This window comes from Diceros bicornis, chromosome 35 (assembly GCF_020826845.1).
Source record: "Diceros bicornis minor isolate mBicDic1 chromosome 35, mDicBic1.mat.cur, whole genome shotgun sequence".
NCBI lineage: Eukaryota > Metazoa > Chordata > Mammalia > Perissodactyla > Rhinocerotidae > Diceros > Diceros bicornis.
Window position 1 is genome coordinate 32654636 of NC_080774.1, and position 68154 is coordinate 32722789.

Below are 68154 nucleotides of genomic sequence, written 5' to 3' on the forward strand. Positions count from 1 at the left end.
GAACGCCTTCTCGGCGGCTGCCAGCCCTGCCCCAGGGGACCATGAACCTATGGAGGCAGGGGCTGGGCCTAGAGCACTGTCCCCAAGCACTGGGTGGGTGCTGAGAGTCAGACCCCGCCCAGCAAGAACTGGCTCAGAGCCAACGACAGAGCCAAATCCCAGCCAATCGTCATACGGCTTGTATCCCTCCCAGACAGAGAGTTCACTCACTCCCACCACCAGGCAGTGTTCCCCGACTCTGAGCTAAATGTATTTCTATGAAACATTTGTCCACAACTGGGGGTGCCACCTTCCCATAAGGCACATGTCTGGCTGGTGCCAGGATGTGGGGGCAGGAGGTGACCTTCCCTGCAAATGGCCATCCTGGTGAGAGGATCTGAAGGGCATTCAGGCCACTAGTCCCCCAGGGCACAACATGTCCTTGTGGGCTGTCACCATCAAATCTGCTTCCTAGGGGAAGGATTGCGGCCAGGAGGTATCAGGTGTCTAGCCCATGGTCATGCAGCATAATCCAGACCCAGGCTGTGGTCATGTTCCCACTCTATAGACAGTGAACCTGAGGGCAGAGAGGACAGAACCAGAGGCAGCGCCAGGAAGGGCCGGGGGGCATGGGTTCTGGTTGCTACTGAGCATGGGGGAAACTGAGTCCTGGGGAGAGGCTGGGGCCTCCAGCTCAGAGAAACGCCCTGAGCCTCTTGTGCTCGTGTCTTCATGGCCATCTGGCTGGAGCAAGTGTCAGGCACCATCACCAGCTTCTCTCATGCCCCAGACCGCAGGGACGGTGCCCAGTACAACGTTCACCATCCCAAAGCCTTCCCTTGTTGCTGTCCTTGAGAAGAGGCGAGGCCAACTCAAACTAATGTGTGCATGACTAACTTGGCCTCAGCAGCTAGACTACCTGTGGGGTACTCTGTGGCAGAGGAATGGAAGGCAGACTTCCTGGAGGCGGAGGCAGGGCACAAAGTACTCACCTGGTGCGAAGGCCCCGCCCACAGTCAGGCCTCCTTCTCATGGTGGTGCCATAGTCAGGCTCCAGGTCCGGGCCACCCTCGTCGTCAGCAGCCAGGCTGCGCGTGTCATCCTCCAAGCCATAGGGCTCTGCCTGGAAGCGCTCAGGCTGGGAGCGGCCAGCTGGTGGCACAGGCTCAGGGCCCATGGGGAAGGCCTCACAGCGGCCAGGCAGTGTGAAGCAGCCATCACCAGGGCCTGGGCCAAGGGGGCCACCATGCGAGGGCCGCACGCCCAGCCCACGGGACAGGCTGCCATAGCTGGGGACGTCACGGGTCTCGGGGCCTTCGGGAAAGCCGCTCCCGCTGCTGAGGTAGGCACGGGAGAGTGTGGCTGCCGGGCCTCCCCCGAGCAGCAAGAAGTGCCGGTCCAGGGGGCCATCGGCAAAGGGGCCTAGTGGGGGGCCGCCATCCAACAGGGGGAGGCCGTCTGGGCCCACAGGCACCTGGCGCACTGTTCGTGTGGTCACCGTCTTGACTGTCTTGGTGACCTGGTGGGTAAGCGGATGGCCAGTGGGCTGGGCAGCCCAAGGGGCTCAGACACTGCCCCAGTGGGGCCAAGGTGGCCTCAGTTTTCCACCCAAACAATGGGCAGCCCCTGGGAGGCCGGGACAGGCGCCCACTCAGCAAACAGGACAACTGCGGCTGCAAAGCCGACATGCCCGCTGCCTGGGCCCGGTCGTACCTTGGTCTCAGTGCGCCGGGTAGTGCCGTCTTCTGATGTGACAATGGACACATGGGAGGTGGGTGTGCCAGGGTCCTCCTCCACTGTCACTGTCTCCTCCAGCACTTCGGGTGCCTCCGGCATGGTGGCCAGTGAGGCCTGGCTGCCCGGGCTCTGCTCCTGGGTGAAGGGGGTGGGCATCAGTGGAAGGACCCACTGCTCACCCTGCCCTGGAGTGCCGATGCTCGCGCTGGCCTGGACGCCAGAGGGCCTCCTTCCCTGCCCTGGAACCCACCGACCCCAGGGCTGTCTCAGCCCCAGCTGGTGAAGGCAGTAGCATGTTCCTGCCTCTAAGTGCCGAGGGGCTGACCTTGCCCTATCGCCCCATCTCATGGGGCCCTGGAGACGTGTCCCCCCATTCCAGGGCCTCCGCGGGATGAGCTGGCAAATAAGGCCCTGGACCCCAGTGGTGCAGTCTTAGGCAGCCCTGTCTGAGTTCCAGGGTCTGGCTGCCACAGGCTTCTGGAGGCCGGGAGGATGCTCTCCCAACACTGCTCGCCACCGCTGGCTGGGCCCTCCTGGTGTCTGGGCCTCCTCCCTGCCTCGCCCCAGAAACCGTGGTGCAGAGGCCTTGGGGGGACAGTTGCAGCACCGCGCGCTGACTCCCTGGAGCACACCTAGGCTCCTGCCGTCCCCAAGGCCAGCCAGACGCCCTCATGGGACAGAAATACTCAGCTTCCAGAATGCCCTGTACGCTCAGAGCACCAACACACCCTCGCTCCTTCCAGCCCGGACACTCTTGGGGTATTGATGGGCACAGCCTGGCCCTACCTCGCTCGGGCCAGTGGCCAGTGTTCCCCACCAAGACCCTGGGTGTCATATCAGGGCCCAGAGAGGGTAGATTCAGGCCGAGGGGACCCAGCTGGTCCTTGACAGGAATCCTGTGTCCTCTCCCTGCACACTCCCCTGGTCTCCTCGGCTCTTGGCCACTTGCCTCATTCTCAACCTGTGGCTCCCCTTGCCATCCGGTCCCTGTAGGGTATGACCATGGGGAATTCCAGGCAAGACGATCTCTGGACAGAGGGCTTTCTAAGGTCCACATGCCTACCGGCCAGTGGAGAAACTGAGGCTCAAAGAGGACAGACTGGCCCACAGCAGAGCTAGGCCAGAGCCCTGCTGCGCTGAGTGGCACAGGAGTCCGAGAGCCACAGTCTACCCCTGGCTTCTGACCAGGTGGGTCCCCTGCACAGCACCAACGTCCTGGGATCAGCATCTGGCCAGGATGGGTAGGGGATGAAATCCCAGCCAAGGTGGGCAGGCAGCCAGGGCGGGGTCAGCAGGAGGACAGGCCCTGCTCCACAGCCCAGGCCCTGTGCCTTGCAGGATGGGTCCCTTGCCCAGGCCCCTGGCCCCGAGGCCTGCACAAACGCAGAGGAGAGCCCAGGGAAGGCCAGCAGCTCACATCCTCACCTGCCTGGCATCGGAGCCCTACTCTGCTCCTGTCCTTAGGCTTGGGAGCTGTGCAAGGCGCCCAGAGCTGCCTGCAGGGCCTGCCTCCTGCAGACCCCAGGGCGGGAAGCTTCCCCAGGTTGAAGTCCTGTCCTGAAGGAATGCTTGACCCCTGGAGCTGCAAGAGGTGTTGAGGTTCTAGGCTCCTGCAGCCTCTTCAGGGGTCCAGGAAGAGGCCTGCACCAACATGTTAGGACAGGAGCATCCCTTGGGCTCTGGTGACACAGGAAGAAAGAGGCCACAGAATGCAACCCCCTCTCCCAGAAGCAGGGCCTCAGAGGACAACTCGTGATTTTATGAAAAGGGAAAGACGCCTGACAGAGGGGCGGCATTCACCTGGACCTCACAGTCTCCTAATTGGGAACCTCAGGCACCCACAGGGAAGGCAATTTTGCAAAGCCTTTCAGTCACACCTCACCCCTCAGGTGGCCTTGGTTACCACCTTCTCAGTCTTGGGATGTGCGTGGAATGCCTGTTGGGGACCTGGCCAGGAAGGAGAAACACTGTTCTCAGGGAAAGAAAAGTAAACTGAGGCCCAGAGTGGGGGCACACTGGTGGGCTGCCATGCAGGGCAGCCTGCACTTCAGGGCACTGGGGAGCTGAGACGGTTCTGGAGCAGGAAGAAGTTCAGGGACAGCCTGTCACTGCCGCCAAGGCCTCAGATGCCCCATCTGTATTTGGGAACTGCGGGAGCAAATGTGTGGCAGGGGCTGAGCTCTCTCTGCTGGGGTCCAGGGGCTGCAAGTGCGGGGAGGGGGGAAGGGGAGGAGCAAGACAGACTTAAGGGGACCCGGGAGTGTTGGGGACACTGCCGGTGGGCCATGGCCCCTTAGGACTACAATGTATAGTAGTATAATAATACATCTGCATATATTAACTCTCAGAGAAGAGCCCCCTACTCCCTAGCTAACCAGTGGCAGTGAGGAGGGAGAAGCTCATCTTGGACCTCAATGCCACTATGAGGCCCAGCTTATTCTTCTCACTCCAGCCTGTGGTGACGGTCTGACATTGCAGAGTTGGGGGGATGAGGGGATGGGGGGCCCAGGAGAGCCAGGGGCCCCCAACAAGGCCTGGTAACCCTGCAGCATCGCCCACTAACACCCAGCCTGGGCAGCCTTGCAGCGGGATCCCGGGGCCCCAAGAGCCCCTGCTGGCACATGACCTCAGGGAGCTAAAAATGGGCAATGATTTCACACGTGCAGGCAGGCGGGCGGGAGCGTGAGTCAGCTGGTGATCATGGGAAGGTCCGGCCCCGTTACACATGCCTGGGCACACAGACGCAGACAGGGACCTGGACACACACATGCACGTACCTGGTCCCTCCCACAGGGACAGGTACATGTACACGCGTGTGCATGAGCACCCAGCCCAGCCCACAGGTCCGAGCACATCAATCTGCGTGCTCTCCTAACAGCACCCACTGTCGCCAGAGGCCCTCGTACATGCACACATCCCCATGTGTGAAAAGTGTGCTTGTGGGCCATTTAAAGCCTTGCTGTTACAGGATGTGGAACATATACAAAAGCAGAGAGGACCCGACATGGCCCTGGGCTTCCATGCTGTCATCTCCTGGCCAGCGGACATTGCCTTTGTTCCTTTGTCCTCCTGTCACCCCGCCCCCCAGGATGGTCTGAAGCCAAGTCCCAGCGTAGCCCTTTCGCTTTGCAGCTCTGTAAGGTAACCAAGACTCTTTACCCCACCCAGGGCTCGGAGCCAAAGCAGGGCTGCGGGATCTTAGGGATCTCGAGGCTGCCACTGGGGGACATTGAGTGACCGAGCTGGTGTCTCTTTCCAAGGGCACAGCATCAGGTGTTTGGGTCCGAGGCCCAAAACAAGAGGGGCACCCCGTGTTTTGTTTCCCCACAAAGGAGCCGGCTCCTAGGGCAAAATCCAGGTCAGAACGCCTACACAGCTCTGAATGTTTCCTCTGCGGGGATCGGTGTGGTTGTCTTCAGCAGCATGATTTTCCGTTTCTCAGGACCGCCACCCTCCAATCACTAACTTGCTCATTCTTTTGTTCTACACAACTCTGGGCCGACCTGGACCTGTCCTCCCCTGAACAGGTGTGTGTGCTCCCGCCTCCCTGCGTCAGGTGGGTGTGGTCCCTCCTTACCCACCATGGTCAGCTGGGCAGGGTCCCACCTCCCCCGCAGTCAGGCTGGCATGGCCCCTCGTCCCCTGAGGGCCCGGTGGGTGTGGTCCGGCCCTCCCACGATGGCCAGGTAAGCATAGAGCCCCGTCCCACGTCTCGTGGCTGTGGCCTCAGCACAGCTGGGCAATGCAGAGCAAGGCAGTTTGGGGCAGCGGGGCCTGCAGTCTGGGAGGCCCGCCTTCACCCCGAGGTGGGAGGGGCCAGTCAGCAGCCAGTGTGGGCAGTGGCCAGCGCTCGGCTGGGGGCCAGGAGCACACAGTCCCTCACGCTCACATGAGAATCTCAGGACTCTCCCCTGAGTCCCTGGAGGACCAGGGGAGGTGGGCAGTGAAGCCCCATCCCCCAGGTAGCGCGTTGGGGGCTAAGAGTGTCTCCCTGAGCCGCGTGCCCTGTCCCAGGATGACCCTGGAGGGGGCCAGGGAGGAGAGCTTGGTGGGCGAGCCAGGAGCATCGCACTCACCGTGTGCAGCAGGGCCCCCGGCCGCCCTGGCTGGAGCTGCCCTGCTCCTCCAAGCGTGCCACCTCCTGACTGGACAAGGAGAGGGGCTTCGAGGGGCTTCGTCGCGCGCAGCGCTGGCCCTCCCGCCGTGCCGTGGCCCTGCTGACTGCGCCCTCCGTCATTCCGGAGGGACACGGTGCCGGGCAAAGTGAAGGACAGGCAGACCTAGTGAAGGACAGGCAGACCTAGAGAAGAGCGATTTGAAAGCCCAGTTCTTACGGAGCTCACCATATGGGGATGGGAACTGATAGTTCACGACTCCAAGGCCCACCTAGTAATGTGCCCTGTAAGCGGAATATTCCATGTTGTTTTTGAGATTCGTTTCCAACATTTACTAGGTTTTTTAAAAATACCGAGAATGAACAAAGGGGACCACCACCCCACCTCCCAAACGCCACTACTAGTGATAATAGTAAGGAAGTAAAGCAACACAGGTGTGTCCTCAGGACGTGTAACACGCAGACGGGAGCACGGTGGAAGTTTCCGGTCACTTGCCCCGTCTTGTGTCCCTAGAAGAGAGACGCTCTGTCCTTAGCCACCGAAAGGGCCCCCTCCTCGTGTTTCCCCTCCCCACCTCCTGGGTCGTGGTGCGTCCTGCCCCGTGGCGGCCCTTTCCCAGCAAGGACCTGGGGCTCGCTCCGGCAGCAGGACTGCTGCATGCCGGCCCTCCAGAAAGGCCGCAGGCTCACGCTCCCTCACGGTGGTGGGGCCCGGGGCCCAGCCAGGCAGGGCGCCCCGTGCGGGCGACCAAGGCCTGCATCCGGTTTCCCGTGCCTGGTGGGGCCTCTGGCCTCCTTCTGTGAGCTGCGTAGTTGCCGCCGTGGCCCGTTTTTCTCTTGGATCCCCTTTGTCTCGTTGACTTCCATGTGCTCTTTGTAACTCGCCATTGGTCTTACGTGTCACTTCCAAATTTATAATTGCTCTCCTGGGAAATATGGCTTGAGCAGAGTGGTTCATTCATCTCTCCTGCTTCTCCTAAGGCACGGGTGCACGTGTGTCAGGAGGGCAGCACAGACGATGAGCAGAGAGACCGTTCCCGGTGTCCCGGGCTGGGGGACACTCGAGGTGATGTGTCACCGGCTTTTCGTGGCCTTCCGAGCTCTCCTCCCGGGAGGGAAAGGTGGAGGACGAGGCTGGCCTCCGGGGAGGGAGCCCGGATATCTGGACCCTGGTCATTTTCAGGTTATGGTTTCTGTTCATGGTTAACTAGAGGCAAGAGAACTCTGCACAAATTCTATCAGCTTTGCTGCTGAGCTCAGAGAAGGAGCGTGCAGACCCCACCTGCAGCTCAGAGGGCAGGAGCGGGCTGGGAAAGTCGCTCTGAAGGTAGGGTGGCCCTGGGAGCAGGGAGGGGTGTGGGCCGAGGATTCGGGCCCATAGCCCGTGCAGACTTTGACCTGCTGACACGTGTCCACTCTGCCTTGTGTAAACAGGCGACGTGGCATCTGCCCTGCACTTGGTGAACTCTGCTGTGCTAGCCGGCGTCCCAGGTCTGTGCGGCTCAGCCTTGCCCGTGTCTCAGGGGCCCCGAGTCCAGCCCTCTCTGGCTGCACCCTAGCTACCTGCCTTGGGTGTTGCTTGCCGGGGAGGTCGTGCTGCAGCAGTAGCCGGCTGACGCCAACTGGCGTGTCTCGCTCACTGTGGTGCAGGCGGCAGGGCTTCCCTTTGTTATCGAGGGACAGGTGCTCCACGTGGGGCTGTCCCTGAAGGGAGGGGCGACTTCGTCTGTGACCCATGCGCCTGGCCTGCGGGCCACCTGTGTCCTTACCTGGAAGCTCACTTAAAGGACCTCAGGAGTCTCCCGGACTGTTCTGTGTGAGCGCCCGAGGGAGCTGCACATGGGCCGGGCCTCCCCCGTGCGGTGCATCCTTGCCCAGGCCAGCTGTGCCCCTCGCTCAGGCAGCGGCTGACCCCCGGCTGTGGGGGAAAGCGCCCAGTGAGGGGTGCTGTGATCTGCACTCCCCCAGGCACACCTGCTCCGTGCACCAGGGCGCGGCCACAGGGGCGGGAAGCTGTTTGTGTGTGGGGCTGCACTCTCCCGGGGCTCACATGAGCTAGGTAACTGGGGCATGTGGCTGGCTTCTTGAACCTTGGGGCCACATCAGCACAAGGGAGGCAGTGGTAGCACCCCCACACTGAGGAGAGGGTGGGTGAGCCAGGAGGGGCAGGTCTGCACTAACACCAGGGGCTTTGAGCCCCTGCACTGGCTGTGGGGCTGCCTGGCCAGCCACCAAGCACTGAAGCCTGGCACCCTGCCCTGGGTTCCCTTCCTCCCCCTCCATCCCCTCCTCCCCGCCCCACCCACCCCTATCTCAGATGCCAGAGGCCACACCCATGCTGTTGGCAGCCTCCTCATTGGGCCTGGCGCTGCTGGCTCTACTGCTCTTCCTGCGACGCTGGGGTTGGTTCCATTCCTCCTCTTCTGGAACGAGTTGGTCCTGCAGTTCCTCCACAATTGGCTCATGGGCGACAGCAAGGAACAGCGCATCCTGCGCCATGTGCTGCAGCACGCGGTGGCCGGGGACCCGCAGAGTGTGCTCGAGACCATTGACGCCTACTGTTCGCAGAAGGAATGGGCCATGATCGTGGGCAACAACAAAGGTGGGTGCCCAGCCAGCAGGCGATACACACGGGAACAGGCCTCAGGCCGGGCAGCACAGCCCAGAGAGGAGAGGCCTCTTATCGCCCCTTTTCTGGGTGTTGGGGTGGGGGCTCCTCTGGAGGCCTGGAGCCCCAAGTCACTGGTCCAGACTCCCTCTCCCCTGCCAGGAGTAAAGCTTGGGCTGAGGCCCCGACACCCACATCATTGTCCCCTTTGGAGGGAGGGACTTTGATAAACTGCCCAGGAGGCCACTGTTCAGAGTCCCCTCTTTGCCACAGACCAACTCAGCCAACACCAGTGGGAGGTGACAGCAGGGGCTCCAAGTATGCCCCGCACTTGTACTCCATCCGGCAGCCCTGGGTGCTGATGCAGGGCGGGCCCTGGGTGCCCGGGTGTCCCTGTCTGCCATGAGGGTCTGCATAGCTACTGGGACTCTGCCGGGCCCAGGCACTGGCCCTCCCCCAGGGCTGCCTCCTGACCTCTGGACTCCAGCCTGGGGCGTGAGCATGCGCTGTGCTGCTCTCTATGCAGTCAGGCCCTGGGGACAGTCGTGACAGCCACTGTCCAGCCCCCTCAGAGCCTCTGACAGTGTTCGGCTCAAGGGAGCGAGGGAGGCCCTGAGTGTAGCCCATGGGGGCAGCTCTGGGTTAGAATAGTTGGGGTCAGCCAGGAATTGTGGAAAAGAGAAAGGGACCAGGGTGTGCAAAGGCGCAAAGGCCGAGGGACTTTGGGAGCTTGGATGGTGCATGAATGGGACCAGGGCCTTCGGGGAGGGCAGGGGGCCTGTGGGGAGGGCCACGGGCCATCTGGGGAGGTCTGGGGGTCTCAGGGAAGTGCTGGGGGCCTCTGGGGGAGCCGGAGGCCTCGGGGAAGGGCTGGGCCTCAGAAGAGGGCTGGGGGCTATCGGGGGAGGCGTGGGGTCCATTTGGGAAGAGCTGGGGGCCTTGGGCGAGGCCTGGGGCCCTCTGGGCAGTGTTGGGGGCCTCAGGTAGGGCTGGGGGCCAGGCATCGGGAGAGGCTGTTGCTCACTTGGGAGGCGCAGGGCCAGGCCTTGGAGTGGGTCTCCTCCGTTGCCTGCACTCACCCCTCCTGTGCCCCACAGGCCAGTTCCTGGACGCAGTGGTGCGGGAGCAGCGCCCCTCCGTGCTGCTGGAGCTGGGGGCCTATTGCGGCTACTCGGCCGTGCGCATGGCCCGCCTGCTGCCGCCTGGCGCCCGCCTGCTCACCCTGGAGATCAACCCTGACTACGCCGCCATCGCCCAGCAGATTCTGGACTTCTCGGGCCTGCAGGACAGGGTGTGGCACCTGCCCCTAGAAAGACAGGGACACTGGGGCTCCAGGGGCTGGGCACAGGCGGGAGGGAGGGGCCCAGGGCACACCTCTGCACAGTTCAAGGCCACAAGGATCCTGCTGCAGGATCTCGGGGGCTTTCCCGGGACCCGCAGCAGCTCGGTGAGAGCGGTCTCGCTGCCCCGACCCACAAAGCAGGCAATTCCCGAGGCTGCCCCCGGAGGAACGGGGGCAGAAGGCGCTTGTCTGCCCAGAACCCCAAAGAGAGCTGTTGGTGGACCCTCGCAGGGGTGCTGGGGGGTGGTCTGTTTTTCCCTGTGGGTGTGGGCCCTGACAGAGCTCCGTTCCAGGTGACCGTTGTCCTCGGGGCCTCCCAGGACATCATCCCCCAGCTGAAGAAGAAATATGACGTGGACACGCTGGACATGGTCTTCCTCGACCACTGGAAGGACCGGTACCTGCCGGACACACTCCTCCTGGAGGTGAGCCGCCCACCCTGGCTGGGTTGTGCCTCGGTGCTGGCTGCAGGGGTAGGGGCCGCCCCGTCGGTGGGTCTCAGCCTCTCTGTGGTGTCTGGGGAGAGGTGGGATCGGTGCTGCCTTCTTCCCCCTTAAGTCTAGCTTCCTCGAGGATGGGTGGGCCCCAGCACCCTCCAAAGGCCACCACAGCTTCTTTCTTCCTTTCGTCCCTTCGTCCCTTTGTTCGTGGTAACCCGTGGGGTTTCGTGTCTGAGGTCTCTCACTCCACCGACTGTCGCATCTGGGGCCAGCGGTGCCTCCTGAGTCCTTCAGCATGGCCCTAGGAGGCTGGAGCCCGCTCCCGACTCACCTTGGGCATTTCCTGCGCCAGACCTAGCTGCCCTCTGGGGCCGGGAATGGGGCTGCTCTCTTCTCCGTCCGTTGGCAAAGATGCTGGGAAGTTCCTTTCTTTTCTCTTCGGGAGAGCAACCGCTCCGTGATTCACAGTGGTCCTTTCTGTTCCAACTCTGGCTCATGGCTGTCCCATGCCTACACACTGACCTCACAGGGGTGTGTTTGCCAGGACACCGGCCAGAGGGCCCTCGGCTTCCCCCGCGAGAGCCCAGACCCCCCCCAGAGACTATCCTCGGGCACCTCCTGGAGGGGGCAGAGTTAGGACCCCACGGGTTTAGGACACTGGGACATGCCCCACGTGGGCCTGCCTGCAGCCTGAGTCACACCTGGGGTCACGTGTTGGATTTTGCTTTCAATGTTTGGGATTGTTTGTTTGTTTAACTTTCATTCTATGATTATGTAAAAAAAGCTCCGTTGTTTAAACTCAAATCTAGGGGATGAGACAACTGGGGGGTCCCTTGCCTGGTCTGCCGCGCCCCCACAGGCAAACGTGTCCCCTCACGGTTTCTCTTTCCATGGCTTCCTGTGATCTACGCAGCCCTTCCCCCCCGTTCCGAGAGACTGCCCACCCAGGAGGTCGCTGCCCCTGGCTGTGTCCGGCCACTCCTCCTTCCTTCTGCAGAGCTCAGGCCCTGCCAACACCAACTAGCTGCCCAGGCCCAGGCCCCGGTGGAGATGGGGCATCTCAGTACCGGAGCATGGGGATCTCAGGAGCGGACCCCCGAGGGGCAGGCTTGTGGGTCCAGAGGTCTGCTCCTCTGCGGCCCCCGGCCCTGCAGGGTCGCCATGGTCAGATGGCACTAAAACTCCAGGGACGCCACCAGCAGCCCACACACGGGCTCCAGGCATCTCTCTCACCTGGAGCTGCCACGTGTTCCTGGCACCGGGTGACCGAGGGACCCACTGGCCTTGAGGTGCCATTGTGTGCCGGACCCTGCCCCCGTCGTCTCCTCCGCTCATTGTCCAGCTAGCATTTCGTGAGCACCTACTGTGTGCCTGCCACATGCTGTTCTAGGGGCTGGGGAGGCCAGAGGGAACAGAGGAGGAAAAGATCCCTCCTCACAGAGCTGACGGTCTGGAGGGGGATCAAGTGCTCAGCACAGCCCTGTCTTGCAGTGGTCACTGCAAGGGAGGAGATGGAAGGCCGCGGGAGACCCTGGTGACCCCAGGAGCCGGGGTGGGGCTGACCCTGGGGCCAGGCACAGGCCACTGTGGAGGCCCCACCTGCCCTCCTGGTTAGGGGCGGGCTCACTGGTCACCCCTGATCCTCACCCCCTTCAACCACCTGTCCCTTGCAGAAGTGTGACCTGTTACGGAAAGGGACAGTGTTGCTAGCCGACAATGTCATCGTCCCAGGAGCACCGGATTTCCTGGCACACGTGCGTGGGAGCGGCCGCTTCGAGTGCACACACTTCTCCGCATACCTGGAGCGTGTCCACATGGTGGACGGCATGGAGAAGGCCGTCTACACGGGCCCAGGCAGCCCGGCGCAGACTTGACCTCCCACCCTGTGCTGGGCTCCTTTGCCAAGCCTGCTTCTGAAGGGCACGATGGCTGCCCTGCTGCCAACCTGCTTTCGCAGTTCTGGAGTCTGTCCTCAACGCAGCACTTGAGGCCTGCGAGGCCAAGGCCTGCCGACACTGACCCTTCCACACAGCCGCGCTGAGCTCTCCCACTGGCTCGCCCCAGTGTAGCGCTCGCCGCACAAAATCACTGCAATAAATCTGCTTCTAAAGACCACATCAGGGCCAGTGGTGCCCGTGACAGTGTCTCTCACCCCCACCAGCGTCCCTTTCTTACAGGGGCGCGTCCTCAGGCAGCGATATATCCAGTAGACACAGGAAGTCGGGGCAAGTCGGGAACATCTGGAAACGCACACAGTCCGTCCTCAAGGCTTGCAGCAATGCCTCAGTGATGGCACTGTGACCCACAGCTCCCACCACACTTCCTACTCCTGAGTTCTTTCACCTGCTTAAGAATGAAATGCAACTTCTTTCCTAAAATCGGCTGTTAATCATCTTACATTCCAGTATCAGGGTTAAACGGTACTAAAATAGAAATTAAAGACTAAATATTTCGCTAGAAGAGATCAACTCGGTGCTGCCTTTCCACCGCTGCGCTGCTCCCTCCTTCCTCTGGTGTCCCAGCTTGGCACCAAACACATGGTGCCCCCGGGACTGGATGTGAATGCTGCGGGCGGTCCCGGGGGCTCCCGGCCCCAGCACTGCTCCTGCAGCCGGGCTGGCCCAGGGCGCCTGTCACATCCCCTGGGGCGCCTGGGCTGGGCTGAGCTCCCACTGGGGGCTGTCCCGCCAGGACCCTGGAACAGGGCAGTTGGCAGCCCTCACCGCCAGCTCTGACCTGGCAGGTACTGGGGGAAGGTGGACCCGGCCCTGCAGCAGCGCCCGGCCCTCGGGGCCCCTGTGGGACACTGAGTGGAAGCATCTTCCCCAGCCCCGCTCGGCCTTGTTTATGGGAGAGCGAGTAGGCTCAGACCAGCCCTGGCACTTCTGCAGCTGCCCGGCCGGCAAGTGACGAGGTGGAGCTGGTTTGCGTCCCCCTCAGTCCACAGCTGCCCCCAGCCTGGACCCTGGCCCTCCAGCCCCAAGGCCCCCAGACGTTAGACCTCTGAGGCTCCCCAGGGATCACTCGCGTCCTGTCTGAGCCCACCCGTGCCCAGACCAGCCTCTGGCCAGGACGCCACCCCAGGGCTCCAGCCCAGTAACCACCAAGAGCAGGCCCGCTCCTCCTCGCGTGTCGAAAAGGGATCGCTGCGAGTCTGGGGGCTGCACGTGGGGAAACACCCATGGGGCCTAGGTGCTGAAGCCCCGCTGACACAGCAGAGGGACACCCGGGGGCCACCTCCGACCACTCCCACCAGGCAAACGGAGGAGCGAGCAGCGTGTGGTGAGAGATCTGAGGCACAAAGACAGAACTTCCTTGGTGGTTTTTTTTAATTTTTGAATTTTCTTACAAAAATTTAGGTGTTTACCAATACTATCTTATTTTGGGTTTGTTTTCAATGCCTTTTCAGCGTTCTGATCTTAAGTCACAAACAGCAGGCACTGAACAGCAGTCCCCCACTGCTGCGGAAGGTCAGTCCTGGAGGCCCACTCAGGGCTCCTGCCGACAGGGGCGCTGGGGAGGGCCTGCCCTGCACCGGGGTTCCAGGTGTCAAGGGCAGGGTGGGGGCCGCACAGCCTGACCCCCATCTCACTGCCTCCAAAGCCTCTCCAGGCCGGCCCCCTGGGCACCCCATATTCCTGGTCTGCCTGCCATGCGTGTGGGCCTCCGAGCCCAGGGTACCCCCTCCACCCTCTGGAGTCAAACCCCTTCCCCGAGCCCCTCCCTGCACGGCCGCCTGTCCCCAGGGCCGCGCGCCCTGCTCCTCCACAGCACAGCACACGCTGGGGCACACTCCCCAATTCCATTGGCCCCAAAGCAAAGCCAGGCGCCCTCTGCTGCCGCCGCCCCGGGCCCCGCCCCCGCATCCCCACCGCCTTCTCTCCCTCTCTCTCTCTCTCTCTCACTCACAGCACCAAGTCAGTAAACAGCTAAGCCGGCCTAGGGAGTTAGGAGGGAGGGAGCGAGGGGGCGGCCAGGGGGCGTGTCCAGAATGTCCGGTCCTGACTCCCTGGCCAGAGGCCCCGCCAACCGCTGCCACCAGGGGGCTCCCAGCTCTGCGGCAGGGTCTGCACAGGCCGGCCCTGGAGCTCCCTTCTTCTTTTTTTTTTTTTTTTAAAGATTTTATTTATTTTTATTTTTTCCCCCCAAAGCCCTAGTAGATAGTTGTATGTCATAGCTGCACATCCTTCTAGTTGCTGTATGTGGGACGCGGCCATGAGGCCGGAGAAGTGGTGCTCGCCTGGGATCCGAACCCGGGCGGCCAGCAGCGGAGCGCACCCACTTAACCGCTAAGCCACAGGGCCGGCCCATGGAGCTCCCTTCTTTTCGTGATCCGGTCCCTAAGAACAGAAGACTGGGCTCGGGCCCTGAGGAGGGAGACGGGATGGAGAAGGCTGAGCAGGACGGCCGGGGGGCTAGGCGGTCGCCTCCACACACTAGGTGAACAGAGGCATGGACAAGACAGCTGCTGTGGGTGGCTTGGGACAATCCCGACTTCCTGGTCCTACAGGGCCCTGTGCCTGGGGCATTTGAAGGTGTGGGGGCACCATCGCCGCTCTGGCTTCACGTTCTCTGGACCCTGATGGCACAGTGCCTGAGCTGGGCTGCAGGCCCAGGGAGGCCTCCCCCTCTCAGACCTCAGCCTGCCCTTCCCTCAGATGGGCCTTGGGCTGCCGCAGCCGGGGTCCCAAAGGGAGCGCACAGGGCGAGCAGAGCATGCAGCCAGCAGAGATTAACGAGAAGCCCCTGCCCTAAGGAGGGGAATGGATGGGACGAACAACCAGAGGAGAGAACATACCAGGCATGCAAACTAGACCCAGGAGTCAACTGGCTGAATCGTGGCCAGCTCCTGGGGAGCCTGTCCTGCTGGGTTGGGCGCCAGCCATCCTGTGTGTCCCGGCGCCCAGCCCTTGCTCCGGACCCCTGGTGGCACCTGGTGCTATGGTTACGTGATTATTGTCCTGGTTTGGTCAGTGTCCCTTGGAGGCTCCAGGAGGATGAGCCGCAGATCCTCCCCTCCCCCAGGGCACCCGCAGAGTGGTGTTCAGAGACTCTGGTGCCCTAGCGTCCCCTCACTGATTCTCTGCGTGTGCATGTACTGAGCACCTGCTGTGTGGCCACTAGGGTCTTGGGCAGGAGGTGGTCAGGTCTGGCCAGCGGGCTGTGCAAGAGATGGTGCCTGGTAGCCTCAGGAGCGGAGCCACCACCATCGCCGTCAGAATATAGTTAATACTGGGCTGGAGGGGCCGAGCACAGGACACTCTACCCAGCAGGACACCCCCAGGGGACACCCCCGCCCCGGGCCCCGCCCTACCTGCCGCGCCCCGCACCCCGCCCGCCACGGCCCGCGTCGGCCACCGGAAGCGCGCGCCGGGTCCCCGCAGCGCCGCCGCCATCGCCGCCATCGCTGCCGTCCCGCGGGGCCTCCCGGCGTCCGGGGCTGCCCGCCGCGCTGCCTGCTCCGGCCGCAGTCGGGACGGCGGCCCGGAGCGAGGTGAGTGCGCCGGGCGGGCGGGGCTGGACCGGGGAGGGTGGCACTTGGGGCGGGGGATCCGACCTGGAGTGAAGAATTCGGAAGGGGGTGGGGATTCGGACCGGGATGAGGGGATCCGACCTGGAGCGGGGGCTCCGACCTCGGCTGGGGAGTGAGGAGTTTGGACGGAGGTGAGGGGACCCCACCTGGGGCGGGGATCTGCGGACCCGGGGTGGGGGATCTGATCTAGGGCGGGGGATCTGGGGATCTGCCCTGGGGTAAGGAGCTCCGATAGGGTGGGAAATTGGCGTGGGGGGAGGTTCCGACCTGGGGCGGGGGTCTCCGGACAGGGCCTGGGGGGGGGCACTAGACTGGGTCGAGGGAGTGGGAGGTCTGTGCTGGAGTGGGAAGATCCGACTTGGGGGTAGGGGTCAACACCGGATGGGGGAGCCGGCATCCCGTGGGGATCCAGACCCCGACGTTGGGGGTCTGTCCCTTGGGAGGGTCACATTGGTCTTTTGCTAGGATCAGCTCCTGGGAGTGGCAGAATTGTGGGGCCTGGGGGAGGGGCGCAGTGATCTCCCCAACTGGTTCCCTCTTGGAGTCCTTGGGGTACCCCCAGGCCTTTCCTCTCGGGGGAACAGCGGCCCCATCAGGAAGGGGATGACCGGAGCCCAAGACCCCACAGGACTGGGTCTGGGTGGTGTGGCCTCATGCCCAGTGAGAATGTAGGCAAAGAGGAAGTCACCCCAGGCCTGCCCTGCTGACAGATCAGTCTTTCAGGTTTTTCCCACCAGGGACTTTTGAGTCCTTTGCCTGAGACTGAGCTTCCCTGAGTGGCTGCTGCCTCCCAACTCCTAGAGGGGCTCTGAGGGCCACTGCAGGGCCGGTGAGGAGAGCAGGGTCGCAGGCAAACACGGCGGGACACTAGCTAGGGTGGTAAGGACAGATTTGATTCAGTAACTGCTGGCAGCAGGGGAAAGAGCTGAGCTCCATTCCTGTCAGCTCAGAGGCACCGGGCGTTTTAAAGGGAGGACTGGGGAGTAGGCAGGGGGAACAGGGGGCTTGAGAAGGTCTGGAAAGGAAAATTGCAAAAAGCAGAAGCAGGGTGTTGGTTCATGTGACACCCATCTGGGTTTGCTGACTGGCGCTTCTGGAAGTTAGGCTCCTCCCTTCCCACAGAGGCTGGGAGACGGGGTCCTGTCCTCAGGTGTTAGCTGGAGCAGTCACTTCTGTCAGTCTAGAGTTTTCTCAGATGGGCGCCTTAAGGGGCCAGGGGTCATCCTAGGGATGTGGCCTTCAGCTGTTGGACACCATGTGAGTGTTTGTTCGAGTCCTTATAAGACAGGGTTGAGGCCTAGTTGAGAAGAAGGCTCTGAGGAGCCTGGTTGGGGTCTGGTCAGGGAGCGATCTTGGTCAGGTCCCCCTCTTGCTTGATTAAAATCAAAGTTATCATTGGTACAGTCATAAACATCTAATAGATGTGTTAGCTTATTTGACTAGTGAACCAAGTAGAATAGAAATGTATGTTTGCATTATACTAGTTAATGTCGACAGCTCTGAAGATATACCTGTTTTATTAAAACAACAATATTATGCTAGTCTTATTTACTACAGATTGGCCCAAATTACGTGAACTTGAAAACAGTTGAGTTGGTTCTTATATTTCTGGGAGTTTTAGGGATTTATATAAGCGCTTATTTCTCTCTAAGCCAGTTAGGATAAAACTCCTTTAAGGGATTTTATAAATTAATTTGGTAATACAATCTGGAGGTAGGGAAATATCATGTATATAACATATATGCTTACGTAAACATACAGACACATGCAAGTAGAGGTCTGATGCTTTTCACTTAAAAATTTAGCCATGCGTCACACATAAATACAATTATAGAAAACTCGCTAGTTTGTATGAGATGTGGACCTTGTCTTTGCTCCATTTTATATTTTTATTTGAATTGTGTTTCTGACGGATGGAGCAGGTTAGCTCAACATGAGGGCTTACAGCTTTCCACCTGTAATTGTGGAGGAGAACTTTAAGATTTTTGTGCCCTGATATATAATCTTATGGAGGCGGTGGACTGAAGAAATGTCTGTTTCCGATTCACTTTTGTTTTCTTTCTCAGCCTCAGGTGGTTGCTTTTGGGGGGGTCCCTGTAACCTTTGCGAGCGCCCGATGGGGCAGGGGGCCCAAAGCTCCAGTGACTTTGGGAGCTGAGGGGCTGGCGGGAAGGGAAGGTGTGGCAGGGTGGCCAGAGGGGTGGGGAGCAGGGAGCTTGAGGGGGACACATCAGAGGCTGCGCTGGGGCTGGAGGGAGGATGGGAGGTGGTAGAGGAGGAGGAGGTGAGGAGCAGAGGTGATGAAAGGAGAGGTCTCAGGAGCCACTTCGGGGAGAGCTTCAGTTTCCCAAAGAACCACTGCAGTTCCCAATTATCTTTAGTAAAGTCATGCCAACCGGAAAGAGGGGGACAGAGTTGCACCCTGGTGGCACATACTCAGCAGGGGTGCAAGAAGGGGATTTTGGCCGACTGAGAAGCTCCTGTGGGAGGCACAGGATCCACTAGAGAGACAAAGAGCCTCCCCAGGAGCCAAGATGGACTCCCAGCCCAGGAGGCTCCTTCCAGAAGCAGCCTGGCCCTCGCCCAGCTTCCAAGAGCACACTCCGCTGGGAGACTCAGCGTCTGCCCTCACTGCGCCTCAGCAGGCATTTGTTCAGCACCGGATCGGGGGTCAGAATCACCACCAGACGCGCAGACGAGCAGAGACCAGAGGCGAGACAAAGGTCTCTGCGGGCGCCGCCATCCAGCCTGGGAGGGTGACACGAGGTGGTCACGTCCAGCTCACCTGCAGGGCAGGGCTGGAACCAGGAGCTGCTGGGGCTTTGCTCCCGGTGCCCATGAGCTGCCAGGACCTTCCCAGTTGCCAAGCCCTTGGGTTCTGTCGTGCACGGCTGTCCTGCAGGGCAGATGGCCGACCGTCCCTCCCTGGACGCTCACTGTTCTGCCCCCATCCTTTCTGTCCTCCCCACAGGGGTCCTGGCCAGCCTGCCGCTATTGCCCCAGAATGTTCCCGGCGCTCTGAGGCTTGCCTTCCGCCCGGAGTCGAGACAGCCAGCCCTACTCCTAGCTCACTAGCCCGTCGACCTGAAGGTGGCTGGCCCTCCGGTTTTGTTCCCCCAAGGAGCAGGTGCCTAGACAGGGTCAGCTGTGATTGGGGCAGTGGGGATGCTCAGTACCCCCAGCTCTCTCTCTGGCAGGTGGCCCCAGCTGGTTCTGGCCAAGACTTTCCTCTGTGGCTCCTGCAACCTCAGGCACAAGCACCATCCAGCCCTCCTCTGGGCTGCTGCAGTGAGTGTGAGCAGAGACAGAGATGTCTGCTGCTCCTCACATGGAGGCGATGGCCATGTGTGCACAGGAGCAGACCTAGGGCTTTGCAAAGGGCACGGAGGCATTTCTAGTCATCTTGTACGGATTTTTTAAAATGAGCCTAGAACCAGGTCATACTGTTGGTTAATCTTTTTATTTTTTTTATTAGTATTATTTTTATGTTTTTTTTTTTGTGAGTAAGATTAGCCCTGAGGTAATATCTGTTGCCAGTCCTCCTCTTTTTGCTGAGGAAGATTGGCCCTGGGCTAACATCCACGCCCATCTTCCTCTCCTTTATATGTGGAGCACCTGCCACAGCATGGCCTGACAAGCGGTGCGTAGGTCCACGCCCGGGATCTGAACCTGCGAACCCCGGGCCGCTGAAGCGGAGCACTGGAACTTAACCACTACGCCACCGGGCCAGCCCTGGTTCATCTTTTTTTTTTTTTAATTGTGAAATTTTTGTTGTACATTACTGTTTATCAGTCACCATATAAGTGCATCCCTCCACCCCTTGTGCCCACTCCTCACCCCCCTAGCCCTTGGTAACCACCAAACAGTTCTATCTGTCCGTGTGTTGGTTCATCTTCCACATATGAGTGAAATCATGCACTGTTTGTCTTTCTCTTTCTGGCTTATTTCACTTAACATAATACCCTCCAGGTCCATCCATGTTGTTGCAAATGGGATGATTTTGTCTTTCTTTATGGCTGAGTACTATTCCATGGTATATATACCACATCTTCTTTATCCATTCGTCAGTCAAGGGACACTTGGGTTGCTTCCATGTCTTGGCTATAGTGAATAATGCTGCGATGAACATAAGGGTGCATAAGCCTCTTTGGATTGTTCATTTCAGGTTCGTTGGGTAGATATCCAGTAGTGGGGTAGCTGGATCATGAGGTATTTCTATTTTTAATTTTTTGAGGAGTCTCCATACTGTTTTCCATAGAAGTTGCACCAATTTGCATTCCCACCAGCAGTGGATTGGGGTTCCCATTTCTCCACAGCCTCTCCAGCATTTGTTGCTTTTTGTCTTGGTGATTATAGCCATTCTAACGGGTGTAAGATGATATCTTAATGTGGTTTTGATTTGCACTTCCCTGATGATTAGCGATGTTGAGCATCTTTTCATGTGCCTATTGACCATCTGTATATCTTCTTTGGAGAAGTGTCTATTCATTTCCTCTGCCCATTCTTTGATTGGGTTGTTTGTTTTTTTGTTATTCAGTTGTGTGAGTTCTTTATATATTATGGAGATTAATCCCTTTTCAGATATATGGTTTACAAATATTTTTTCCCAGCTGGTGGGTTCCCTATTCATTTTGATTCTGGTTTCATTTGCCTTGTAGAAGCTCTTTAATCTGATGAAGTCCCACTTGTTTATTTTTTCTTTTGTTTCCTTTGTCTAAGTAGACATGGAATTCAAGAAGATCCCTTTATGGCTGATGGTGAGTAGTGTACTACCTACATTTTCCTCCAGGAGTTTTATAGTTTCAGGTCTCACCTTCAGGTCTTTGATTCATTTTGAGTTAATTTTTGTGTATGATGAAAGAAGATGGTCTACTTTCATTCTTTTGCAAGAGGCTGTCCAGTTTTCCCAGCACCGTTTATTGAAGAGACTTTCCTTTCTCCACTGGATGTCCTTAGCTCCTTTGTCAAAGATTAGCTGCCCATGGATATGAGGTTTTATTTTTGGACTTTCAATTCTGTGCCATTGATCTGTGTGTCTTTTTTTGTACCAGTACCATGCTGTTTTAATTACTATCGCTTTCGGGCTGCCCCCGTGGCTTAGCGGTTAAGTGCCTGCGCTCCACTGCTGGCGGCTCGGGTTCGGATCCCGGGCGCGCACTGATGCACCGCTTCTCCGGCCATGCTGAGGCCGCGTCCCACATACAGCAACTACAAGGATGTGAAACTATGACATACCACTATCTATTGGGGCTTTGGGGAAAAATAAATAAATAAATTACTATCGCTTTGTAGTATGTTTTGAAGTCAGGGATTGTGATGCCTCCAGCCTTGTTCTTCTTTTACAGGATTGCTTTAGCTATACGGGGTCTTTTGTTGCCCCATATGAATGCTAGTATTCTTTGTTCTATTTCTGTGAAGAATGTCCTTGGGATTCTGATTGGGATTGCATTGAATCTGTAGATTGCTTTAGGTAGTATGGACATTTTAACAATGTTTATTCTTCCAATCCAAGTGCATGGAATCTTTTGCGATTTCTTTATGTCATCATTGATTTCACTCAGTAATGTCTTATAGTTTTCATCGTATAGGTCTTTCACTTCCTTGGTTAAATTTACTCCTAGATATTTTATTCTTTTTGTTGCAATTGTAAATGGGATTGTCTTCTTGAGTTCTCTTTCTGTTAGTTTGTTGTTGGTATGTAGAAATGCAACTGATTTCTGTAAGTTGATTTTGTACCCTGCCACTTGGCTGTAGTTGTTGATGATTTCTAATAGTTTTCCGATGGATTCTTTAGGGTTTTCTATATATAAGATCATGTCATCTGCAAACAACAAGAGTTTCACTTCTTCGTTGCCTATTTGGATTCCTTTTATTCCTTTTCCTTGCCTAATTGCTCTGTCCAGAACCTCCAGTACTGTGTTGAATAAGAGTGGCGGGAGTGGACACCCTTGTCTTGTCCCTGTTTTCGGAGGGATGGCTTTCAGTTTTTCCCCACAATATGTTGGCTGTGGGTTTGTCATCTATGGCCTTTATTATGTTAAGGTACTTTCCTTCTATACCCATTTTATTGAGTGTTTTTATATAAATGGATGTTGGATCTTGTCAAAAGCCTTCTCTGCATCTATTGAGATGATAATATGGTTTTTATTCCTCGTTTTGTTAATGTGGTGTATCACATTGATTGATTTGCAGATGTTGAACCATCCCTGTGTCCCTGGTATAAATCTCACTTTATCATGGGGTATGATCTTTCTAATGTATTGCTGTATTCAGTTTGCCAATATTTTGTTGAGGATTTTTGCATCTATGTTCATCAGGGATATTGGTCTGTAGTTTTCTTTCTTAGTATTGTCTTTGCTTGGCTTTGGTATCAGGGTGATGTTGGCCTTGTAGAATGTGTTGGGAAGTGTTCCATCCTCCTCTATTTTTTGGAATAGTTTGAGAAGGATAGGTATTAAGTCTTTTTTGAATGTTTGGTAAAATTCTCCAGAGAAGCCATTTGGTCCTGGACTTTTATTTTGGGGGAGGTTTTTGATTACTGTTTCAATCTCTTTACTTGTGATTGGTCTATTCAGGGTCTCTATTTCTTCTTGATTCAGTTTTGGGAGGTTGTATGAGTTTAAGAATTTATCCATTTCTTCTAGATTGTCCAATTTTTTGGCATATAGTTTTTCATAGTATTCTCTTATAATCTTTTCTATTTCTGTGGTATCTGTTGTAATTTCTCCTTTTTCATTTCTAATTTTATTTATTTGAGCCTTCTCTCTTTTTGTCTTGGTGAGTCTGGCTAAGGGTTTGTCAATTTTGTTTATCTTCTCAAAGAACCAGCTCTTTGTTTCGTTGATCCTTTCTACTGCTTTTTTTTTTTTTTTTAATTTCAATTTCATTTATTTCTGCTCTGATTTTTATTATTTCCCTCCTTCTGCTCACTTTAGGCTTTGTTTGTTCTCTTCCTAATTCTGTTAGGCATAGTTTGAGGTTGCTTATTTGGGCTTTTTCTTGTTTGTTAAAGTGGGCGTGTATTGCTATGAGTTTCCCTCTCAGGACCCCTTTGGCTGCATCCCATATGAGTTGGTATTGTGTATTTTCATTTCCATGTATCTCCAGATATGCTTTGATTTCTCCTTTAATGTCATTAAAGGAAAAACAACCAATGATCCATTGGTTGTTTAGTAGCATGTTGTTGAGTCTCTGCAGCTTTGTCACTTTCCTGGTTTTTTCCTTGTAGTTGATTTCTAACTTCATGGCATTATGGTCTGAAAAGATGCTTGTTATGATTTCAATCTTCTTAAATTTATATAAGCATGCCTTGTTTCCCAACATATGGTCTATTCTTGAGAATGTTCCATGTGTGCTTGAGAAGAATGTGTAATCTGCTGTGTTTGGATGGAGTGCTCTGTATATGTCTATTAAGTCCACCTCATCTAGTTTTTCGTTTAGGTCCATTATTTCCTTATTTATTTTCTATCTGGATTGATGAGAGTAGGGTGTTAAGATCCCCTACTACTATTGTGTTGTTGTTTGTTTGTTTTTTAATTTTTTGTTTATTGCAGTAACATTGGTTTATAACATTGTATAAATTTCAGGTGTACATCATTATACTTCTATTTCTGCATAGATTATATCATGTTCACCCCCCAAATACTAATTACAACCCATCACCACACACATGTGCCGAATTATCCCTTTTGCCCTCCTCCCTCCCCCCTTCCCCTCTGGTAACCACCAATCCAATCTCTGTCTCTGTGTGTTTGTTTATTGTTGTTATTATCTACTACTTAATAAAGGAAATCATACGGTATTTGACCTTCTCCCTCTGACTTATTTCACTTTGCATAATACCCTCAATGTCCATCCATGTTGTCACAAATGGCTGGATTTCATCGTTTCTTATGGCTGAGTAGTATTCCATTGTGTATATATACCACATCTTCTTTATCCATTCATCCCTTGATGGGCACTTAGGTTGCTTCCAAGTCTTGGCTATTGTGAATAACGCTGCAGTGAACACAGGGGTGCATGTATCTTTACACATTGGTGTTTTCAAGTTCTTTGGATAAATACCCAGCAGTGGAATAGCTGGATCATATGGTATTTCTATCCTTGATTTTTTGAGGAATCTCCATACTGTTTTCCATAGTGGCTGCACCAGTTTGCACTCCCACCAGCAGTGTATGAGAGTTTCCTTCTCTCCACATCCTCTCCAACATATGTTGTTTCCTGTCTTGTTAATTATAGCCATTCTGACGGGTGTGAGGTGATATCTCATTGTAGTTTTGATTTGCATTTCCCCGATAGTTAATGATTTTGAACATCTTTTCATGTGTCTGTTGGCCATCTGTATATCTTCTTTGGAGAAATGTCTGTTCAGGTCTTTTGCCCATTTTTTAATTGGGTTGTTAGTTTTTTTGTTGTTGTATTGTGTTGTTGTTAATATCTCCTTTTAGGTTTGTTAATGGTTGCTTTATGTACCTTGGTGTTCCTGTATTGGGTGCATATATATTTAAAAGTGATATGTCTTCTTGGTGGAGTGTCCCTTCTATCATTATATATTGCCCCTCGTTGTCTCTCATTACCTGTTTTAGCTTGAAATCAACTTTGTCTGATATAAGTATGGCAACACCTGCTTTCTTTTGTTTGCCATTAGCTTGGAGTATTGTCTTCCATCCTTTCACTCTGAGCCTGTGTTTGTCTTTAGAGCTGAGATGTGTTTCCTGGAGGCAGCATATTGTTGGGTCTTGTTTTTTAATCCATCCCACCACTCTATGTGTTTTGATTGGAGAGTTCAGTCCATTTACATTTAGGGTAATTATTGATACATGGGGGCTTGTTGTTGTTATTTTATCACTCTTTTTCCGGTTCTTTGGCATTTCTTTTGTTTCTCGTCCCATGTGTTTTGGACTACCAATTTAGTTTGGTAGTTCTGTATGGGGGTTCTCTTAGTTTTCTCTTTCTTTATCATGTGTGATTCTGTTCTGATTATTTGGTTAGTGGTTACCATGATGTTTGTATAAAAAAATCTCATGGATGTGATAGTCCATTTTTTGATGGCCTCTTATTCCCTTAGACTAAGTCGATTCGATCCCTTTCCTCTTCCCCTTCTATGTTATTGTTGTCACATCTCATTCCTTCTTGTGTTGTGAGTTTGTGTTTAACATGATGAGGTTATATTTATGCTTGGTGCTTACCTTCCCTTGATCTTTGGTTTTATATTTAAGCGCTTGCTAATCTATTTTGATAGAGGACTGCAATTTTTCTGGTTTTGTCAACCTATTTTCCTCCTTGTTCAAAACCTTGAATCCCCTTCCTCTTATTTTGCTCAGGGATGAGGGCCTTCTTGATCACTTCTTGTAGTGGGGGCCTTGTGGCAATGAACTCCCTTAGCTTTTGTTTATCTGGGATGGTTATTATTTCTCCATCATCTCTCAAGGATATTTTTGCTGGATAAAGTATTCTTGGCTGAAAGTTTTTGTCCTTCAGAATTTTGAATATATCGTTCCACTCTCTCCTAGCCTGTAAACTTTCTGTCGAGAAATCGGCTGAGAGCCTGATAGGCGATCTTTTGTATCTTATTTTTTTTTTTTCTCTAGCTGCCCTTAATACTTTTTCTTTATCGTTGACTTTTCCAGCTTTACTACTATATGCCTTGGAGAGGGTCTTTTCATGTTGATATATTTAGGAGATCTATTTATTTCATTCACTGGTATTTCCAGCTCCTTCCCCAGGTTTGGGAAGTTCTCAGACATTATTTCTTTGAACAAGTTCTCTGCTCCTTTTTCCCTCTCTTCTCCCTCTGGAATACTATAATCCTTATGTTGGATTTCCTAATTGAGTCCGATATTTCTCGGAGAGTTTCTTCATTTCTTTTTAGTCTTAGTTCTCTTTCCTCCTCCATCTGGAGTATTTCTGCATTGCTGTCCTCAATATTGCTAATTCTTTCCTCCATATTGTCAGCTCTGATGCTTAAGGCTTCCAGCTTTGTCTTTATCTCCTCTATTGTGTTTGTCATCTCTAAGATTTCTGATTGGTTTTTTTTTCACAGTTTCAATCTCTTTTGTGAAGAAACTCCTGATTTCATTGAATTGTGTGTCTGTGTTTTGTATTTCATTAAGCTTTTTTATGACGGCTATTTTGAATTCTCTGTCATTAAGGTTATACATTTCCTTGCTTTCTGTGTTGACTTCTGGGTGCTTGTCATTTTCCTTTTGGTCTGGAGATTTAATATATTTTTGCATGGTGCCTGTTGGTGTTGGCTTACTTTTCCTCATAGTGAAAATATATGGTTGCAGTTTCCTCTTGCTGCTGCTGCTGGTTGGGTGTCAAGTGCTGTGTATTCTGGCCCGCCTCAATCCGCGGGTGTTCTCGTCAGCCCCTGGCTGATCTGAGGCATGGCTGAGTGGTGGCTGCTGAGGGGGAAGTGTGGAAACAGCTGGAGCTGGAGCGTGGCAACAGCTGAGACTGGAGCACAGCTAGGCTGAAGCAGCTGGGGCTCGGGTGCAGGTAGGTTGAAGCAGCTGTAGCTGAAGTGCCGCTAGGCTGAAGAAGCTGGAACTGGAGTGTCATGGGCAGAAGCTGCTGGCGCCAAGTCAGCTGGAGCCTGAGTACAGGCCAAGCCAAAGCCGCTGGAGCCAGGGGTGGTGGGGGCGGTCAAGCCGAAGGAGCTGGAGGTGGGGTACAGTCCAGCCGAAGGAGCCGGGCCGTGGCACAGGGAAGCCGGGGCCATGGCTTGGTCCAGCCAGAGCAGCTGGGGCTGTGGTGTGGTGGGGCCTGAGCTGCCGCTGCCTCTGGTGTGGGGGCACAAGCTCGCCTTGGTGTTGGTGGGCCCAGGGAGCTGGGGGCCGCTGCCTGTGGGGGCGGGGTGTGGTCACGCTGCCCCTGCTGGTGGGGCCAGGGCAGCTGGGGGCTGCTGCCTGTGGGGGTGGGGCCCGGGCGCCTGGGGGCTGCTGCCTCTGGGGACGGGGCTGAGCTGAAGTGCCACTGCGCTGAAGCGCCAGTCGGGTGGGCCGCTTACTTTCGGCTCCCCGATCTCAGAGGTTTCTCGCCTCGCTGGCTGTCGCTCTCTGCTCTCCTGAGGGGCCAGCCCATTGAAACTACCCTGGCACCAGTTCTGCTCTCTCCGTAGGGGGAGCCCCTTGCGCTGTGAAGGGGGCTGTGAGGGGTCTTGGAGAGCGCCGGTTTTTCACGTGGCAAGCTGCCCCTCCCCCTCCTCTGAGAGCCGCATGGTCTCAGTCTCTGGGTCCCAGTCCTTGGGGAAGGAAAGCAGCTCCTCTTACCTCCTTCCATTTCCTCTGGGGATTCCAGCACCTCCGTCCTCAGGTGTACGGCTGCCTGGGTGCCTCACAGCTGCCTGGTTGCCTCAGACGTCCCCTGTGTTGTGTGAATAGCTTCTGTTGGAATATGAATGTCCTTTTTGGAGGGGGGAGAGTTCAGTGGGGAAGCTCACTCCGCCATGATGCTCTGCCTCACTCCTTCTCGGTTCATCTTTTTAAAGAAGTTTTAAGTGTCTCCATAAGTCATCCATTGATGCTTGCTTGCAGTATATTAATGAAAAACGTTTCCATTTCCTTTATGAAAGGTTAGTGTCATGTAGGATGTGTGAAATGTGAAAGGGAATACTGACCAGCTGACAAAAGTCAGTTTCGGGCTACGAAGCACAGGGAGGGATGGAAGCAAGGCCGAGCTGGCCACCTTGCCAGGCTGGGGCTTCAGGAGCCAGGTGGATGAGGAAGGCACAGGCTTGCAGGGGAAGCGGACCCCCCACATGCAGATGTTGGGGGCTGGGTCTGGTGAAGTTTAATTGTGTGGGTTGGATGCGGTGAAGCACTTTTGTCACAAAGGACCCCGGAACTAAAGATCCGGGGCTAGGGCTCTGGGTGTCAGTGTCCTATCTGCCCCTCTCCCACTTGGGCCTGAGGGTGGCCAGGGGTCTGGCCCAGCTGCCAGGCATCTTGATTGCCCTCTTTGGGTCTCGAAAGGGAAAAATGGTGATCCACGTTGATGGAGATCGTGGTTTTGGGGTTGCAGGGAGAATATTTAAGAGCGGGCTTATAGTAAGGAAGGATTTGGGGGGATGGGGTGTTATTATCGTGGTTTTGAGAAAGGGGGCTTGCCCTCCACCCAGATCTGTGCCGTCAGCGAGGAGATGGATGCTGGGTGCACACAGCGTGGGCCCTTTGGAAGGAAGCTCGTGGGGGCAGATTCTGCTGTGACAGTAAGGCCCCTCCCCCACCTCCAGGAAGGGAGATGAGCGTGCACCGCAGGAGGCCAGCATCCCTCCAAGGGGCCTGTGCAGGCCCACAGTCAGCCTCAGTGGGCAGGCAGCAGGCCCGCAGAAAGCCTCTCTGAGTCCCTGGGTCCCCCAGGGAGATGGGAGCCACAAGTTTTTCTGGATCCTGCTTCCTTATGGGGAGTGGCATGTCCCTTTTCGTTTTGGGGACAGAGAGAGCCAGAAGCAGTGTTGCTGGTGTTGTTTGGTTCTACTATAATGTTTTCTTTTTACTGTAGTAAAATATACATAACTTTAAATTTACCATTTTAACCATTTGTAAATGTACAATTCAGTGGCATTAAGTAAGTTCATGTATTTGTGTGACTGATACTGAGCAATGGACTCGCTCTGCTTGCTGTGATCTGAGCCAATTAATCAATGAGTTAGGGCTCGAGAAAGGAAGTTTTAATTAGATTAGATTAGCTGGCGTAATTGGAAGATGGGTGACTAATGTCTCAAAAAAACCATCTTCAAGAATTACAGAATCTTGAGGTAGTTATATAGGGAAAATGGGCAGTAAGGAGGGAGTTTAGAAATGCTGGCCTTCAGACATGACTGTTCTTTTCTGCTGTCAATGATGATGAATACCTTATAGGTGTGTTCCCCGCCTGTGGTCAGCCTGTTCCTGGAGAGAAACTCATAGAACAAAGTTTTAATTTATCAAGCTATCAGGGAGTACATACGTAAGCAGAGGCCATAAATCAGGAGAGCATGTGAATTATTTTAGAGTACGTGCAAGCAGTGAGTAGTCACACAGAGGAGGGGCTGGGGCCATTTAGTGTACAACATGGCCTCACTTATGTTCACTTACATAACCTTTGCCACTATTTCCAGAACTTTTTCATCATCCCAAACAGAAACTCTGTACCCATTCAGCAGGTATGCCCCCTCCCCTCTCCCAGCCCCTGGCAACCTCTGTTCTACTTTCTGTCTCTGTACATTTGCCTATTCTAGACACGTCATATAAGTGGAATCATATGATATTTATCCTTTTGTGTCTGGCTTATTTCACTTAGCATAACGTCTTCAAGGTTCATCCATGTGGTAGCATGTGTCAGTGCTTCATTCATTTTAGTAACTAAATGTAGTCCCTTGTGTGGATGTACCATATTTTGTTTACCTGTTCCTGTTGATAGACACTTGGGTTGTTTCCCCATTTTGGCTATGGTGAATGGTGCTGCCATAAACATTGGTGTTCAAGTCCCTGCTTTCAATTCTTTTGAGTAGACACCTAGGAGTGGAACCGGTGGATCATACGGTGATTCTATATTTAACTTTTTGAGGAACCATCAGACTGTTTTCCATAGCAGTTGCGCCATTTTACATTGCTGTCAGCAATGCACAAGGTTCCAGATTCTCCGCATCCTCACTGACACTTGTTGTTTTCCTTTTTTTTTTTTACATAACCATCCTAGTGGGTGTGAAGTGGTATCTTATGGTTTTGATTTGCATTTCCCTGATGGCTAGTGATGTTGAGCATCTTTTCATGTACTTCTTGGCCATCTGTATAGCTTCTTTGGAGAAATGTCTTTGCCCTTTTTTTTTTTTTTTTTGCTGAGGAAGACTGGCCCTGGGCTAACATCCATGCCAATCTTCCTCCACTTTATATGGGACGCCGCCACAGCATGGCTTTACAAGTGGTGTGTCGGTGCGCGCCCGGGATCCGAACCTGCGAACCCCAGGCCGCCGCGGCAGAGCGCACACACTTAACCACTTGCGCCACTGGGCCAGCCCCTGTCTTTGCCCATTTTTGAATTAGGTTTTGTTGTTGCTATTGTTGAGTTGTAGGAGTTCTTTGTATACTCTGGATACCAGTCCCTTATCAGATATATGATTTGCAAATATTTTCTCCCATCCTGTGGGTTGTCCTTTGGCTCTCTTGATGGTGTCGTTTAATGCAGAAAAGTTTTTAATTTTAATGAAATTCAACTTATCTATTTTTCTTTCATTGCCTGTGCTTTTGGTGTCATATCTAAGAGTCCATTGCCAAATTCAAGGTCATGAAGATTATATTTTCATGATCCTTAAGACACTCCTATGTTTTCCTCTAAGAGTTTTATGGTGTTAGCTCTCAAAGTCAAGTCTTTGATCGATTTTGAGTTAATTTTTGTATATAGTGTGAGATAAGAGTCCAGCTTCATTCCTTTGTAGGTGGAAATGTACTTGTCCCAGAAGCATTTGTTAAAGACTGTTCCTTCCCATTGAGTGGCCCTGGCACCCTTGTAAGAAAATCTTTTGATCATAGACACAAGGGTTTATTTCTGGCCTCTCGATTCTATTCCATTGGCCTCTATGTGTGTCTTGTGCTAGTACGACACTGTTTTAATAAGCGTACCTTCATAGTAAGATTGGAAGTCAAGAAATATGAGTCCTCCAACTTTGTTCTTTTTCAAGATTGTTTGGCTGTTGTAGGTCCCTTGAGATAACGTCTGACTTTTAGGATGGATTTTTCTATTTCTGCAAAAAAATGCTGCTGGAATTTTGATAGGGATTGCATTGTATCTGTAGATTGCTCTGCTACCATGGACATCTTAACAACATCCAGTCTTGCAGTCCATGAGCATGGGATGTCTTTCCATTTATTTGTGTCTTCCTCACTTCCTTCATGCTGTCATGATACTCAATGTGTCATCTGTGGAGGCCTCATAAAGCCCAGCCTCCTCAGCCAAACCCAGAACTCTGTAAACAGCTTCTCCCCTACGTACTGCCCCTGCCCTGAGGCCGAGAGCCCTGAGGGACAGACAGAACAAAGGACGCTGCACCAAAGCGTTGCCTCCTCCGCTCACTGTGGTCCAGAAACCACATGTGAAAAGTGTGCTTGTGGGCCATTTAAAGCCTTGCTGTTACAGGATGTGGAACATATACAAAAGCAGAGAGGACCCGACATGGCCCTGGGCTTCCACGCTGTCATCTCCTGGCCAGCGGACATTGCCTTTGTTCCTTTGTCCTCCTGTCACCCCGCCCCCCAGGATGGTCTGAAGCCAAGTCCCAGCGTAGCCCTTTCGCTTTGCAGCTCTGTAAGGTAACCAAGACTCTTTACCCCACCCAGGGCTCGGAGCCAAAGCAGGGCTGCGGGATCTTAGGGATCTCGAGGCTGCCACTGGGGGACATTGAGTGACCGAGCTGGTGTCTCTTTCCAAGGGCACAGCATCAGGTGTTTGGGTCCGAGGCCCAAAACAAGAGGGGCACCCCGTGTTTTGTTTCCCCACAAAGGAGCCAGCTCCTAGGGCAAAATCCAGGTCAGAACGCCTACACAGCTCTGAATGTTTCCTCTGCGGGGATCAGTGTGGTTGTCTTCAGCAGCATGATTTTCCGTTTCTCAGGACTGCCACCCTCCAATCACTAACTTGCTCATTCTTTTGTTCTACACAACTCTGGGCCGACCTGGACCTGTCCTCCCCTGGACAGGTGTGTGTGCTCCCACCTCCCTGCGTCAGGTGGGTGTGGTCCCTCCTTACCCACCATGGTCAGCTGGGCAGGGTCCCACCTCCCCCGCAGTCAGGCTGGCATGGCCCCTCGTCCCCTGAGGGCCCGGTGGGTGTGGTCCGGCCCTCCCACGATGGCCAGGTAAGCATAGAGCCCCGTCCCACGTCACGTGGCTGTGGCCTCAGCACAGCTGGGCAATGCAGAGCAAAGCAGTTTGGGGCAGCGGGGCCTGCAGTCTGGGAGGCCCGCCTTCACCCCCGGGGTGGGAGGGGGCAGTCAGCAGCCAGTGTGGGCAGTGGCCAGCGCTCGGCTGGGGGCCAGGAGCACACAGTCCCTCACGCTTACATGAGAATCTCAGGACTCTCCCCTGAGTCCCTGGAGGACCAGGGGAGGTGGCAGTGAAGCCCCATCCCCCAGGTAGTGCGTTGGGGGCTAAGAGTGTCTCCCTGAGCCGCGTGCCCTGTCCCAGGATGACCCTGGAGGGGGCCAGGGAGGAGAGCTTGGTGGGCGAGCCAGGAGCATCGCACTCACCGTGTGCAGCGGGGCCCCCGGCCGCCCTGGCTGGAGCTGCCCTGCTCCTCCAAGCGTGCCACCTCCTGACGGGACAAGGAGAGGGGCTTCGAGGGGCTTCGTCGCGCGCAGCGCTGGCCCTCCCGCCGTGCCGTGGCCCTGCTGACTGCGCCCTGCGTCATTCCGGAGGGACACGGTGCCGGGCAAAGTGAAGGACAGGCAGACCTAGTGAAGGACAGGCAGACCTAGAGAAGAGCGATTTGAAAGCCCAGTTCTTACGGAGCTCACCATATGGGGATGGGAACTGATAGTTCACGACTCCAGGGCCCACCTAGTAATGTGCCCTGTAAGCGGAATATTCCATGTTGTTTTTGAGATTCATTTCCAACATTTACTAGGTTTTTTAAAAATACCGAGAATGAACAAAGGGGACCACCACCCCACCTCCCAAACGCCACTACTAGTGATAATAGTAAGGAAGTAAAGCAACACAGGTGTGTCCTCAGGACGTGTAACACGCAGACGGGAGCACGGTGGAAGTTTCCGGTCACTTGCCCCGTCTTGTGTCCCTAGAAGAGAGACGCTCTGTCCTTAGCCACCGAAAGGGCCCCCTCCTCGTGTTTCCCCTCCCCACCTCCTGGGTCGTGGTGCGTCCTGCCCCGTGGCGGCCCTTTCCCAGCAAGGACCTGGCGCTCGCTCGGGCAGCAGGACTGCTGCATGCCGGCCCTCCAGAAAGGCCGTAGGCTCACGCTCCCTCACGGTGGTGGGGCCCGGGGCCCACCCAGGCAGGGCGCCCCATGCGGGCGGCCAAGGCCTGCATCCGGTTTCCCGTGCCTGGCGGGGCCTCTGGCCTTCTTCTGTGAGCTGCGTAGTTGCCGCCGTGGCCCGTTTTTCTCTTGGATCCCCTTTGTCTCGTTGACTTCCATGTGCTCTTTGTAACTCGCCATTGGTCTTACGTGTCACTTCCAAATTTATAATTGCTCTCCTGGGAAATATGGCTTGAGCAGAGTGGTTCATTCATCTCTCCTGCTTCTCCTAAGGCACGGGTGCACGTGTGTCAGGAGGGCAGCACAGACGATGAGCAGAGAGACCGTTCCCGGTGTCCCGGGCTGGGGGACACTCGAGGTGATGTGTCACCGGCTTTTCGGGGCCTTCCGAGCTCTCCTCCCGGGAGGGAAAGGTGGAGGACGAGGCTGGCCTCCAGGGAGGGAGCCCGGATATCTGGACCCTGGTCATTTTCAGGTTATGGTTTCTGTTCATGGTTAACTAGAGGCAAGAGAACTCCGCACAAATTCTATCAGCTTTGCTGCTGAGCTCAGAGAAGGAGCGTGCAGACCCCACCTGCAGCTCAGAGGGCAGGAGCGGGCTGGGAAAGTCGCTCTGAAGGTAGGGTGGCCCTGGGAGCAGGGAGGGCTGTGGGCCGAGGATTCGGGCCCATAGCCCGTGCAGACTTTGACCTGCTGACACGTGTCCACTCTGCCTTGTGTAAACAGGCGACGTGGCATCTGCCCTGCACTTGGTGAACTCTGCTGTGCTAGCCGGCGTCCCAGGTCTGTGCGGCTCAGCCTTGCCCGTGTCTCAGGGGCCCCGAGTCCAGCCCTCTCTGGCTGCACCCTAGCTACCTGCCTTGGGTGTTGCTTGCCGGGGAGGTCGTGCTGCAGCAGTAGCCGGCTGACGCCAACTGGTGTGTCTCGCTCACTGTGGTGCAGGCGGCAGGGCTTCCCTTTGTTATCAAGGGACAGATGCTCCACGTGGGGCTGTCCCTGAAGGGAGGGGCGACTTCGTCTGTGACCCATGCGCCTGGCCTGCGGGCCACCTGTGTCCTTACCTGGAAGCTCACTTAAAGGACCTCAGGAGTCTCCCGGACTGTTCTGTGTGAGCGCCCGAGGGAGCTGCACATGGGCTGGGCCTCCCCCGTGCGGTGCATCCTTGCCCAGGCCAGCTGTGCCCCTCGCTCAGGCAGCGGCTGACCCCCGGCTGTGGGGGAAAGCGCCCAGTGAGGGGTGCTGTGATCTGCACTCCCCCAGGCACACCTGCTCCGTGCACCAGGGCGCGGCCGCAGGGGCGGGAAGCTGTTTGTGTGTGGGGCTGCACTCTCCCGGGGCTCACATGAGCTAGGTAACTGGGGCATGTGGCTGGCTTCTTGAACCTTGGGGCCACATCAGCACAAGGGAGGCAGTGGTAGCACCCCCACACTGAGGAGAGGGTGGGTGAGCCAGGAGGGGCAGGTCTGCACTAACACCAGGGGCTTTGAGCCCCTGCACTGGCTGTGGGGCTGCCTGGCCAGCCACCAAGCACTGAAGCCTGGCACCCTGCCCTGGGTTCCCTTCCTCCCCCTCCATCCCCTCCTCCCCGCCCCACCCACCCCTATCTCAGATGCCAGAGGCCACACCCATGCTGTTGGCAGCCTCCTCATTGGGCCTGGCGCTGCTGGCTCTACTGCTCTTCCTGCGACGCTGGGGTTGGTTCCATTCCTCCTCTTCTGGAACGAGTTGGTCCTGCAGTCCCTCCACAATTGGCTCATGGGCTACAGCAAGGAACAGCGCATCCTGCGCCATGTGCTGCAGCACGCGGTGGCCGGGGACCCGCAGAGTGTGCTCGACACCATTGACGCCTACTGTTCGCAGAAGGAACGGGCCATGATCGTGGGCAACAACAAAGGTGGGTGCCCAGCCAGCAGGCGATACACACGGGAACAGGCCTCAGGCCGGGCAGCACAGCCCAGAGAGGAGAGGCCTCTTATCGCCCCTTTTCTGGGTGTTGGGGTGGGGGCTCCTCTGGAGGCCTGGAGCCCCAAGTCACTGGTCCAGCCTCCCTCTCCCCTGCCAGGAGTAAAGCTTGGGCTGAGGCCGCGACACCCACATCATTGTCCCCTTTGGAGGGAGGGACTTTGATAAACTGTCCAGGAGGCCACTGTTCAGAGTCCCCTCTTTGCCACAGACCAACTCAGCCAACACCAGTGGGAGGTGACAGCAGAGGCTCCAAGTATGCCCCGCACTTGTACTCCGTTTGGCAGCCCTGGGTGCTGATGCAGGGCGGGCCCTGGGTGCCCGGGTGTCCCTGTCGGCCATGAGGGTCTGCACAGCTACTGGGACTCTGCCTGGCCCAGGCACTGGCCCTCCCCCAGGGCTGCCTCCTGACCTCTGGACTCCAGCCTGGGATGTGAGCATGCGCTGTGCTGCTCTCTCTGCAGTCAGGCCCTGGGGAGAGACGTGACAGCCACTGTCCAGCCCTCTCAGAACCTCTGACAGTGTTCGGCTCAAGGGAGCCAGGGAGGCCCTGAGTGTAGCCCATGGGGGCAGCTCTGGGTTAGAATCTGTTGGGGTCAGGCAGGAATGGTCGAAAAGAGAAAGGGACCAGAGTGCAAAGGCGCAAAGGCCGAGGGACTTGGGGAGCTTGGATGGTGCATGCATGGGACCAGGGCCTTGGGGGAGGGCAAGGGGCCTGTGGGGAGAGCTACGGGCCATCTGGGGAGGTCTGGGGGCCTCTGGGACGCCTGCAGGTCATCTGGGGAGGGCTGGGGGCCTTAGGGGTTGCCGGGAGCCTCAGGGAAGGGCTGGGCCTCAGAGGAGGGCTGGGGGCCATCAGGGGAGCCCTGGGGTCCATTTGGGAAGAGCTGGGGGCCTTGGGCGAGGCCTGGGGACCTCGGGGCAGTGTTGGGGGCCTCAGGTAGGGCTGGGGGCCAGGCATCGGGAGGGGCTGTTGCTCACTTGGGAGGCGCAGGGCCAAGCTCCGGAGTGGATCTCCTCCCTTGCCTGCACTCACCCCTCCTGTGCCCCACAGATCAGATCCTGGACGCAGTGGTGCAGGAGCAGCGCCCCTCCGTGCTGCTGGAGCTGGGGACCTATTTTGGCTACTCGGCCATGCGCATGGCCCGCCTGCTGCCGCCTGGCGCCCGCCTGCTCACCGTGGAGATCAACCCTGACTACGCCGCCATCGCCCAGCAGATTCTGGACTTCTCGGGCCTGCAGGACAGGGTGTGGCACCTGCCCCTAGACAGATAGCGACACTGAGGCTCCAGGGGCTGGGCACAGGCGGGAGGGAGGGGCCTGGGCACGCCCCTGCACAGTTCAAGGCCACAAGGATCCTGCTGCAGGATCTCGGGGGCTTTCCCGGACCCGCAGCAGCTCCGTGAGGGCGGTCTCGCCGCCCTGACCCACAAAGCAGGCAACTCCCGAGGCTGGCCTCGGAGGAACGGGGGCAGAAGGCGCTTGTCTGCCCAGAACCCCAAAGAGAGCTGTTGGTGGACCCTCGCAGGGGTGCTGGGGGGGTGGTCTGTTTTTCCCTGTGGGTGTGGGCCCTCACGGAGCTCCGTTCCAGGTGACCGTTGTCCTCGGGGCCTCCCAGGACATCATCCCCCAGCTGAAGAAGAAATATAACGTGGACACGCTGGACATGGTCTTCCTCGACCACTGGAAGGACCGGTACCTGCCGGACACGCGCCTCCTGGAGGTGAGCTGCCCACCCTGGCTGGGTTGTGCCTCGGTGCTGGCTGCAGGGGTAGGGGCCGCCCCGTCGGTGGGTCTCAGCCTCTCTGTGGTGTCTGGGGAGAGGTGGGATCGGTGCTGCCTTCTTCCCCCTTAAGTCTAGCTTCCTCGAGGATGGGTGGGCCCCAGCACCCTCCAAAGGCCACCACAGCTTCTTTCTTCCTTTCGTCCCTTCGTCCCTTTGTTCGTGGTAACCCGTGGGGTTTCGTGTCTGAGGTCTCTCACTCCACCGACTGTCGCATCTGGGGCCAGCGGTGCCTCCTGAGTCCTTCAGCATGGCCCTAGGAGGCTGGAGCCCGCTCCCGACTCACCTTGGGCATTTCCTGCGCCAGACCTAGCTGCCCTCTGGGGCCGGGGCTGGGGCTGCTCTCTCTTCTCCGTCCGTTGGCAAAGATGCTGGGAAGTTCCTTTCTTTTCTCTTCGGGAGAGCAACCGCTCCGTGATTCACAGTGGTCCTTTCTGTTCCAACTCTGGCTCATGGCTGTCCCATGACCACACGCTACCCTCACAGCTGTGTGTTTGCCAGGACACCGGCCAGAGGGCCCTCGGCTTCCCCCGCGAGAGCCCAGACCCCCCCCCCAGAGACTATCCTCGGGCACCTCCTGGAGGGGGCAGAGTTAGGACCCCACGGGTTAAGACACTGGGACATGCCCCACGTGGGCCTGCCTGCAGCCTGAGTCACACCTGGGGTCACGTGTTGGATTTTGCTTTCAATGTTTGGGATTGTTTGTTTGTTTAACTTTCATTCTATGATTATGTAAAAAAAGCTCCGTTGTTTAAACTCAAATCTAGGGGATGAAACAACTGGGGGGTCCCTTGCCTGGTCTGCCACGCCCCCACAGGCAAACGTGTCCCCTCACGGTTTCTCTTTCCATGGCTTCCTGTGATCTACGCAGCCCTTCCCCCATTCCGAGAGACTGCCCACCCAGGAGGTCGCTGCCCCTGGCTGTGTCCGGCCACTCCTTCCTTCTGCAGAGCTCAGGCCCTGCCAACGCCAACTAGCTGCCCAGGCCCAGGCCTCGGTGGAGATGGGGCATCTCAAATACTAGAGCGTGGGGATGTCCAGAGCCGACCCCCGAGGGGCAGGCTTGTGGGTCAGGAGGTCTGCTCCTCTGCTGTCCCCTGGCCCTGCAGGGTCGCCCTGGTCAGATGGCACTAAAACTCCAGGGACGCCGCCAGCAGCCCAGACACGGGCTCCAGGCATCTCTCTCACCTGGAGCAGCCACGTGTTCCCAGCACTGGTGACCGAGGGACCCACTGGCCTTGGGGTGCCATTGTGTGCCGGACCCTGCCCCCATCGTCTCCTCCGCTCATTGTCCAGCTAGCGTGTCGTGAGCACCTACTGTGTGCCTGCCACATGCTGTTCTAGGGGCTGGGGAGGCCAGAGGGAACAGAGGAGGAAAAGATCCCTCCTCACAGAGCTGACGGTCTGGAGAGGGAACAAGTGCTCAGCACAGCCCTGTCCTGCAGTGGTCACTGCAAGGGAGGAGATGGAAGGCCGCGGGAGACCCTGGTGACCCCAGGAGCCGGGGTGGGGCTGACCCTGGGGCCAGGCACAGGCCAGTGTGGAGCCCCCACCTGCCCTCCTGGTTAGGGGCGGGCTCACTGGTCACTCCTGATCCTCACCCCCTTTAACCACCTGTCCCCTGCAGAAGTGTGGCCTGTTACGGAAAGGGACAGTGTTGCTAGCCAACGATGTCATCCAAGGAGCACTGAATTTCCTGGCACACGTGCGTGGGAGCGGCCGCTTCGAGTGCACACACTTCTGCGCATACCTGGAGCATGTCCACCTGGTGGAGGGCATGGAGAAGTCCGTCTACGCGCGCCCAGGCAGCCTTGACCTCCCACCCTGTGCTGGGCTCCTTTGCCAAGCCTGCTTCTGAAGGGCACGATGGCTGCCCTGCTGCCAACCTGCTTCTGCAGTTCTGGAGTCTGTCCTCAACGCAGCACTTGAGGCCTGCGAGGCCAAGGCCTGCCGACACTGACCCTTCCACACAGCCGCGCTGAGCTCTCCCACTGGCTCGCCCCAGTGTAGCGCTCGCCGCACAAAATCACTGCAATAAATCTGCTTCTAAAGACCACATCAGGGCCAGTGGTGCCCATGACAGTGTCTCTCACCCCCACCAGCGTCCCTTTCTTACAGGGGCGCGTCCTCGGGCAGCGATATATCCAGTAGACACAGGAAGTCGGGGCAAGTCGGGAACATCTGGAAACTCACACAGTCCGTCCTCAAGGCTTGCCGTCACCAGGTGGCAGCAATGCCTCAGTGATGGCACTGTGACCCACAGCTCCCACCACACTTCCGACTCCTGAGTTCTTTCACCTGCTTAAGAATGAAATGCAACTTCTTTCCTAAAATCAGCTGTTAATCATCTTACATTCCAGTATCAGGGTTAAACGGTACTAAAATAGAAATTAAAGACTAAATATTTCGCTAGAAGAGATCAACTCGGTGCTGCTTTTCCACCGCTGCGCTGCTCCCTCCTTCCTCTGGTGTCCTCAGCTTGGCACCAAACACACGGTGCCCCCGGGACTGGATGTGAATGCTGCGGGCGGTCCCGGGGGCTCCCGGCCCCAGCACTGCTCCTGCAGCCGGGCTGGCCCAGGGCGCCTGTCACATCCCCTGGGGCGCCTGGGCTGGGCTGAGCTCCCACTGGGGGCTGTCCCACCAGGACCCTGGAACAGGGCAGTTGGCAGCCCTCACCGCCAGCTCTGACCTGGCAGGTACTGGGGGAAGGTGGACCCGGCCCTGCAGCAGCGCCCGGCCCTCGGGGCCCCTGTGGGACACTGAGTGGAAGCATCTTCCCCAGCCCTGCTCGGCCTTGTTTATGGGAGAGCGAGTAGGCTCAGACCAGCCCTGGCACTTCTGCAGCTGCCCGGCCGGCAAGTGACCAGGTGGAGCTGGTTTGCGTCCCCCTCAGTCCACAGCTGCCCCCAGCCTGGACCCTGGCCCTCCAGCCCCAAGGCCCCCAGTCGTTAGACCTCTGAGGCTCCCCAGGGATCACTCGCGTCCTGTCTGAGCCCACCCGTGCCCAGACCAGCCTCTGGCCAGGACGCCACCCCAGGGCTCCAGCCCAGTAACCACCAAGAGCAGGCCCGCTCCTCCTCGCGTGTCGAAAAGGGATCGCTGCGAGTCTGGGGGCTGCACGTGGGGAAACACCCATGGGGCCTAGGTGCTGAAGCCCCGCTGACACAGCAGAGGGACACCCAGGGGCCACCTCCGCCCACTCCCACCAGGCAAACGGAGGAGCGAGCAGCGTGTGGTGAGAGATCTGAGGCACAAAGACAGAACTTCCTTGGTGGTTTTTTTTAATTTTTGAATTTTCTTACAAAAATTTAGGTGTTTACCAATACGATCTTATTTTGGGTTTGTTTTCAATGCCTTTTCAGCGTTCTTCTGATCTTAAGTCACAAACAGCAGGCACTGAACAGCAGTCCCCCACTGCTGCGGAAGGTCAGTCCTGGAGGCCCACTCAGGGCTCCTGCCGACAGGGGCGCTGGGGAGGGCCTGCCCTGCACCGGGGTTCCAGGCATCAAGGGCAGGGTGGGGGCCGCACAGCCTGACCCCCATCTCACTGCCTCCAAAGCCTCTCCAGGCCGGCCCCCTGGGCACCCCATATTCCTGGTCTGCCTGCCATGCGGGTGGGCCTCCGAGCCCAGGGTACCCCCTCCACCCTCTGGAGTCAAACTCCTTCCCCGAGCCCCTCCCTGCACGGCCGCCTGTCCCCAGGGCCGCGCGCCCTGCTCCTCCACAGCACAGCACACGATGGGGCACACTCCCCAATTCCATTGGCCCCAAAGCAAAGCCAGGCGCCCTCTGCTGCCGCCGCCCTGGGCCCCGCCCCCGCATCCCCACCGCCTTCTCTCCCTCTCTCTCTCTCTCTCACTCACAGCACCAAGTCAGTAAACAGCTAAGCAGGCCTAGGGAGTTAGGAGGGAGGGAGCGAGGGGGCGGCCAGGGGGCGTGTCCAGAATGTCCGGCCCTGACTCCCTGGCCAGAGGCCCCGCCAACCGCTGCCACCAGGGGGCTCCCAGCTCTGCGGCAGGGTCTGCACAGGCCGGCCCTGGAGCTCCCTTCTTTTCGTGATCCGGTCCCTAAGAACAGAAGACTGGGCTCGGGCCCTGAGGAGGGAGACGGGATGGAGAAGGCTGAGCAGGACGGCCGGGGGGCTAGGCGGCCGCCTCCACACACTAGGTGAACAGAGGCGTGGACAAGATAGCTGCTGTGGGTGGCGTGGGCCAATCCCGACTTCCTGGTCCTACAGGGCCCTGTGCCTGGGGCATTTGAAGGTGTGGGGGCACCATCCCTGCTCTGGCTCCATGTTCTCTGGACCCTGATGGCACAGTGCCTGAGCTGGGCTGCAGGCCCAGGGAGGCCTCCCCCTCTCAGACCTCAGCCTGCCTTTCCCTCAGATGGGCCTTGGGCTGCCGCAGCCGGGGTCCCAAAGGGAGCGCACAGGGCGAGCAGAGCATGCAGCCAGCAGAGATTAACGAGAAGCCCCTGCCCTAAGGAGGGGAATGGATGGGACGAAGAACCAGAGGAGAGAACGTACCAGGCATGCAAGCTAGACCCAGGAGTCAACGGGCTGAGGCCTAGAGTCCCCCACGGCGTCCATCAGCCTGACCGCCGGCCTGCTGGGCCCAGGAGGAGGGGCCTTCCTCCCGGGGTCGGGCTGCAGCAGAGGAGCGGTGGGCAAGAGAGCATTAGAGGCAGAACAGAGCAGGTTAGTCAGAAGTGATGGATCGGGCTACACTGGTCATTTGGTTGGGTCCGAGCTGGGGGGGGCATGAGGGGAGGTTGAGAGGGAGGGGAGGTGAGGCAGTGGGGCTCCTACAGATGCAGTGACTTGAGGATGCACAGAGGGCTGTGCCCAAGGCCCAGGGATTGGTGCAGAACAGGTGACAGGTGCTGCCATGGAGGCAAGACCAGGGCAGGCCCTTGCCTACGCACACACATGCAGAGAAGGGTGCAGACACGCTTGCTCAGACTCCCCTGCCCAGTACATCGTTCAGGGTAGCGCCCTCTGTCCCGCGCCCCTGGCTCCCAGTTGGTAACTTCTAACCACCCACACCCACAGATAACTGCAATGTGAGGTTCCCAAGGAGTCTGCTCAATATGAGAAGGGAATGCTCCTGGGGCTCCGTCTCCCAGCCCAGCTGCCCTGCAGGTGAGCACCACCCTAGGCCGACCCCAGACCAAGCTCAGTGTCTTGTCTGGGCCCCTCTCCAGGCAACCGCTAGACATGCCACCTCCCTGGGCACCTGCCCACAGTCACTTACTTTCAATGGTTCCTTCTCAGAGGCCTCCCCTGTAGGGTCACTGCCTCGAGCCCTCCGCTCTCTCCGGTCCACGGTGGAGTACCCATCTATGGGGTACAGGCACAAGGGGAACTCTGAGGGGCAGGCACTGCTGGAGGCAGTCTCCCTCTCAGCCCAGGCGCAGGGAGCCTCTGGGACGGGCGCATCTGGAGGGGCCCCCACTGCCCAGCCCAGCCCCATCCTGGACACCTGTGCCAGGTCTTCTCACAACACCTGCCTGACCGAGGCGTGGGCCTTGCAGGCTCTCCCTTGATCGCCCATGTCGACTCAGAACTCTGCAGCCTCCCCTCAGCTGGCTGACTAGAGACTCTAGCTGGGCACCACCCTCCCTGCTTCGCCCCTACTCCCTGAGCACCCCTAAACCAAATGTCTTTTCCAATCAGCACCTCCTTGGAAGGCCTTCCCAGCTCCAAAGACACAGGGCAAACCACCTGGCCCATCTCGAGCCCCCTCTTACTTCCCCACACTAGAAACAAGTGACCCGCACCTGCACTCACCTGGGCCAAGCGCCTCCATGGGGATCACGTCCCCGCTGCCTGGCTTCTCACCCTCTGCAAGGCAAGAGTAGGCGCTGGCTGGCTGCAAGCAGTGGCAGGGGGACCAGGGCGGACAAACGCATGGCAGGGTTGGCCTCAGCGACCTTGGGTGCTGTTACTGACATCTTTGCACCCTTTCCCTGGGCCTCTGCCCGCTGGCACCACCACCCCTAACTGGGTGCCCATGTGGATGCCACCAGTGGAGAGGATCTAGGAGGAAACCTAGCAGGGAAAGGGGACCCCCACCCTGGGGCCATCCTCCCAGAAAAAGGCCTTTTCCTTCCTCCACCTTGTCACCACCAGTGCACCTGGATGGAGGAGCCACTTTTGAACCTCACGGACGGTTCCCACGCCCCCACCCGGGCCTCACCAAGGCTCTTGTCCACCAACGGCAGTGTGCTGTCATCGAAGCCTCCGGGACTCGGTGCTCCCTTCGGCCCCTTGGCGTTAGCAGCAGCTGACTGGGCGGGGGGCATAAAACAGATGTTGCGGTCACGGATGCTCCCTGGGGGGACCCAGCCTGACGAGGTAAGAGAGGAGAGGCCGGGCAGGCCGCACCTGGAAGCGCGCCTTGGTCCAACCATCCTTCTGCAGAGCACCTCGCAACTCCTTGTAGCTCCACACGGTCTGCAGCACGTGGGACGCAGCTTTCGCCTCGCGCACCGATTGGCTGCGGGAGGCCGGGAGTCAGCGTCCGCCCCGCCCTCCTCAGGCCCCGCCCATTCCAGGCCCCGGGCTCACCTGGCGGCGCTAAGTGCCACCAGCGTGGGCACGCCACGGGCCTGCAGTAGCGAGCGCGCGTTGTCCAGGCTGTCGGACACTATCTCGTGGATGGTGTTGAGCACTGCCACCACCGTGTCCTCTTCCAGGCGGGCCCCGGATCGCGCCGGAGCCTGCGCATCGCGCACGTTCTGCACCAGTTCGGCCATGGCGTAGCTCCCTGAAGGCAGGGTCGGGTGCTAGGACAGGCCTCTGCCCGCCCCTGCGGGAAGGGGCGGGATTCGGGTGAGGGGCGCCCCGCCTGGAGCTCCAGGATGCCCGGGTCATGCCCGTGATGACCCCGTGCGCAGGGGGCGAGGCCTTGGGACGGTTCAGGAAGACACTAGCTCCCGCAGCTGGGACGAGCGCCTGGTCGGCCAGACGCCTGAATCACCTATCCTCCAGCCCCGCTGGCGGGGACCCCGAGCAGCCCGCCCAGTTCCGCTTCCCGGCTCGCCCCGCCGCCGCCCTCACCGATGAGGTCCTTGTTGCGCCGGTCCAGCGAGAGGTTGCGCAGGGCGATGGCGACAGCGCGCACCACCTTGTCAGTCTCGGACTGCAGCAGCTCCACGAGCACCGGCAGCCCGCGCTCCTTGCGCACCGTGGCGCGGATGTACGTGGCCCACTGCAGCCGTGGAGGCGGCAGGGAGTGTGCTCAGCACGCGAGGCTGCGCTGCACCTGCCGGGCACTCTCCCACCTGAGCCCTGACTGCTCCCTCCAGCTGGACCCTCCTGAGGAAGCCCTACCCCAGCAGCTCAATTCCACCCCCACTGCCCAGGGTGCAACGCTTGCAGTCCTTGCGCCCTGAACCTCCTGGACCTTGGGGAGGCGCTGTGTCCCAACTCCTCCCTCCCAGCCTGGGCAAGGGCAGGGGCAGAGACCAATGAGGTGCCTCGGATTCCCTCTGTCCCCTCCCTGCCAGACCCGGTCTCTCACCGTCCAGTTGCCGGCGCTGAGGTTCTGCAGGGCGCCTGCAGCGGCCTCCAGGGTGTTGAAGTTACGGCTCTCGGTGAGGAGGGAGAGGTAGAGGCGGACGACCTCAGGCTGGTACAGCAGCTCAAAGCCTGGGCACAGGGCACCGGCGCCCACAGTCACCCAGACCTCCCCATCACTCCCTCTCCCCACTCCTAGAGTCAGTGCTCCCAGGGCAAGGGTGAGCTGGGGCTCAGGAATGGGTGGGATGCAGGCAGGGAATGTTGAACACCGGTGTATTCGCACCCTATGGCCACCCAAGAGGAAAAGCATTCCCATTCACAGAGGAACAGGCTCAGTGAGGAGGCAGTGGGTTTGGGTGAGGTCGTTCTGCCCTTGACCCTGCTGCCAAAGAAATGGGATTAGACCTGCCTGGCAGTGGAGCATCCAGGAGGCCTGGCGTGGGGAGGGAGGGAGCAACCAGGGCTGCTCCCCTAGCAATCCAACTCAAACTCCCTAGCAACAGGGCCCGCCCTCCCTGTCTGAGAAGCTCAACAGCTCCTGGTCTCTCATCAACTGAGGCCCTGCCTTGGCAGCAGTTAGCCCATGACGCTCCAGAGGTGAGGGCCGAGGAGTCTTCCACATGTGTCTGTGCCCAGACACATCTCCCTCTTCTCTGTCCCTGTGCTCCTCCCCCATCCTCATGTTGTCTCTGCTCCCTCCATTCCAGCCTCACTGGGCTTCCCGTTCCCCAAATGCCCCAAGCACGTTCCCCCCTCAGGGTGTCCCTCCCTCAGGGTGTTTGCACAGGCTAGTCCCTCTGCGTATGATGCTTCCCACTAGACTTCCCACGGCTGGGCCCTTCCACCCTGCTTGGGGGCATCTGGGCTTGCAGGGTGGGCTGTGGCCTGGCGTTCACCAGGACGGACCTCACTTACTCAGGCCAGATTCCTAGTGCACAGAAGGGTGCCAACACACAGCAGGACTCCATAGACACGCAGGACAAGAACGATGCACCACTCTGCCCCGCATGAGTCAGGGTCATCTCCTGGCCCGGCCTCTGTAGTGGATCTGACTGCAACCCTCCCAGCTCCTTTGGAATAAACCCGAGCTCCTTGACTGACACCAGAGGCCCTGCCCAGCCAGCCCCTGCCCTTCACTGAGGACCTGGCTCCAATCCCCGCCAGCCCGTGACCCGGCAAGCACCTGGCCTCTCTGTGCCTCTGTCGCCCCACCCTGCCTGAAGTGACCCATAGTACTGACTGATTCTGAACCCTCAGCAGGTGCCCAGGGACTGGATGGTCCCCCAGGAACCCCACACCTGTGGGCCTCAGTTTCCCCATCGGATCTCCAAGACCCTTCAGGCCTGCGTGGTGGCACAAAGCTTCACACCTGGATAGGCCTAGGCCTGAACTCCGCCTCCGCCCACTCACCTTTGGCGGACTCATTTTGCTTGGGCAGGTCCAGCGTGTCAAATTTCCGGTCCATCTCACCATCCTTCTTCCCTGGAACAGAAGAGCAGGGGGAGGTAAGGTGGACCCTACGGGGGCAGGTGTGTGTCAGGAGGGCTGGGCACAGCACTTTCCTGCCCAGAGCCCAGAAAGTACCACTATGTCCAGGACTGGGCACCACAAGGCCCTGAGAGCAGAACACCATTCTGTGTTCGGGCAGGTAGGTCGCCAGGGGAAGGCAGTGGTGGCAGTGGGGCCTAGGGATGTCCCAGCCCTGCCCCCAGCAGTGAAGACTCATCTCCCACCAGGTACTGGGAGCTGCACTGCAGACCCCCCAAAGGCCTCCTTGCAGCTGCCCAGAGCCAGCAGCCCAGGCTGGGTGGCAGGTAGGTACAGACATGGAAGCCAAGGGCTGGCAGGGACAGGACGTGCCTGGTTGCACAGCAAGGCAGGGCTGGAGCCAAAAGTCCCACCCACGGGGAAACTTGCCCATCTGGGGCCACAACCCAGTCTCAGGATCTGCTGGCTAGGAGAGACCTCCACCCTCAGGTGGAGCTCACTACCTTCCAGCTGCCCTCCCCATCTCAGCTGAGGGAGCCTCTCCTCCTTTGGAAGGCAGCAGAGCTGAGTGCAGATGATCTGAGCCCCTGCCCTGCCCAGTCCCATGGGGCCTTTGTCTGGTCCCTCTGTGCCACACGGAGGGGCAGACTCTGCTCCCTAGTGCCCCTGGGGACAGACACACCCCAGGCCCTACCCACCCTTGGCTCTGCCCCAGCTCCAGGCCCAGCACTGGGAAAGAGTCTGAGGTTACAGAGGGACAGCCCCTTGGCCTCCCAACCAATCCAGGGCTGACATTCCTGCCGTTGTCACGTCCACACAGTTGTCATGGAGATGGCTGCCCAGAGACAGGACAGGGGATGGGGCAGGGCCCTGAGGCTGGAACACCCTGTAGTTGTCATGGAGACGACTGTCTGAGCAATGGGGTGGAGGGTGCCTCCCTGGTGCCCACTGCACCCGCCAGGCCTGGACAGCAGGACAAACAGGGACTCACCTTGATGGAACCACTCCTCTGGGCAGCCGGAGGAAGCACAGGAGAGAGGAGACGAACCTGAGCGGGCAGCACCCCCTATGCCCTCCCAGGAGGCCTCGAATTCCAACACCCTAGGTTGAGCAGGCAGCCATGGAACCTCACCCCGATTACTTCTGAGGACCGAATGCCCACAAGTAGGGCAGGGAGGGGGAGGCCTGCGGTCGGAACAGACCCACATGGGTGGGCAGGTAAAGGCGGTGCACAGACTCCACCTGATAGGTGCCAGGGAATGTAGGTCCCTGGAACGTGCACCTGGCAAATGCGGTGTGGATGGTGTAAAGGTGGGAGGGTGCTGCCCTCAGGGCTTCTCAGGTCTTCAGGTGCTTTGCAAACGCCAGGAGGCAGCATCCTCTTCAGCACTTTCCCAACTTGGGCCTACAGAACCTTCCCAGAGCTGAGGAACCGGGTCCAGGCACTAACAGAGACACCACCTGGGGTCCCTCCTGCCCTCCCCTGGGGGCCCCACAGTGCAGATGAGGGAAGGCGGTGCCTGTCTGCTGTGTGCCCCAGAGTGGCACACCCTCCCTGGCTCCCTGCTTCCCCGCCTGCCCATCGGGAGCTGACCAGGTGGCCTCTGGCCTCCAGGAGGCCTGGGCTCCAGGCTCCAGGCAGGACTGCCTGCCATGGGTGTGGAGAGCCTCCTAGAGTGATACCCCAGTCCTACTCACACACCTTTGGCCTTCTTGCCACTGAAGCAGCCGGCGTCATCCCGCCTCAGGCGCTGGGGGCCCGCAGCACTCCCCGGGGGCCCAGGCTCAGCCTCCTGGTACCTTTCAGCCCCGGGTACCTCCTTATGCACGTGGTAGGACAGGTTCCGCATGATGCAGACGCAGTTCTCCACAGACTGTGGGGAGAGGAAAGCTGGTGGGGCAGGGCCAGGTGGGCTTGGGGACAGCTGACCCTCCCAGGGAAGAATGGCCCCATCCAGCACGCGTGGAGGGGACCAGGAGTGTAGACAGGGAAGCCTAACCTAGGGGGCCCACACAGGTGAGCACCCCCAGGGAGGGGCCCAGGGAGAAAAAGGGTGGAATGCCTACTGTATGTAGGACCTCGTCTGGGGCTCCATGGCAAGCCCACTGCACACTGTGGCCACTACAAGGTGGCCCATGCCCAGGGCACTGCCACAGACCTGCATGCCTGTGCCCCTCTGTGCTACCCAGACGGTTCAGGCCCCCTGGGCCCCGTTCCTGCTCCTTCTCCCCAACTCTCTGTGGGAGGCTGAAACTGATCCTGCCCGAGAGGTATCTCCTGGACCCGCCCTGCCCCGCCCACCTTGTTGTCCGTGTCCTTCCTGCCCACGGCCGACTGCAGGGCGTGCAGGAGTGCGTCCACCAGCCCTTCACACTCCCGGAGCCGCCGCCGGGCTTCCACACCATCCGAGCTCACGTTCCTGGGTGGCCAAGAGCAATCCCCGTGACCCCAGCTCCCACGGGAACTCCCCCGGCCCCACCTGGCCTCGGGGTCTTGTCTTCATCTGCAAAACAGCTCTGACATCACCCTGTTGGGGCTGCGGGCAGATGACACCAGCCTGGAGCATAGTGAATGTGGAGCAGTGGTGGCCTGACCACTGGGACCCCAGGAGGTAGCCCCTGCCTGGCACCTGGCTTCCCTGACTCCCAGCTGAATTGGAAAGAGACAGAAGTGGGTCCAGAGACCTGAATCCCTGCACAGGCAACTCTGCGCTTCCCTTGCCTGAGTGGCAGCTCTGGGCTCCGCCTTGCCGAGGTTGAGACTCTGTAGGGCCATGGGAGCACGTCCCGGTGGACATGCAGGACCATGGGGACCCAGGACTGCCTGTGTGGTCTCTGCAGGGCCTCCCAGGGAAGGAAGGGGAGGGCAAAGGTCAAAAGGAGGTGGGATGAGGCCTCCAAGGCAGACTAGAGACGAGGGTCCTGGCTCCCCCTCCCCTGGACGTCAGTGATGGGAAAGTGGGTGGAAGCTGGGTAGGACTGGAGCTGTGGGGTACCCCCTGAGAGGGTGGCGGACTTTGTCCAGAGGCTGCCCTGGGGGATGAGTACAGCCCCAGTTAGGCCCCTTTCTCAGGACTCGACAGAAATTGTGACATAGCTCTGAAGCTCCTAAGACTGGGGCGGCTAGCCATCTTCCATGTTATCTGGGACACGAGGACGTGGGAGTCCCCAGGACAGCTGTCCCCAGGTGTGCACGCAGGCTCTGGTGCCGGCTCCTGCCCCCTTGACAGAGAATAGCCCTGGGCGGCTGCGTGGGGAGTGCCCGAGCCTGGCCCCCACACCTCAAGCAGCCTGACGTGTTCTTGAAGACAGTTGTCCACTCGGCATCCCGTGGCTTAGAGTCCTCGTTGGGCTCGCGCTCCCACCCCGAGTGGGGCACAATGACCTCATGGGTCAGCGTCTGCAAGCCGTGATCAATGATGACCATCTTCAGGGGCTCATAAGATGACAGGTTCCAGAGTGTGCCTGTAGGGTGCCACCGACCAGCCAGTGCTGACCACGGCACTGCCCTCCTTTCCTCCCCACCTGACCCCACTCAGGACCCGCCCCACCCTCTGCGTGTCCCAGCTCACACCAGAAGGTAGTAGTGACGAAAGCCATGAGAGGCCCTAGGAGCCCGCCCTGGCCCGGGCAAGACATGCACATAGCGCCCAGCAGCAGCTCCCGGCTGGGGAGGGAGCCCCAGAGGGAATGGGATGCAGAGGAGGGACTGGCAAGGACCTGGGGCTGGACACAGTAGGTGCCTTCTCTTCCTCACCCCTTCCCAGCCACGTGGGCAGGTGGGACTACCACTCCTGGGGCCATGCCAAGAGGCGGTCACGTGACCCTGCCTGGCCACTTGGGTCCCACAAGGCACAATCTCCACCACTGCCCTGTTGGGGGTGGGACCAGGGATGCTGGACCCGGAGGAGTTGTCATGGGGACATGGGGCCAGGTGAGGAGGGGGCCTCCTGAGGAGCCCGGCACCAGCCCCACCTGTGGCAGCGAAGTCAGAGGCAGAGAGACTGGGAACCTGCCCCGGCAGCTGGGACGCCTGACTAAATGGGGTGCTTTCCCTGGCCGAGCCCTGCTCTCCTCTCTTCCTGGGGGATGCAGGGCAGCTGGATGCCACTCACCTGTGACGAGCTCGCGGACCTCGTTGTCTCGAGCGGCCCGCAGCAGGCGCACCAAGGCGGGCACGCCGCCGCAGTCCCGGATGGCAGCCTTGTTGTCGGTGTCTCGGCCATAGGAGAGGTTCCGCAGAGCCCCGCAGGCCCGTCGCCGCACCTCCGCCCTCGGGTGGTCCAGCAGGGCCACAAGCAGAGGCAGCCCCCGCAGCTGCCGCACACGACGCTTGACACCCTCGTTCTCGAAGCACAGGTGCTGCAGGTAGGCGGCCGCGTTGGCCTTCACGGGGTCCACAGGGTGCTGCAGCATGGCCAGAACCTCAGGCAGCTCCGGGTCCCGCCAGCGCGGCTCCTTGCGGGCACTGTCAACTGAAGGTGAGTGCCGCACCACCCGGTCCAGGCTACCCAGGCTGCCCCGTTCTGGCTGGGCGAGGGGTGCAGTCATGGCCGGGAACGGGGGCCGCTCCTCCATCAGCTCGCCGCCATCATCCGCCACGTCCTCACGGGCCCTGTGCAGGAGAGCAGGGCATTGGAACGCCTTCTCGGCGGCTGCCAGCCCTGCCCCAGGGGACCATGAACCTATGGAGGCAGGGGCTGGGCCTAGAGCACTGTCCCCAAGCACTGGGTGGGTGCTGAGAGTCAGACCCCGCCCAGCAAGAACTGGCTCAGAGCCAACGACAGAGCCAAATCCCAGCCAATCGTCATACGGCTTGTATCCCTCCCAGACAGAGAGTTCACTCACTCCCACCACCAGGCAGTGTTCCCCGACTCTGAGCTAAATGTATTTCTATGAAACATTTGTCCACAACTGGGGGTGCCACCTTCCCATAAGGCACATGTCTGGCTGGTGCCAGGATGTGGGGGCAGGAGGTGACCTTCCCTGCAAATGGCCATCCTGGTGAGAGGATCTGAAGGGCATTCAGGCCACTAGTCCCCCAGGGCACAACATGTCCTTGTGGGCTGTCACCATCAAATCTGCTTCCTAGGGGAAGGATTGCGGCCAGGAGGTATCAGGTGTCTAGCCCATGGTCATGCAGCATAATCCAGACCCAGGCTGTGGTCATGTTCCCACTCTATAGACAGTGAACCTGAGGGCAGAGAGGACAGAACCAGAGGCAGCGCCAGGAAGGGCCGGGGGGCATGGGTTCTGGTTGCTACTGAGCATGGGGGAAACTGAGTCCTGGGGAGAGGCTGGGGCCTCCAGCTCAGAGAAACGCCCTGAGCCTCTTGTGCTCGTGTCTTCATGGCCATCTGGCTGGAGCAAGTGTCAGGCACCATCACCAGCTTCTCTCATGCCCCAGACCGCAGGGACGGTGCCCAGTACAACGTTCACCATCCCAAAGCCTTCCCTTGTTGCTGTCCTTGAGAAGAGGCGAGGCCAACTCAAACTAATGTGTGCATGACTAACTTGGCCTCAGCAGCTAGACTACCTGTGGGGTACTCTGTGGCAGAGGAATGGAAGGCAGACTTCCTGGAGGCGGAGGCAGGGCACAAAGTACTCACCTGGTGCGAAGGCCCCGCCCACAGTCAGGCCTCCTTCTCATGGTGGTGCCATAGTCAGGCTCCAGGTCCGGGCCACCCTCGTCGTCAGCAGCCAGGCTGCGCGTGTCATCCTCCAAGCCATAGGGCTCTGCCTGGAAGCGCTCAGGCTGGGAGCGGCCAGCTGGTGGCACAGGCTCAGGGCCCATGGGGAAGGCCTCACAGCGGCCAGGCAGTGTGAAGCAGCCATCACCAGGGCCTGGGCCAAGGGGGCCACCATGCGAGGGCCGCACGCCCAGCCCACGGGACAGGCTGCCATAGCTGGGGACGTCACGGGTCTCGGGGCCTTCGGGAAAGCCGCTCCCGCTGCTGAGGTAGGCACGGGAGAGTGTGGCTGCCGGGCCTCCCCCGAGCAGCAAGAAGTGCCGGTCCAGGGGGCCATCGGCAAAGGGGCCTAGTGGGGGGCCGCCATCCAACAGGGGGAGGCCGTCTGGGCCCACAGGCACCTGGCGCACTGTTCGTGTGGTCACCGTCTTGACTGTCTTGGTGACCTGGTGGGTAAGCGGATGGCCAGTGGGCTGGGCAGCCCAAGGGGCTCAGACACTGCCCCAGTGGGGCCAAGGTGGCCTCAGTTTTCCACCCAAACAATGGGCAGCCCCTGGGAGGCCGGGACAGGCGCCCACTCAGCAAACAGGACAACTGCGGCTGCAAAGCCGACATGCCCGCTGCCTGGGCCCGGTCGTACCTTGGTCTCAGTGCGCCGGGTAGTGCCGTCTTCTGATGTGACAATGGACACATGGGAGGTGGGTGTGCCAGGGTCCTCCTCCACTGTCACTGTCTCCTCCAGCACTTCGGGTGCCTCCGGCATGGTGGCCAGTGAGGCCTGGCTGCCCGGGCTCTGCTCCTGGGTGAAGGGGGTGGGCATCAGTGGAAGGACCCACTGCTCACCCTGCCCTGGAGTGCCGATGCTCGCGCTGGCCTGGACGCCAGAGGGCCTCCTTCCCTGCCCTGGAACCCACCGACCCCAGGGCTGTCTCAGCCCCAGCTGGTGAAGGCAGTAGCATGTTCCTGCCTCTAAGTGCCGAGGGGCTGACCTTGCCCTATCGCCCCATCTCATGGGGCCCTGGAGACGTGTCCCCCCATTCCAGGGCCTCCGCGGGATGAGCTGGCAAATAAGGCCCTGGACCCCAGTGGTGCAGTCTTAGGCAGCCCTGTCTGAGTTCCAGGGTCTGGCTGCCACAGGCTTCTGGAGGCCGGGAGGATGCTCTCCCAACACTGCTCGCCACCGCTGGCTGGGCCCTCCTGGTGTCTGGGCCTCCTCCCTGCCTCGCCCCAGAAACCGTGGTGCAGAGGCCTTGGGGGGACAGTTGCAGCACCGCGCGCTGACTCCCTGGAGCACACCTAGGCTCCTGCCGTCCCCAAGGCCAGCCAGACGCCCTCATGGGACAGAAATACTCAGCTTCCAGAATGCCCTGTACGCTCAGAGCACCAACACACCCTCGCTCCTTCCAGCCCGGACACTCTTGGGGTATTGATGGGCACAGCCTGGCCCTACCTCGCTCGGGCCAGTGGCCAGTGTTCCCCACCAAGACCCTGGGTGTCATATCAGGGCCCAGAGAGGGTAGATTCAGGCCGAGGGGACCCAGCTGGTCCTTGACAGGAATCCTGTGTCCTCTCCCTGCACACTCCCCTGGTCTCCTCGGCTCTTGGCCACTTGCCTCATTCTCAACCTGTGGCTCCCCTTGCCATCCGGTCCCTGTAGGGTATGACCATGGGGAATTCCAGGCAAGACGATCTCTGGACAGAGGGCTTTCTAAGGTCCACATGCCTACCGGCCAGTGGAGAAACTGAGGCTCAAAGAGGACAGACTGGCCCACAGCAGAGCTAGGCCAGAGCCCTGCTGCGCTGAGTGGCACAGGAGTCCGAGAGCCACAGTCTACCCCTGGCTTCTGACCAGGTGGGTCCCCTGCACAGCACCAACGTCCTGGGATCAGCATCTGGCCAGGATGGGTAGGGGATGAAATCCCAGCCAAGGTGGGCAGGCAGCCAGGGCGGGGTCAGCAGGAGGACAGGCCCTGCTCCACAGCCCAGGCCCTGTGCCTTGCAGGATGGGTCCCTTGCCCAGGCCCCTGGCCCCGAGGCCTGCACAAACGCAGAGGAGAGCCCAGGGAAGGCCAGCAGCTCACATCCTCACCTGCCTGGCATCGGAGCCCTACTCTGCTCCTGTCCTTAGGCTTGGGAGCTGTGCAAGGCGCCCAGAGCTGCCTGCAGGGCCTGCCTCCTGCAGACCCCAGGGCGGGAAGCTTCCCCAGGTTGAAGTCCTGTCCTGAAGGAATGCTTGACCCCTGGAGCTGCAAGAGGTGTTGAGGTTCTAGGCTCCTGCAGCCTCTTCAGGGGTCCAGGAAGAGGCCTGCACCAACATGTTAGGACAGGAGCATCCCTTGGGCTCTGGTGACACAGGAAGAAAGAGGCCACAGAATGCAACCCCCTCTCCCAGAAGCAGGGCCTCAGAGGACAACTCGTGATTTTATGAAAAGGGAAAGACGCCTGACAGAGGGGCGGCATTCACCTGGACCTCACAGTCTCCTAATTGGGAACCTCAGGCACCCACAGGGAAGGCAATTTTGCAAAGCCTTTCAGTCACACCTCACCCCTCAGGTGGCCTTGGTTACCACCTTCTCAGTCTTGGGATGTGCGTGGAATGCCTGTTGGGGACCTGGCCAGGAAGGAGAAACACTGTTCTCAGGGAAAGAAAAGTAAACTGAGGCCCAGAGTGGGGGCACACTGGTGGGCTGCCATGCAGGGCAGCCTGCACTTCAGGGCACTGGGGAGCTGAGACGGTTCTGGAGCAGGAAGAAGTTCAGGGACAGCCTGTCACTGCCGCCAAGGCCTCAGATGCCCCATCTGTATTTGGGAACTGCGGGAGCAAATGTGTGGCAGGGGCTGAGCTCTCTCTGCTGGGGTCCAGGGGCTGCAAGTGCGGGGAGGGGGGAAGGGGAGGAGCAAGACAGACTTAAGGGGACCCGGGAGTGTTGGGGACACTGCCGGTGGGCCATGGCCCCTTAGGACTACAATGTATAGTAGTATAATAATACATCTGCATATATTAACTCTCAGAGAAGAGCCCCCTACTCCCTAGCTAACCAGTGGCAGTGAGGAGGGAGAAGCTCATCTTGGACCTCAATGCCACTATGAGGCCCAGCTTATTCTTCTCACTCCAGCCTGTGGTGACGGTCTGACATTGCAGAGTTGGGGGGATGAGGGGATGGGGGGCCCAGGAGAGCCAGGGGCCCCCAACAAGGCCTGGTAACCCTGCAGCATCGCCCACTAACACCCAGCCTGGGCAGCCTTGCAGCGGGATCCCGGGGCCCCAAGAGCCCCTGCTGGCACATGACCTCAGGGAGCTAAAAATGGGCAATGATTTCACACGTGCAGGCAGGCGGGCGGGAGCGTGAGTCAGCTGGTGATCATGGGAAGGTCCGGCCCCGTTACACATGCCTGGGCACACAGACGCAGACAGGGACCTGGACACACACATGCACGTACCTGGTCCCTCCCACAGGGACAGGTACATGTACACGCGTGTGCATGAGCACCCAGCCCAGCCCACAGGTCCGAGCACATCAATCTGCGTGCTCTCCTAACAGCACCCACTGTCGCCAGAGGCCCTCGTACATGCACACATCCCCATGTGTGAAAAGTGTGCTTGTGGGCCATTTAAAGCCTTGCTGTTACAGGATGTGGAACATATACAAAAGCAGAGAGGACCCGACATGGCCCTGGGCTTCCATGCTGTCATCTCCTGGCCAGCGGACATTGCCTTTGTTCCTTTGTCCTCCTGTCACCCCGCCCCCCAGGATGGTCTGAAGCCAAGTCCCAGCGTAGCCCTTTCGCTTTGCAGCTCTGTAAGGTAACCAAGACTCTTTACCCCACCCAGGGCTCGGAGCCAAAGCAGGGCTGCGGGATCTTAGGGATCTCGAGGCTGCCACTGGGGGACATTGAGTGACCGAGCTGGTGTCTCTTTCCAAGGGCACAGCATCAGGTGTTTGGGTCCGAGGCCCAAAACAAGAGGGGCACCCCGTGTTTTGTTTCCCCACAAAGGAGCCGGCTCCTAGGGCAAAATCCAGGTCAGAACGCCTACACAGCTCTGAATGTTTCCTCTGCGGGGATCGGTGTGGTTGTCTTCAGCAGCATGATTTTCCGTTTCTCAGGACCGCCACCCTCCAATCACTAACTTGCTCATTCTTTTGTTCTACACAACTCTGGGCCGACCTGGACCTGTCCTCCCCTGAACAGGTGTGTGTGCTCCCGCCTCCCTGCGTCAGGTGGGTGTGGTCCCTCCTTACCCACCATGGTCAGCTGGGCAGGGTCCCACCTCCCCCGCAGTCAGGCTGGCATGGCCCCTCGTCCCCTGAGGGCCCGGTGGGTGTGGTCCGGCCCTCCCACGATGGCCAGGTAAGCATAGAGCCCCGTCCCACGTCTCGTGGCTGTGGCCTCAGCACAGCTGGGCAATGCAGAGCAAGGCAGTTTGGGGCAGCGGGGCCTGCAGTCTGGGAGGCCCGCCTTCACCCCGAGGTGGGAGGGGCCAGTCAGCAGCCAGTGTGGGCAGTGGCCAGCGCTCGGCTGGGGGCCAGGAGCACACAGTCCCTCACGCTCACATGAGAATCTCAGGACTCTCCCCTGAGTCCCTGGAGGACCAGGGGAGGTGGGCAGTGAAGCCCCATCCCCCAGGTAGCGCGTTGGGGGCTAAGAGTGTCTCCCTGAGCCGCGTGCCCTGTCCCAGGATGACCCTGGAGGGGGCCAGGGAGGAGAGCTTGGTGGGCGAGCCAGGAGCATCGCACTCACCGTGTGCAGCAGGGCCCCCGGCCGCCCTGGCTGGAGCTGCCCTGCTCCTCCAAGCGTGCCACCTCCTGACTGGACAAGGAGAGGGGCTTCGAGGGGCTTCGTCGCGCGCAGCGCTGGCCCTCCCGCCGTGCCGTGGCCCTGCTGACTGCGCCCTCCGTCATTCCGGAGGGACACGGTGCCGGGCAAAGTGAAGGACAGGCAGACCTAGTGAAGGACAGGCAGACCTAGAGAAGAGCGATTTGAAAGCCCAGTTCTTACGGAGCTCACCATATGGGGATGGGAACTGATAGTTCACGACTCCAAGGCCCACCTAGTAATGTGCCCTGTAAGCGGAATATTCCATGTTGTTTTTGAGATTCGTTTCCAACATTTACTAGGTTTTTTAAAAATACCGAGAATGAACAAAGGGGACCACCACCCCACCTCCCAAACGCCACTACTAGTGATAATAGTAAGGAAGTAAAGCAACACAGGTGTGTCCTCAGGACGTGTAACACGCAGACGGGAGCACGGTGGAAGTTTCCGGTCACTTGCCCCGTCTTGTGTCCCTAGAAGAGAGACGCTCTGTCCTTAGCCACCGAAAGGGCCCCCTCCTCGTGTTTCCCCTCCCCACCTCCTGGGTCGTGGTGCGTCCTGCCCCGTGGCGGCCCTTTCCCAGCAAGGACCTGGGGCTCGCTCCGGCAGCAGGACTGCTGCATGCCGGCCCTCCAGAAAGGCCGCAGGCTCACGCTCCCTCACGGTGGTGGGGCCCGGGGCCCAGCCAGGCAAGGCGCCCCGTGCGGGCGACCAAGGCCTGCATCCGGTTTCCCGTGCCTGGTGGGGCCTCTGGCCTCCTTCTGTGAGCTGCGTAGTTGCCGCCGTGGCCCGTTTTTCTCTTGGATCCCCTTTGTCTCGTTGACTTCCATGTGCTCTTTGTAACTCGCCATTGGTCTTACGTGTCACTTCCAAATTTATAATTGCTCTCCTGGGAAATATGGCTTGAGCAGAGTGGTTCATTCATCTCTCCTGCTTCTCCTAATGCACGGGTGCACGTGTGTCAGGAGGGCAGCACAGACGATGAGCAGAGAGACCGTTCCCGGTGTCCCGGGCTGGGGGACACTCGAGGTGATGTGTCACCGGCTTTTCGTGGCCTTCCGAGCTCTCCTCCCGGGAGGGAAAGGTGGAGGACGAGGCTGGCCTCCGGGGAGGGAGCCCGGATATCTGGACCCTGGTCATTTTCAGGTTATGGTTTCTGTTCATGGTTAACTAGAGGCAAGAGAACTCTGCACAAATTCTATCAGCTTTGCTGCTGAGCTCAGAGAAGGAGCGTGCAGACCCCACCTGCAGCTCAGAGGGCAGGAGCGGGCTGGGAAAGTCGCTCTGAAGGTAGGGTGGCCCTGGGAGCAGGGAGGGGTGTGGGCCGAGGATTCGGGCCCATAGCCCGTGCAGACTTTGACCTGCTGACACGTGTCCACTCTGCCTTGTGTAAACAGGCGACGTGGCATCTGCCCTGCACTTGGTGAACTCTGCTGTGCTAGCCGGCGTCCCAGGTCTGTGCGGCTCAGCCTTGCCCGTGTCTCAGGGGCCCCGAGTCCAGCCCTCTCTGGCTGCACCCTAGCTACCTGCCTTGGGTGTTGCTTGCCGGGGAGGTCGTGCTGCAGCAGTAGCCGGCTGACGCCAACTGGCGTGTCTCGCTCACTGTGGTGCAGGCGGCAGGGCTTCCCTTTGTTATCGAGGGACAGGTGCTCCACGTGGGGCTGTCCCTGAAGGGAGGGGCGACTTCGTCTGTGACCCATGCGCCTGGCCTGCGGGCCACCTGTGTCCTTACCTGGAAGCTCACTTAAAGGACCTCAGGAGTCTCCCGGACTGTTCTGTGTGAGCGCCCGAGGGAGCTGCACATGGGCCGGGCCTCCCCCGTGCGGTGCATCCTTGCCCAGGCCAGCTGTGCCCCTCGCTCAGGCAGCGGCTGACCCCCGGCTGTGGGGGAAAGCGCCCAGTGAGGGGTGCTGTGATCTGCACTCCCCCAGGCACACCTGCTCCGTGCACCAGGGCGCGGCCACAGGGGCGGGAAGCTGTTTGTGTGTGGGGCTGCACTCTCCCGGGGCTCACATGAGCTAGGTAACTGGGGCATGTGGCTGGCTTCTTGAACCTTGGGGCCACATCAGCACAAGGGAGGCAGTGGTAGCACCCCCACACTGAGGAGAGGGTGGGTGAGCCAGGAGGGGCAGGTCTGCACTAACACCAGGGGCTTTGAGCCCCTGCACTGGCTGTGGGGCTGCCTGGCCAGCCACCAAGCACTGAAGCCTGGCACCCTGCCCTGGGTTCCCTTCCTCCCCCTCCATCCCCTCCTCCCCGCCCCACCCACCCCTATCTCAGATGCCAGAGGCCACACCCATGCTGTTGGCAGCCTCCTCATTGGGCCTGGCGCTGCTGGCTCTACTGCTCTTCCTGCGACGCTGGGGTTGGTTCCATTCCTCCTCTTCTGGAACGAGTTGGTCCTGCAGTTCCTCCACAATTGGCTCATGGGCGACAGCAAGGAACAGCGCATCCTGCGCCATGTGCTGCAGCACGCGGTGGCCGGGGACCCGCAGAGTGTGCTCGAGACCATTGACGCCTACTGTTCGCAGAAGGAATGGGCCATGATCGTGGGCAACAACAAAGGTGGGTGCCCAGCCAGCAGGCGATACACACGGGAACAGGCCTCAGGCCGGGCAGCACAGCCCAGAGAGGAGAGGCCTCTTATCGCCCCTTTTCTGGGTGTTGGGGTGGGGGCTCCTCTGGAGGCCTGGAGCCCCAAGTCACTGGTCCAGACTCCCTCTCCCCTGCCAGGAGTAAAGCTTGGGCTGAGGCCCCGACACCCACATCATTGTCCCCTTTGGAGGGAGGGACTTTGATAAACTGCCCAGGAGGCCACTGTTCAGAGTCCCCTCTTTGCCACAGACCAACTCAGCCAACACCAGTGGGAGGTGACAGCAGGGGCTCCAAGTATGCCCCGCACTTGTACTCCATCCGGCAGCCCTGGGTGCTGATGCAGGGCGGGCCCTGGGTGCCCGGGTGTCCCTGTCTGCCATGAGGGTCTGCATAGCTACTGGGACTCTGCCGGGCCCAGGCACTGGCCCTCCCCCAGGGCTGCCTCCTGACCTCTGGACTCCAGCCTGGGGCGTGAGCATGCGCTGTGCTGCTCTCTATGCAGTCAGGCCCTGGGGACAGTCGTGACAGCCACTGTCCAGCCCCCTCAGAGCCTCTGACAGTGTTCGGCTCAAGGGAGCGAGGGAGGCCCTGAGTGTAGCCCATGGGGGCAGCTCTGGGTTAGAATAGTTGGGGTCAGCCAGGAATTGTGGAAAAGAGAAAGGGACCAGGGTGTGCAAAGGCGCAAAGGCCGAGGGACTTTGGGAGCTTGGATGGTGCATGAATGGGACCAGGGCCTTCGGGGAGGGCAGGGGGCCTGTGGGGAGGGCCACGGGCCATCTGGGGAGGTCTGGGGGTCTCAGGGAAGTGCTGGGGGCCTCTGGGGGAGCCGGAGGCCTCGGGGAAGGGCTGGGCCTCAGAAGAGGGCTGGGGGCTATCGGGGGAGGCGTGGGGTCCATTTGGGAAGAGCTGGGGGCCTTGGGCGAGGCCTGGGGCCCTCTGGGCAGTGTTGGGGGCCTCAGGTAGGGCTGGGGGCCAGGCATCGGGAGAGGCTGTTGCTCACTTGGGAGGCGCAGGGCCAGGCCTTGGAGTGGGTCTCCTCCGTTGCCTGCACTCACCCCTCCTGTGCCCCACAGGCCAGTTCCTGGACGCAGTGGTGCGGGAGCAGCGCCCCTCCGTGCTGCTGGAGCTGGGGGCCTATTGCGGCTACTCGGCCGTGCGCATGGCCCGCCTGCTGCCGCCTGGCGCCCGCCTGCTCACCCTGGAGATCAACCCTGACTACGCCGCCATCGCCCAGCAGATTCTGGACTTCTCGGGCCTGCAGGACAGGGTGTGGCACCTGCCCCTAGAAAGACAGGGACACTGGGGCTCCAGGGGCTGGGCACAGGCGGGAGGGAGGGGCCCAGGGCACACCTCTGCACAGTTCAAGGCCACAAGGATCCTGCTGCAGGATCTCGGGGGCTTTCCCGGGACCCGCAGCAGCTCGGTGAGAGCGGTCTCGCTGCCCCGACCCACAAAGCAGGCAATTCCCGAGGCTGCCCCCGGAGGAACGGGGGCAGAAGGCGCTTGTCTGCCCAGAACCCCAAAGAGAGCTGTTGGTGGACCCTCGCAGGGGTGCTGGGGGGTGGTCTGTTTTTCCCTGTGGGTGTGGGCCCTGACAGAGCTCCGTTCCAGGTGACCGTTGTCCTCGGGGCCTCCCAGGACATCATCCCCCAGCTGAAGAAGAAATATGACGTGGACACGCTGGACATGGTCTTCCTCGACCACTGGAAGGACCGGTACCTGCCGGACACACTCCTCCTGGAGGTGAGCCGCCCACCCTGGCTGGGTTGTGCCTCGGTGCTGGCTGCAGGGGTAGGGGCCGCCCCGTCGGTGGGTCTCAGCCTCTCTGTGGTGTCTGGGGAGAGGTGGGATCGGTGCTGCCTTCTTCCCCCTTAAGTCTAGCTTCCTCGAGGATGGGTGGGCCCCAGCACCCTCCAAAGGCCACCACAGCTTCTTTCTTCCTTTCGTCCCTTCGTCCCTTTGTTCGTGGTAACCCGTGGGGTTTCGTGTCTGAGGTCTCTCACTCCACCGACTGTCGCATCTGGGGCCAGCGGTGCCTCCTGAGTCCTTCAGCATGGCCCTAGGAGGCTGGAGCCCGCTCCCGACTCACCTTGGGCATTTCCTGCGCCAGACCTAGCTGCCCTCTGGGGCCGGGAATGGGGCTGCTCTCTTCTCCGTCCGTTGGCAAAGATGCTGGGAAGTTCCTTTCTTTTCTCTTCGGGAGAGCAACCGCTCCGTGATTCACAGTGGTCCTTTCTGTTCCAACTCTGGCTCATGGCTGTCCCATGCCTACACACTGACCTCACAGGGGTGTGTTTGCCAGGACACCGGCCAGAGGGCCCTCGGCTTCCCCCGCGAGAGCCCAGACCCCCCCCAGAGACTATCCTCGGGCACCTCCTGGAGGGGGCAGAGTTAGGACCCCACGGGTTTAGGACACTGGGACATGCCCCACGTGGGCCTGCCTGCAGCCTGAGTCACACCTGGGGTCACGTGTTGGATTTTGCTTTCAATGTTTGGGATTGTTTGTTTGTTTAACTTTCATTCTATGATTATGTAAAAAAAGCTCCGTTGTTTAAACTCAAATCTAGGGGATGAGACAACTGGGGGGTCCCTTGCCTGGTCTGCCGCGCCCCCACAGGCAAACGTGTCCCCTCACGGTTTCTCTTTCCATGGCTTCCTGTGATCTACGCAGCCCTTCCCCCCCGTTCCGAGAGACTGCCCACCCAGGAGGTCGCTGCCCCTGGCTGTGTCCGGCCACTCCTCCTTCCTTCTGCAGAGCTCAGGCCCTGCCAACACCAACTAGCTGCCCAGGCCCAGGCCCCGGTGGAGATGGGGCATCTCAGTACCGGAGCATGGGGATCTCAGGAGCGGACCCCCGAGGGGCAGGCTTGTGGGTCCAGAGGTCTGCTCCTCTGCGGCCCCCGGCCCTGCAGGGTCGCCATGGTCAGATGGCACTAAAACTCCAGGGACGCCACCAGCAGCCCACACACGGGCTCCAGGCATCTCTCTCACCTGGAGCTGCCACGTGTTCCTGGCACCGGGTGACCGAGGGACCCACTGGCCTTGAGGTGCCATTGTGTGCCGGACCCTGCCCCCGTCGTCTCCTCCGCTCATTGTCCAGCTAGCATTTCGTGAGCACCTACTGTGTGCCTGCCACATGCTGTTCTAGGGGCTGGGGAGGCCAGAGGGAACAGAGGAGGAAAAGATCCCTCCTCACAGAGCTGACGGTCTGGAGGGGGATCAAGTGCTCAGCACAGCCCTGTCTTGCAGTGGTCACTGCAAGGGAGGAGATGGAAGGCCGCGGGAGACCCTGGTGACCCCAGGAGCCGGGGTGGGGCTGACCCTGGGGCCAGGCACAGGCCACTGTGGAGGCCCCACCTGCCCTCCTGGTTAGGGGCGGGCTCACTGGTCACCCCTGATCCTCACCCCCTTCAACCACCTGTCCCTTGCAGAAGTGTGACCTGTTACGGAAAGGGACAGTGTTGCTAGCCGACAATGTCATCGTCCCAGGAGCACCGGATTTCCTGGCACACGTGCGTGGGAGCGGCCGCTTCGAGTGCACACACTTCTCCGCATACCTGGAGCGTGTCCACATGGTGGACGGCATGGAGAAGGCCGTCTACACGGGCCCAGGCAGCCCGGCGCAGACTTGACCTCCCACCCTGTGCTGGGCTCCTTTGCCAAGCCTGCTTCTGAAGGGCACGATGGCTGCCCTGCTGCCAACCTGCTTTCGCAGTTCTGGAGTCTGTCCTCAACGCAGCACTTGAGGCCTGCGAGGCCAAGGCCTGCCGACACTGACCCTTCCACACAGCCGCGCTGAGCTCTCCCACTGGCTCGCCCCAGTGTAGCGCTCGCCGCACAAAATCACTGCAATAAATCTGCTTCTAAAGACCACATCAGGGCCAGTGGTGCCCGTGACAGTGTCTCTCACCCCCACCAGCGTCCCTTTCTTACAGGGGCGCGTCCTCAGGCAGCGATATATCCAGTAGACACAGGAAGTCGGGGCAAGTCGGGAACATCTGGAAACGCACACAGTCCGTCCTCAAGGCTTGCAGCAATGCCTCAGTGATGGCACTGTGACCCACAGCTCCCACCACACTTCCTACTCCTGAGTTCTTTCACCTGCTTAAGAATGAAATGCAACTTCTTTCCTAAAATCGGCTGTTAATCATCTTACATTCCAGTATCAGGGTTAAACGGTACTAAAATAGAAATTAAAGACTAAATATTTCGCTAGAAGAGATCAACTCGGTGCTGCCTTTCCACCGCTGCGCTGCTCCCTCCTTCCTCTGGTGTCCCAGCTTGGCACCAAACACATGGTGCCCCCGGGACTGGATGTGAATGCTGCGGGCGGTCCCGGGGGCTCCCGGCCCCAGCACTGCTCCTGCAGCCGGGCTGGCCCAGGGCGCCTGTCACATCCCCTGGGGCGCCTGGGCTGGGCTGAGCTCCCACTGGGGGCTGTCCCGCCAGGACCCTGGAACAGGGCAGTTGGCAGCCCTCACCGCCAGCTCTGACCTGGCAGGTACTGGGGGAAGGTGGACCCGGCCCTGCAGCAGCGCCCGGCCCTCGGGGCCCCTGTGGGACACTGAGTGGAAGCATCTTCCCCAGCCCCGCTCGGCCTTGTTTATGGGAGAGCGAGTAGGCTCAGACCAGCCCTGGCACTTCTGCAGCTGCCCGGCCGGCAAGTGACGAGGTGGAGCTGGTTTGCGTCCCCCTCAGTCCACAGCTGCCCCCAGCCTGGACCCTGGCCCTCCAGCCCCAAGGCCCCCAGACGTTAGACCTCTGAGGCTCCCCAGGGATCACTCGCGTCCTGTCTGAGCCCACCCGTGCCCAGACCAGCCTCTGGCCAGGACGCCACCCCAGGGCTCCAGCCCAGTAACCACCAAGAGCAGGCCCGCTCCTCCTCGCGTGTCGAAAAGGGATCGCTGCGAGTCTGGGGGCTGCACGTGGGGAAACACCCATGGGGCCTAGGTGCTGAAGCCCCGCTGACACAGCAGAGGGACACCCGGGGGCCACCTCCGACCACTCCCACCAGGCAAACGGAGGAGCGAGCAGCGTGTGGTGAGAGATCTGAGGCACAAAGACAGAACTTCCTTGGTGGTTTTTTTTAATTTTTGAATTTTCTTACAAAAATTTAGGTGTTTACCAATACTATCTTATTTTGGGTTTGTTTTCAATGCCTTTTCAGCGTTCTGATCTTAAGTCACAAACAGCAGGCACTGAACAGCAGTCCCCCACTGCTGCGGAAGGTCAGTCCTGGAGGCCCACTCAGGGCTCCTGCCGACAGGGGCGCTGGGGAGGGCCTGCCCTGCACCGGGGTTCCAGGTGTCAAGGGCAGGGTGGGGGCCGCACAGCCTGACCCCCATCTCACTGCCTCCAAAGCCTCTCCAGGCCGGCCCCCTGGGCACCCCATATTCCTGGTCTGCCTGCCATGCGTGTGGGCCTCCGAGCCCAGGGTACCCCCTCCACCCTCTGGAGTCAAACCCCTTCCCCGAGCCCCTCCCTGCACGGCCGCCTGTCCCCAGGGCCGCGCGCCCTGCTCCTCCACAGCACAGCACACGCTGGGGCACACTCCCCAATTCCATTGGCCCCAAAGCAAAGCCAGGCGCCCTCTGCTGCCGCCGCCCCGGGCCCCGCCCCCGCATCCCCACCGCCTTCTCTCCCTCTCTCTCTCTCTCTCTCACTCACAGCACCAAGTCAGTAAACAGCTAAGCCGGCCTAGGGAGTTAGGAGGGAGGGAGCGAGGGGGCGGCCAGGGGGCGTGTCCAGAATGTCCGGTCCTGACTCCCTGGCCAGAGGCCCCGCCAACCGCTGCCACCAGGGGGCTCCCAGCTCTGCGGCAGGGTCTGCACAGGCCGGCCCTGGAGCTCCCTTCTTCTTTTTTTTTTTTTTTTAAAGATTTTATTTATTTTTATTTTTTCCCCCCAAAGCCCTAGTAGATAGTTGTATGTCATAGCTGCACATCCTTCTAGTTGCTGTATGTGGGACGCGGCCATGAGGCCGGAGAAGTGGTGCTCGCCTGGGATCCGAACCCGGGCGGCCAGCAGCGGAGCGCACCCACTTAACCGCTAAGCCACAGGGCCGGCCCATGGAGCTCCCTTCTTTTCGTGATCCGGTCCCTAAGAACAGAAGACTGGGCTCGGGCCCTGAGGAGGGAGACGGGATGGAGAAGGCTGAGCAGGACGGCCGGGGGGCTAGGCGGTCGCCTCCACACACTAGGTGAACAGAGGCATGGACAAGACAGCTGCTGTGGGTGGCTTGGGACAATCCCGACTTCCTGGTCCTACAGGGCCCTGTGCCTGGGGCATTTGAAGGTGTGGGGGCACCATCGCCGCTCTGGCTTCACGTTCTCTGGACCCTGATGGCACAGTGCCTGAGCTGGGCTGCAGGCCCAGGGAGGCCTCCCCCTCTCAGACCTCAGCCTGCCCTTCCCTCAGATGGGCCTTGGGCTGCCGCAGCCGGGGTCCCAAAGGGAGCGCACAGGGCGAGCAGAGCATGCAGCCAGCAGAGATTAACGAGAAGCCCCTGCCCTAAGGAGGGGAATGGATGGGACGAACAACCAGAGGAGAGAACATACCAGGCATGCAAACTAGACCCAGGAGTCAACTGGCTGAATCGTGGCCAGCTCCTGGGGAGCCTGTCCTGCTGGGTTGGGCGCCAGCCATCCTGTGTGTCCCGGCGCCCAGCCCTTGCTCCGGACCCCTGGTGGCACCTGGTGCTATGGTTACGTGATTATTGTCCTGGTTTGGTCAGTGTCCCTTGGAGGCTCCAGGAGGATGAGCCGCAGATCCTCCCCTCCCCCAGGGCACCCGCAGAGTGGTGTTCAGAGACTCTGGTGCCCTAGCGTCCCCTCACTGATTCTCTGCGTGTGCATGTACTGAGCACCTGCTGTGTGGCCACTAGGGTCTTGGGCAGGAGGTGGTCAGGTCTGGCCAGCGGGCTGTGCAAGAGATGGTGCCTGGTAGCCTCAGGAGCGGAGCCACCACCATCGCCGTCAGAATATAGTTAATACTGGGCTGGAGGGGCCGAGCACAGGACACTCTACCCAGCAGGACACCCCCAGGGGACACCCCCGCCCCGGGCCCCGCCCTACCTGCCGCGCCCCGCACCCCGCCCGCCACGGCCCGCGTCGGCCACCGGAAGCGCGCGCCGGGTCCCCGCAGCGCCGCCGCCATCGCCGCCATCGCTGCCGTCCCGCGGGGCCTCCCGGCGTCCGGGGCTGCCCGCCGCGCTGCCTGCTCCGGCCGCAGTCGGGACGGCGGCCCGGAGCGAGGTGAGTGCGCCGGGCGGGCGGGGCTGGACCGGGGAGGGTGGCACTTGGGGCGGGGGATCCGACCTGGAGTGAAGAATTCGGAAGGGGGTGGGGATTCGGACCGGGATGAGGGGATCCGACCTGGAGCGGGGGCTCCGACCTCGGCTGGGGAGTGAGGAGTTTGGACGGAGGTGAGGGGACCCCACCTGGGGCGGGGATCTGCGGACCCGGGGTGGGGGATCTGATCTAGGGCGGGGGATCTGGGGATCTGCCCTGGGGTAAGGAGCTCCGATAGGGTGGGAAATTGGCGTGGGGGGAGGTTCCGACCTGGGGCGGGGGTCTCCGGACAGGGCCTGGGGGGGGGCACTAGACTGGGTCGAGGGAGTGGGAGGTCTGTGCTGGAGTGGGAAGATCCGACTTGGGGGTAGGGGTCAACACCGGATGGGGGAGCCGGCATCCCGTGGGGATCCAGACCCCGACGTTGGGGGTCTGTCCCTTGGGAGGGTCACATTGGTCTTTTGCTAGGATCAGCTCCTGGGAGTGGCAGAATTGTGGGGCCTGGGGGAGGGGCGCAGTGATCTCCCCAACTGGTTCCCTCTTGGAGTCCTTGGGGTACCCCCAGGCCTTTCCTCTCGGGGGAACAGCGGCCCCATCAGGAAGGGGATGACCGGAGCCCAAGACCCCACAGGACTGGGTCTGGGTGGTGTGGCCTCATGCCCAGTGAGAATGTAGGCAAAGAGGAAGTCACCCCAGGCCTGCCCTGCTGACAGATCAGTCTTTCAGGTTTTTCCCACCAGGGACTTTTGAGTCCTTTGCCTGAGACTGAGCTTCCCTGAGTGGCTGCTGCCTCCCAACTCCTAGAGGGGCTCTGAGGGCCACTGCAGGGCCGGTGAGGAGAGCAGGGTCGCAGGCAAACACGGCGGGACACTAGCTAGGGTGGTAAGGACAGATTTGATTCAGTAACTGCTGGCAGCAGGGGAAAGAGCTGAGCTCCATTCCTGTCAGCTCAGAGGCACCGGGCGTTTTAAAGGGAGGACTGGGGAGTAGGCAGGGGGAACAGGGGGCTTGAGAAGGTCTGGAAAGGAAAATTGCAAAAAGCAGAAGCAGGGTGTTGGTTCATGTGACACCCATCTGGGTTTGCTGACTGGCGCTTCTGGAAGTTAGGCTCCTCCCTTCCCACAGAGGCTGGGAGACGGGGTCCTGTCCTCAGGTGTTAGCTGGAGCAGTCACTTCTGTCAGTCTAGAGTTTTCTCAGATGGGCGCCTTAAGGGGCCAGGGGTCATCCTAGGGATGTGGCCTTCAGCTGTTGGACACCATGTGAGTGTTTGTTCGAGTCCTTATAAGACAGGGTTGAGGCCTAGTTGAGAAGAAGGCTCTGAGGAGCCTGGTTGGGGTCTGGTCAGGGAGCGATCTTGGTCAGGTCCCCCTCTTGCTTGATTAAAATCAAAGTTATCATTGGTACAGTCATAAACATCTAATAGATGTGTTAGCTTATTTGACTAGTGAACCAAGTAGAATAGAAATGTATGTTTGCATTATACTAGTTAATGTCGACAGCTCTGAAGATATACCTGTTTTATTAAAACAACAATATTATGCTAGTCTTATTTACTACAGATTGGCCCAAATTACGTGAACTTGAAAACAGTTGAGTTGGTTCTTATATTTCTGGGAGTTTTAGGGATTTATATAAGCGCTTATTTCTCTCTAAGCCAGTTAGGATAAAACTCCTTTAAGGGATTTTATAAATTAATTTGGTAATACAATCTGGAGGTAGGGAAATATCATGTATATAACATATATGCTTACGTAAACATACAGACACATGCAAGTAGAGGTCTGATGCTTTTCACTTAAAAATTTAGCCATGCGTCACACATAAATACAATTATAGAAAACTCGCTAGTTTGTATGAGATGTGGACCTTGTCTTTGCTCCATTTTATATTTTTATTTGAATTGTGTTTCTGACGGATGGAGCAGGTTAGCTCAACATGAGGGCTTACAGCTTTCCACCTGTAATTGTGGAGGAGAACTTTAAGATTTTTGTGCCCTGATATATAATCTTATGGAGGCGGTGGACTGAAGAAATGTCTGTTTCCGATTCACTTTTGTTTTCTTTCTCAGCCTCAGGTGGTTGCTTTTGGGGGGGTCCCTGTAACCTTTGCGAGCGCCCGATGGGGCAGGGGGCCCAAAGCTCCAGTGACTTTGGGAGCTGAGGGGCTGGCGGGAAGGGAAGGTGTGGCAGGGTGGCCAGAGGGGTGGGGAGCAGGGAGCTTGAGGGGGACACATCAGAGGCTGCGCTGGGGCTGGAGGGAGGATGGGAGGTGGTAGAGGAGGAG

The 68154-nt window shown here is 58.9% G+C and overlaps 2 protein-coding genes, 1 long non-coding RNA gene and 3 pseudogenes across 9 annotated transcripts in view; 4 read left to right on the top strand and 2 right to left on the bottom strand.

Moving 5' to 3' along the window:
- Nucleotides 1–4573, bottom strand: part of LOC131398534 (splicing regulator ARVCF) — a 14398-nt gene extending 9825 nt beyond the window's left edge. For 2 of the 3 annotated variants that reach the window (XM_058532180.1, XM_058532179.1), the window contains exons 1-2: nucleotides 1693–3134; nucleotides 972–1498 (exon numbers count right to left, since the gene is read on the bottom strand). In XM_058532180.1, the coding sequence (XP_058388163.1) occupies nucleotides 972–1498; nucleotides 1693–2064 (899 nt within the window). In that variant the 5' untranslated portion in view covers nucleotides 2065–3134. The other variant, XM_058532181.1, reaches the window with a different exon arrangement.
- A 2060-nt stretch (nucleotides 4574–6633) lies between these two features.
- Nucleotides 6634–10577, top strand: LOC131398538 (catechol O-methyltransferase-like; annotated as a pseudogene).
- Nucleotides 10578–15586: 5009 nt separating this feature from the next.
- LOC131398535 (catechol O-methyltransferase-like) lies at nucleotides 15587–38886 on the top strand (annotated as a pseudogene).
- A 1409-nt stretch (nucleotides 38887–40295) lies between these two features.
- LOC131398533 (splicing regulator ARVCF) lies at nucleotides 40296–54693 on the bottom strand. Of its 3 annotated transcripts, XM_058532178.1 has the most exons (17): nucleotides 53262–54693; nucleotides 51813–51971; nucleotides 51092–51618; nucleotides 49598–50097; nucleotides 48764–48947; nucleotides 47785–47902; nucleotides 47185–47356; nucleotides 45405–45476; nucleotides 43996–44123; nucleotides 43533–43683; nucleotides 43041–43239; nucleotides 42858–42969; nucleotides 42670–42760; nucleotides 42261–42314; nucleotides 41725–41810; nucleotides 40998–41117; nucleotides 40297–40566 (listed from the first exon to the last, which is right to left on the bottom strand). In XM_058532178.1, the coding sequence occupies exons 2-16, from the start codon at nucleotides 51933–51935 to the stop codon at nucleotides 41010–41012; spliced, it is 2625 nt and encodes an 874-aa protein (XP_058388161.1). In that variant the 5' UTR covers nucleotides 51936–51971; nucleotides 53262–54693; the 3' UTR covers nucleotides 40297–40566; nucleotides 40998–41009. The 3 variants fall into 3 exon arrangements, with proteins under 3 accessions (XP_058388160.1, XP_058388161.1, XP_058388158.1); XM_058532177.1 differs by lacking the exon at nucleotides 53262–54693 and having other exon boundaries at nucleotides 40296–40539; nucleotides 51813–53254; XM_058532175.1 differs by lacking the exon at nucleotides 53262–54693 and having other exon boundaries at nucleotides 51813–53254.
- A 2060-nt stretch (nucleotides 54694–56753) lies between these two features.
- On the top strand, nucleotides 56754–60697 carry LOC131398537 (catechol O-methyltransferase-like; annotated as a pseudogene).
- Nucleotides 60698–65730: 5033 nt separating this feature from the next.
- Nucleotides 65731–68154, top strand: part of LOC131398540 (uncharacterized) — an 18193-nt gene continuing 15769 nt past the window's right edge. Inside the window, exon 1 of one of the 3 annotated variants that reach the window (XR_009216911.1) lies at nucleotides 65731–65834. This is a non-coding gene — a long non-coding RNA (uncharacterized LOC131398540). Of the gene's footprint in view, nucleotides 65835–65895; nucleotides 66005–67853 lie in introns of those variants that run through there. The other 2 variants (XR_009216912.1, XR_009216910.1) reach the window with 2 other exon arrangements.

Coding starts and splice junctions, on each gene's coding strand:
- LOC131398533 (XM_058532177.1), bottom strand. CDS start 52,184: ATGAGATGGGGCGATAGGGCAAGGTCAGCCCCTCGGCACTTAGAGGCA. Junction 42,970..43,040: donor GTGGCACTTAGCGCCGCCAG/GTGAGCCCGGGG, acceptor GGCCTCCCGCAG/CCAATCGGTGCGCGAGGCGA. Junction 42,761..42,857: donor GGACCAAGGCGCGCTTCCAG/GTGCGGCCTGCC, acceptor CCCCCCGCCCAG/TCAGCTGCTGCTAACGCCAA.